Source organism: Dipodomys spectabilis, unplaced genomic scaffold (genome assembly GCF_019054845.1).
Source record: "Dipodomys spectabilis isolate Male_0828 unplaced genomic scaffold, ASM1905484v1 ptg000018l, whole genome shotgun sequence".
Taxonomy (NCBI): domain Eukaryota; kingdom Metazoa; phylum Chordata; class Mammalia; order Rodentia; family Heteromyidae; genus Dipodomys; species Dipodomys spectabilis.
In genome coordinates, this window is record NW_024870695.1 from 11,639,464 (window position 1) to 11,699,951 (window position 60,488).

General features: G+C 44.0%; 4 protein-coding genes across 4 annotated transcripts; all 4 read left to right on the forward strand.

Moving 5' to 3' along the window:
- Positions 1–8,468: 8,468 nt before the first annotated feature.
- LOC122102446 (keratin, type I cuticular Ha1) lies at positions 8,469–11,986 on the forward strand. Its single transcript, XM_042673170.1, has 7 exons — positions 8,469–8,877; positions 9,073–9,155; positions 9,470–9,626; positions 10,402–10,563; positions 10,662–10,787; positions 10,945–11,165; positions 11,833–11,986. The coding sequence occupies exons 1-7, from the start codon at positions 8,530–8,532 to the stop codon at positions 11,984–11,986; spliced, it is 1,251 nt and encodes a 416-aa protein (XP_042529104.1). The 5' UTR covers positions 8,469–8,529.
- Positions 11,987–18,810: 6,824 nt separating this feature from the next.
- On the forward strand, positions 18,811–22,720 carry LOC122102529 (keratin, type I cuticular Ha4). Its single transcript, XM_042673274.1, has 7 exons — positions 18,811–19,170; positions 19,268–19,350; positions 20,702–20,858; positions 21,433–21,594; positions 21,693–21,818; positions 21,976–22,196; positions 22,628–22,720. The coding sequence occupies exons 1-7, from the start codon at positions 18,826–18,828 to the stop codon at positions 22,701–22,703; spliced, it is 1,170 nt and encodes a 389-aa protein (XP_042529208.1). The 5' UTR covers positions 18,811–18,825; the 3' UTR covers positions 22,704–22,720.
- Positions 22,721–32,195: 9,475 nt separating this feature from the next.
- Positions 32,196–38,616, forward strand: LOC122102540 (keratin, type I cuticular Ha3-I-like). Its single transcript, XM_042673283.1, has 7 exons — positions 32,196–32,546; positions 33,928–34,010; positions 35,424–35,580; positions 36,492–36,653; positions 36,743–36,868; positions 37,026–37,246; positions 38,446–38,616. Exons 1-7 carry the CDS (start codon positions 32,199–32,201, stop codon positions 38,561–38,563), a joined length of 1,215 nt encoding a protein of 404 aa, XP_042529217.1. The 5' UTR covers positions 32,196–32,198; the 3' UTR covers positions 38,564–38,616.
- Positions 38,617–44,954: 6,338 nt separating this feature from the next.
- Positions 44,955–50,491, forward strand: LOC122102589 (keratin, type I cuticular Ha3-I). Its single transcript, XM_042673356.1, has 7 exons — positions 44,955–45,314; positions 46,479–46,561; positions 47,492–47,648; positions 49,389–49,550; positions 49,649–49,774; positions 49,932–50,152; positions 50,374–50,491. The coding sequence occupies exons 1-7, from the start codon at positions 44,967–44,969 to the stop codon at positions 50,489–50,491; spliced, it is 1,215 nt and encodes a 404-aa protein (XP_042529290.1). The 5' UTR covers positions 44,955–44,966.
- Positions 50,492–60,488: the final 9,997 nt, after the last annotated feature.

A 60,488-nucleotide genomic window follows, 5' to 3' on the forward strand; every position in this document is an offset into this window, starting at 1 on the left:
GGGGCTTGAACTCTGGGCCTGGGCGCTGTCCCTCAGCTCTTCAGCTCAAGGCTAGCGCTCTACCACTTGAGCTACAGCGCCACTTCCGGTTTTCTGGTGGTTTATTGGAGATAGGAGTCTCACGGTCTCTCCTGCCCGGGCTGGCTTTGAACCGCGATCCTCAGATCTCAGCCTCCTGAGTAGCTAGGATTACAGGCGTGAGCCACCAGCGCCCGGCAGCTTATACTGGGTAATGTTTAAATCGGGGTAAACATTTATTTACTCACTTGTCATTTCCTAGTCCCTACCTCTCCCTTGGCCCACAGGGATAAGGATGTGATCTAGAACCTTACGCATGCCAGGCCAGGGCTCTACCACCGAGTTGTGTTCTCAGCCCAAATATTTATCCTATCTATGATGAAAAAGTTCAAAATTCTTTCATCCAGCCTTTTGAAGCCAATGGTACATTATCATTATTTATAGGCACCTTAGGATGCAATAGCACATGAGAGAATCTTCCTCTTATCTTAACAGCAACTTTTTATTAACCTCTTCCCATTCTTCCCTCTTTCTAGTCTCATCAGCCTCTGCTAACAAGAGCAGCTCTTCTTATTTCTTTTTTTAAAAAAAGATAGGGTCTTGCTATGTAGTCCAGACTGGTCTCAAATTCATCTTAAATTCAAGATTCCAGGTTATTGCACGCACCACTATGTCGGGCTTATGATCAACTTTTTTAGATCCCACACATGGGAAGATTCTGAGGTAGGAAAAGAACAAAGACTTCTGAGAGACTTTGAGGAGTCTTGGGTTCTTAATTATCTCACAGATAGAATCAGAGAGAGGAGGGAAAGAGTTTATAGGCACAGAGAATGGCAGCCTGAAGACCTCAACTCCTCTATTTTCTAGCAGCCTGTAGCAATTGGAAGCATTGTGGCTAGGCTTAATGGTCCTTCCATGAGCTCATTATCTCTATAAGAGATAGAACTCATTGGGTAATAGACATTGTATAACAATTCAGCATAAATATTGATGGGAAAAATGCTTATTTTCTTCTAGCAACAGGCCTACATAAAGTCTACAGGAGGTAGGAGGTTTCAGCTTTAAGCAAATCCAACAGTGGGCAAAACAAGAGCCTAACTTTTTACCACTATAACTTCTAACCTCTGGAGCTCCTCCTCCTCCTCCTCCTCCTCCTCCTCCTCCTCCTCCTCCTCCTCCTCCTCCTCCTCCTCCTCCTCCTCCTCCTCCTCCTCCTCCTCCTCCTCCTCCTCCTCCTCCTCCTCCTCCTCCTCCTCCTCCTCCTCCTCCTCCTCTCTCTCTCTCCTCACCTCTCTCCTTCCCCGCCCCCCCCCCATTCAGAGGCTGAACTTTGTGGACCCCAGATGAGCTGTTCTGAATTTGGTGACAAGTCTGGCATGCTCCTGGACGGCAAGTCCTGCCTCTAGGAGGAGCCGCAGCTCTCTTAGAGGTGTGTGCACTCCAATCACAAGTCACCAAGCTGCTGACTGCTGGAGGCCCAAGCCAGCTGAATTTAGTGAATTGACTTTTACAGGTTCATGGCCATGGCCATTCATTCCTACCTTGACGAAGGCTGCTTGTGTGCTACAATGGCAGAGTTGAGTAGTGATGACAGAGGCTCTAAGGTCTGCGAAGCCTCATGTACTTATTACCTAGCACTTTATAGCAAAAACATTTCTGCCCCTGGCTTGTACTGTAGGTTCAGGGCCAGGAATGGCAATGGGCACAGATTTGAGTTGTGGGAAGAACATTTTCAGTGAAGGAGGACGGGAGTGTGTAACAGATAAGGGGGAGACAAGATCGTCTTCCTGGCTCACACCGAGTTCACACTTGCTTCCTCTCCATACTTACAATTCCTAAATTGTAGCTATGAAGGCAGGGCTAATTGCATGAAAGCAACCTAAGTTTTAGTGCAGTCAGCAGGGTGAGAGGAGTATTTTTGTAAAGTCCTGGATGAGCCAGCGTCTATGCATTCAGTTGTATGACCTCTTATATTGCCTTTTGACTGCCCTCTTCATGTTAGAGACTAAGTCTTAGCCTGGGACCTAGGAAGAAAACAAATCAAGAAAAGGGAAATAGAAGTTTGGCTAGATTCAGAGGAGACCTTTGGAGTATTATTGACAACTAGCCTAAGAATTTCTTGTTTGCAACCAATCTCACTTGATTTAAAACTGTTTAGATGGTCCATTGCTCTGTGGTCTAGATTCCAGGTCTTTTTGTTTGTAGTAGGTTAATTATCATACCTGGCCAAATAAAACCAAATCTTTGTTATATGTTTAGTTTGTTCATGCCTTCCATCTCCCAGTTCCTTTGAATCCAAGAGCTATCGTTTTTTTCTGGGGTGTGGGGTGTTTGCTTGAAGTCAGGATCTGCGTGCTGTCTGAGCTTTTTTTGCTCCAGCTGACATGCTACCACTTGAGCCACAGCTCCATTTCTGAAGTTTGAATGGTTCAGAGGAGTCTCACAGATTTTCCTGAGGGGGCTGACTTTGAACCTCTATCCTCATATCTCAGCCTCCTGAGTAGCTAAGATTAATCTTAATCTAGCACCCAGCTCATCCAATCATACCTCCTCCTTTGTACTTAAATCTAACAAATTCAAAGCTGTTTAACAAAATAAACCCACTTATTCTTATACCATCACAGACTAAGTGAGCATCGTTCTTCCCATTTGAGACAGAGAGAGAGAGAGAGAGAGAGAGAGAGAGAGAGAGAGAAAGTTATCCAGCAGTTGAAGGATTCAGTGGGGCCCCAGGGGATTGACCTGTGCTTCTTTTTTGTTTTGTTTTCTTTTAAAAAATTTATTTTATTGTAAAGAGGCTGTATAGACGGGTTACAGTTACATGAGTAAGGTAATGAGTACCTTTCTTGTCAAGCATTTTTACCCCCTCCTTTGTTTTTCTCCTACTACCCCTTTCCTCCCCTACCTCCCCCACTCCTCCCCACCCCAAAGTTGTAAAGTTCGTTTCCAACATAGTGTCTTGTGAGTATCATTGTGACCCGTGCTTCTTAAGTTCAGACCTCTGCATGAAGTTCTCATCCAGATAGATCTTAAGTGTTAGGACAGATTCTATAGAAAAGGCATTCCAGGGTCTCCCTAAGGAAGCCTTTTTGGGGTTCTCTCCTAACCTGTAGTGTCCTCTAATTGATGCCTTGATGGACATTGTAATGAGATGATTAGGTATGATAGCCTCTGTGTGTGTGTGTGTGAAATATATAGAATTCTGAGAAGAAATATTGAGCTTAGAGGATGATTTTTCTTGGTATGTGTGTGTGTGTGTGTATAATGTGTGAAGAGCTTCCCTGGAAACCAAACAGCCCAACACCAGAGTCATTACCATTATCCTCCTCCTCCTCTTCCTCCTCACATATCATCATCATCATCATCATCACAATAATTGAAGCACACATCCATTGAGCTCTTATTAGAAGCCAGATACTGATCTAAATTATAGATAGGTACACACACACACACACACACACACACACACACACACACACATACACAATCACTTAATCCTTACAGCAATCCCATGAGGTCAATGTTATTATTTCTCATTTTTTCAGATGAGGAGCCAAGGCTCAGAGGTTAAGCAATACATTAATGTGTTCAAGGTCATCTGGCTACTGGGTGTGTGTGTGTGTGGGGGGAGGGCGATGGTGAAGTCAGGATTAAGATCTAGCAACTTCCTCCTAACCCACTGCACTTTCCAGAAGCCTAGTTTCAGATTTTATCAGGAGGGGGGATAGAACCATAATTGCCCTATTGTTTTGGTTCCTTTCCTTGAAGGAAGCAAGAATGTTTCTGTTATGGGAACCATATCTAGGAATTTATGCTACCAAGAGTGATATGGGGAATGAAGCTTGGTGGGGCGGGGGCGGAGGGGGGTCCCTGACAATGTCAGGGACTGGAAACACTGAAGAAGCTTAATCTAGCCCTACCATTACCAAAGCCATAGTGTCTATGGAGGAAGAGACGAGAAATAGTCTTGAGTTTCTCATGGATTGTTCCTTGTCTACCATCCACAAAGTGCTGGTATCTCACTCAAGGCCCAAATAACCTTGAGAGAGGCAGAACAGGCATCACCATCACCAAAGAAAGGAGAGACGTTCAGGCGCAGGGAGGTGAAAGTTCAGGCGCAGGGAGGTGAAATGACTCCTCCCAGGCCCCATGGCAGGTGAGCACTTAGCACTGAGCACTTGGGCCCATGATTTTTCAGCTGGTCCATTGCTCTTTTTCTTGCTGACGAGTCTCTGGATGAGGCTACACACTAGACCATTCTCAAATACTGGGGTTGTCACAGAGAAAGGCACCCCTTTATGCTGGCCCCTGTACCTTTCTCTTTCCCTTCCCTCTCCCTGCTTTGGTCATTCACCTTGGCCTCTAAGACCTCCATCCCCTGAGATCCCTGGTCATGATTTCTGTCTGTTCTCTAGCAGATCCATGAGTCACTGACATTTCCCTCCAGTACTTTTATTCTCTTTTCTATTTCCCTCTCTCTCTCTCTCTCTCTCTCTCTCTCTCATAGTTAATTGGAGATAAGAGTCTCATAGGCTTTCCTGCCTGGGCTGGCTTTGAAATATGATCTTCATATCTCAGCCTCCAGTGTAGCCTCCTGTGAGCCACAGCTGAAGAGGAGATTCTTCAAGGGATTAGGATGCTAATGAGATCTGTTCTTTGTGTGCTATTTATAAATCACCCAGAGAATAGAGCTGCAAACAACTCCCTCTGGAGAAACAGGTAAATAATCTGAACTGGTGCCAGCCCTCACCCAATGATTGAGACTCATCAACTGGGCTGAACTGAACTCATTGGAGTTTGAGCCAGAGCAGGTGTAAGAAGAAGTAGTATTGGGGGGGAAGGAGGAGGGAGAGAAAAAAGCTTTGGGGAGGGCTGGGGGTATGAAGGGCCCCAACACTTTACATCTTATTAGTTGGGGACCCATGTGCTCAGCAGGTCTGGGAATTTCAGGAGGGCAGGGATGTGTCCCATTCTCTCCCCATTATGTCCCCTGCCCCTCAGACTGTGTCAAACACACAGTGGATATTTAGCTGCTCTTGATAGCATATGAGTAGATTTCAAATGTCCATCTCACACCTTTTGAATAGCTCATTTTCTTATTTCTTGGCTGCATTGTATATATTTTTTGGCTCTTGTATTGGCCTAAATTGTTCATCAATGAGAATCCTTTATCAGGACCACAATCCTTTTGTTGAGTTTGACTTCTGTGCTCAGCATAGAGAAGGAGCCCAGTAGTTACAGTTTGAATTACATGAAACTAGATAAGGAAAGGTGGGTTTCACAATCCCTCGATTGCCCAGTTTCCTCCATTAGCAATAAAACCTAGAAATATTAGAAAGTCAAGAAAGTTCACGAAATCCCTGTTCCGATGTCACTGGGACATTAGAACCCTGTAGTCTTTTTTGCCTCACGAGTTCAAGAAGCAAATGCACTCAAGCCTGCTGACATTTTGAAAACAATGCAAGCAAGAGATGACCGACGTTGCTTACTCACCCGCCAGTTTGTCTGCAGTCTCCATCCTGAATTCTTGTCTCATTTCACCTTCTTCAGGGCAGCCAGCCAGGAAACAACCTGCATCTTCCACGTAGCTGCTGGTTGGCCATGACCTGAAGGTAGCATGGTTTGACTCTATCTGCTCCTCTCTCCTCTCTGCAATCCTTCCTTGTTTGGGAAAGGACCATGTTGCTCCTTTTTTACTCTACACAGCCTGGGTGTAGACAGTGGTTTTTCTCAGCCACAAGGAACCATGTTGATCTTTCAGAGGCCTCAGAAGCTGTGGTTTGGCGTCCACGGATCATTTCATGACTCATGGCCATCTCCATCCCACAGGATGCTCACCCGGGTGGGCTGCTCTTCTGTCCATCAATTTAGCTTGCCTTGGCTACTCCCCAGCTCTGCATTCTCCTGGTTAGCCCCCATTTAGATGGGCTAGCTTTGTCTGGTGGGTGAGGTCCTGCATGGTTTTGAAGATTACTTCTCACTCTCTTTCTTCAGTGTGTTGTTTCTTTTTAACATCTCTCCTTATCTTCGACTCTTTTCATTGCTTTGTCATCTCTGAATTGTCAACATTCTATGTTGTTGTTGCGCATCGGATCCTTCAGTCTTTTCATAAATAGAACCTAGACATTCTCCTTTGGCAAAAGCCTGACTGAGGTTACACAAGCAAAATCAGTAGGTAAAACCATGCAGATTGGAGACTGCTGCTGACAATTAATCTGTGCTCAGGGGTCAAGTAAGTCTTCTCAGGCTGGGGAGAAGACAGGGCTGAGGAAATAGCTCTTTGCAAAGAAGCCAGCACTTATGCAGGTTGACAAGCGTTGGGATGGAAAAAGCGAGTGCCCAGTTGACAGGTGACAGAAGCTCCCTGCTGCCTGCCAGTATGCCAGTGCCTGGCCTAGTGGCATTTCTTTGGAGCGTCTTGGTGGTGCCTGCCTCTAGACCTGCCTACTTCTCCAGGTTTTAACTGTGGTGGAAGGAAACAAAGACACTTTGATTTATTTCCAGTCCTTTGTAGTACTGTGGGACTTTTCACCTGAATGGTGTCATAACAAATGGTGATAATGGTCTTGGGGCCTGCAAAGGTAGGATCTTTTATTTGAGACCCAAGCTATATGACTACTACCATGAAAGCCTAGAGGGAAGAAGGACTCCAATAAGTTGTCAGTAAAACACAGGTCCTGGATAGCAGCCAAAGCCACAGGTAGAGCTTGAGATGCTTCTCCTGAGAGGCAGGTGGGGTAGGTGGTACACACACACACACACACACACACACACACACACACACACACACACACAGTTTTTTTTGGTTGGTTGTGGGGCTTGAACTCTGGGTCTGGGTGCTGTCCCTGAGCTTTTTTGCTCAAGGCTAGTGCTCTACTACTTTGAGCCACAGCCCCACTTCTGTTAATGAATCTATGAGTCTCACAGACTTCCTTGTCTAAGTTGGCTTTGAAACTTGAGCCTCAGCTCTCAGTTTCCTGAGTAGTTAGGATTATAGGCATGAGCTACCAGTGCCTTGCTGGTACCTATATTTATACAACTTTTATTCCCAATGTTGGCCACCCCTCTCACTCCCAGATCAATCTCTAGTAACTCTCTGCTTGTGGTGTGTCTCTGTTTTCATTTCTGGTGTATAGGTTGTATCAGTGATACAACCATAACATTCCTTTTGGTACTTTTGCATGTAAACCAGTAGCTGCTAATGGGATGCCCAAGAGAAAATATGGTACATCTACACTGTGTGTCCGTTTTACTTACACAACTGAGCAAAATGTTAGAACATTGAACTTCACATTCAAGAAGTGATTTTAAGAAGAAGTTAAAGCCCATGGACTATATATATAGCATTATGGAATATAAAGTCTTTGTCTATGCTTTCAGATTAAGTGATCTATGCTTTTAAAGGGTCCTTTGGACTATCTCCAGACTTTCCTAATTGACCCATGCATTCTGTTTAGTTGAGATGGATAACTAGTGGAAACATAATGAACACTTGAGTCTTTTCAAACTTGCTTACACATGTGTGTTTTTTTTTTCCTAGACAGTTTGAAATGCATTTATGTGGCTCTCCTAGCTTTTATTTCCTAGCTCTTCTACCAGTAAATTTTCTGTTCAAATTCCAGCCTTTAAAATGCTTACCTTTAGAGGAAGGGTAGGCAAATATAGTTCTAATATCCAATGTGCATATGTGAAAATGGAACCAGGTAACTCGAGGGGACGGGTAGGGTTAGGAGAGAGAATGAGGGAGAATGATGGAAGGGGGGGGGACACTGATCAAGCTGCATTATACCCACGAGCAGACATGCTGAGTCAAAACCCCTTTGTACAACCGGCTAATTATAATAACACTTTCCTCTTTTCTACAACTCTCTTGCATGATAACTGGAAGGGGGTTATCATGCGGCTCTGTGAAACACTCCCCTCCCTTTTCAGTCATGGGCAGGTAAGTGTTAGTCATCTACTTCAATCATCCATCCTGAGCCTGAGATGCTACTTCTGATCCTTTTCTTAAAGCAGAGGGAAAGGGAGCAGATTGCTGATATTTAAGGTGACTTCTTCCTCACACCAAGCTGTGTCTCTCACAAGAAATGTCAGGGGGACCATGGTGTGAATTTGATGATGGGCCTAAAAGATCATGTGACACAGAAGAATGCCATTGGATGGACCCACACCCAATTAATGAGGGCTGGACGGAATAGGCCTCTTTGAAGGTCTACCACAGAACTCTGATTTCATGGGTGTACTGCCTGAAGAAGAGTCCTGACTTAGCAAGAAGCCCAAGTAAAGAATTTTATGGGAGAAGGGACTCTTCTGAGGAAAGCAAATAACAGACTGAACGGAAGGGCGTCTAAAACCAGTGGAGAAGTACAAAGAGAAAAAGACATCACATACCATATCCACACCCTCTGTGGAAGGAGTATAAATGCTCACCAGAGGTAGGTGACCCACAACTCTGAGGCTTAGGAAACTTGTACTCTGTGTTCATCCAGGCACCTCGCTCCCTCCAGCACCATGCCGTACAACTGCTGCCTGCCCAACCTGAGCTGCCGCACCAGCTGCGCCTCCCGGCCTTGCATTCCTCCCAGCTGCCACAGCTGCACCCTGCCCGGTGCCTGCAACATCCCCGCCAATGTGGGCAACTGCAACTGGTTCTGCGAGGGCTCCTTCAACGGCAATGAGAAGGAGACCATGCAGTTCTTGAACGACCGCTTGGCCAGCTACCTGGAGAAGGTGCGTCAGCTGGAGCGAGAGAATGCAGAGCTGGAGAGCCGCATCCAGGAGAGGAACCAGCAGCAGGACCCACTGGTGTGTCCTGCCTACCAGGCCTACTTCCGGACCATTGAGGAGCTCCAGCAGAAGGTGTGTGTGTGTGTATGTGTGTGTGGGGGGCTTCGCTGTCATCTTTCAGCAAGGGGAGCTCACTGTTGTTCTCAGCCTGGGGGGAACCACGTGTTTCCCCCATGGCTTTCCCTTTTTACCTCCCACATACTGTTTACAGCCATTTTAAAGGAGTTGGATTTTTCCACCCTCACTAAGCAGCTTCTCACTCCTTAGATCCTGTGCACCAAGTCTGAGAACGCCAGGATGGTGGTGCAGGTTGACAACGCTAAGCTGGCTGCTGATGACTTCAGGACCAAGTGAGTGATTTGGGATTCAAACCTGTAGCCTTTGCCTCATAGGAGCCTCTATTTAAAGAAAGGGATCCCCACCGCTTCAGTGAACAACAGACCACTCCATCCGTTGTGAAGGATGCTGAAGAGGTTTGGGGTGAACTGAGCAAAGAAAACACAAAAATATAGATGAGAATAACACTGGGTCTAGGCAGAGCTGCTAAGCCCCTCTGTCTCTTGAGTGTATGTGCCACAGGAAGTAGTAAGGCAAAGGCCAGTGAGGTTATAGGGGCCAATTCTTGTGAGTCTTGAAGTCTTACTCTGACCCCATCTTTGTGGAGGTATGAGACGGAGCTGTCCCTGCGGCAGCTGGTGGAGTCCGACATCAACGGCCTGCGCAGGATCCTGGATGAGCTGACCCTGTGCAAGTCTGACCTGGAGGCCCAGGTGGAGTCCCTGAAGGAGGAGCTGCTCTGTCTCAAGAGGAACCACGAGGAGGTGAGACCGGAAATTCCCAGCCTCAAGCTAAGGGGAGCGTTAGGGATTTGGAGAAGCAGAATCAGAAGTACAGGTATGAAGTTGAAGGTGCCTTTATGAATTCCTTTAACAAAGAAAAACCATCATGGCCTCATAATGAAAGAGAAATTTGAGGTAAAACCTGCTCATGTTCCCACGCAAGATATTTTCCATTCAAAAACCTTGTGCATCTTGGTTTCTTACAACACCTCTCTTAGCCACTAACTGGTCATCAAATTGGAGAATGGGGCCCAGGAATGAGATATTTGTGCCATGCAAAGAAATTCATTTTTTTTAAACCAAAAATCAGAAAGTCAAGGCTAATGCATACATGCCTCCACTGTTCTTGGAGACATTTCTTCTATCTCCCAGAAGGGGCCATGATATCATTTTACTTCTTACTTGGCAAGAACGGATTGATATAGAATCTGAAGTTGTACGGCCAATTCTTTGCCTTCTGAGCTTCTCACAGCTAGTCTTTAATCTGGGAATTAAGTCTTTACTCTGACTGCCTGCTTCACTGATTGCTGAGGCAATTCATTGGAACTGTTCTGTGGACTAAATGCCACAGCACAGCCTGGGCATGGAAGGAGGTGTGCCATGTGGAGTGCACACCATTTGGCCCTGAGCTGTCATGGACTGCTCTGATGGAAGTTCTTTTTCTGAGTGGGGAGAACAGGGACTCATCAACCGGTATCATCTCTGAGTCTATCCTCCGTTCAGGATAGCAACTTCTGTGTTTGTTTTGTATCCACAGGAAGTCAACACCCTGCGCTGCCAGCTGGGAGACCGCCTCAACGTGGAGGTGGATGCCGCTCCCACCGTGGACCTCAACAGGGTGCTGAACGAGACCAGGTGTCAGTACGAGGCCCTGGTGGAGACCAACCGCAGGGAGGTGGAGGAATGGTTCACCACACAGGTGGGCATCGAAGCACACGGCCATTTGGGATTCTAGGCTCACAGACAGAGTCCACAAGGCAGCGGCTGACCCTGTCTCTTCCCCTTCTGCTATTGCAGACTGAGGAGCTGAACAAGCAGGTGGTGTCCAGCTCAGAGCAGCTGCAGTCCTACCAGGCAGAGATCATCGAGCTGAGACGCACAGTCAACTCCCTGGAGATTGAGCTGCAGGCCCAGCACAACCTGGTGTGTATTGTTCAGAGTAGCCATGAGCCGTGTGTGGTGGGGGAGTGTCCCTCAGACCACGCTCCCCTGAGTCCTTGAAGCTCCTGAGTTGTGTGGCAGGCCCTGGAGGAAGGCTTTGCAGGAGTAGCTCCTGACATCCTCATCTTCTCCCCTGCAGAGGAACTCTCTGGAGAACACGCTGACAGAGAGTGAGGCCCGCTACAGCTCCCAGCTGTCCCAGGTGCAGTGTCTGATCACCAACGTGGAGTCGCAGCTGTCTGAGATCAGGTCTGACCTGGAGCGCCAGAACCAGGAGTACCAGGTGCTGCTGGATGTCAAGGCCCGGCTAGAGTGTGAGATCAACACGTACCGGGGCCTGCTGGAGAGCGAAGACTGCAAGTGAGTGCCTAGCTCGAGGGGTTAGATGCCGGCACATCAGGAGTTCATTCCCTGATTGCTTGCTCCAGAGATTGCATACCTTAGAAGGGAAGTCCTCTTTCATACCAGCTGTACTCACATAGAGCTCAGAAAACATATGGTAACCAACAATACATATAGCTATGGGGTTTGGTAGCAAGAGTTGTCCGATGTACAAAGTGAAATGGGACAGGCAATTCTCTGAATTCTGCTCTCGTGACCTGCATGGTGATGGGATATGTGACCAACATGCCTTATTTTATACAGTACCTTATTGTGAGAGGGTGTATTGCTATATACTACTTATCTGACCCTATAATCACCCCCCAGGATAATTGGATCAACAATCTTCCTCTTCTGTAGGTGAGGAAGCTAAGATTTGAGAAGCTCACCAGCTAGGAATAGATAGATTGGAGGTAGAGGTTAGAGTTTCTGCTTAGTATTTACTTTGGGGATGCCTATGTTAGTTGTAGCACTTGGAAAGTTTACAGCTGGAGGAGCTTCGGCCTTCCCTGTTCCAGGTCAGGTGGAGGCCTAAGAGGCAGCTCACCCTGGGCGGAGGGCAGGGGGGCGGTGGTGGCAGTGTCTCTGTACTAGATGATTAGACATTTGCCTCTGCTCACTTTTCTGCATCCTTCTTTGTCTCCAGGCTGCCCTGCAACCCCTGTGCCACAAGCAACGCGTGCGGCAAACCCATCGGGCCCTGTGTGTCCAATCCCTGCACCCCCTGCCCACCTCCGGCCCCCTGCACACCTTGTGTCCCACGACCCCGTTGTGGGCCCTGCAACTCCTTTGTGCGCTAGAGCCCGGGAAATGCCAAAGGAGCAAGGATGTAGGGCCTAGTGCTCCAGAGCTTTGGCTTGGCTCTGGTCCACTCAACAAACTAAATGGATGGAGCTGCCTCAGTGAGGATGGCTAAGAAACTCACCCGAAGCATCTAACCACCTCAACCTGTTCTAGACCATCCCATGCCTGCCTTTTCCTTCATCAGAATCTACTTCTTTGCTTTTACCCAGAGAACTCTCTGAAGTGCCAGCGGCCCTCCCTTGTAACCTAATAAATGCCATTTTCCTGGCAAAGCGCATACCTTTCTCATTGGTATTCATCTGTTGCAACATATTCATCACTGGAGGACTCTATTAAAAGCCACTTGAAAGTCAGACCATACAATGACATGACTCTTGCAGACAAGGGTTGTACCAAACTTGGGAGGCAGATAGCTGGCCTGGCACTCTGCACCCATAGGAGAGGTTGAGAAGGCAGAGCTACTGCGTTCTGTGCTCCTTGACTCCTGGATTTTTCTCATGACCTGAACCAACCCCCAGAGCTGCTGGTACCCAAATATATATTGAGGAGGCTCTCACTCATCCTTTCTCAGCAGGAGTTGGGGGTCCAGACTTGTTCTAGATCAATGATTCAGGCAGTCTCAGGAACACCCTGGAAAAGAACCTTCTGGCTTTTCTTGATATACCCAGCATTTTCTCCTTTCCCTTGTGTATGAATATTGTTATCAGTGGGGACTTCCCGATGCTCCACTCCATCAATTTGTTGCTTTGCCTTTTATTTATTGATTTATTTTTCCAATTCAACCTACCCTGTACTTGTTCAATTTCTACTTGGAAGGTTCTGGGTGGTGGCGTTGGGAGAGACATATCGTGACAGTTCTCAACTGCAAGTAATTTATTTAAAGAAAAGAAAACAAATGAGTCCCCAAGTAGTGCTATTATAAATCACCAGGTTGGTGGTGGTAGCAAATATCGAAGTGCTATAAGGGGGTAGTTAGCCTCCGTATGTGTGAAGAAAGGGCTTCTTTAATTCTAATGAATATTTGTGTAAGGGACCGACATTAGCTTCCTAATGCCTTTGATATTGCCAGTGTACTCTGGTAAACACAATCCGGTGAACTGAAATGATATATTTTCCACAGTGGCTGCACCATTCCTACCGAGAAAGGTTCCAATACTCCCCTGAACTTGTTATTTTCTACCTGTTGGTTTTAAAATAATATCCATCTGAAAAGGGGTATGAAGTGATATCTCACTGTAGCCTTCAACTTGTGATCCGTTTGCCTCAGTCTTCCCATCAGATGTTACAGGCGTGTGACACTGTGCCTGGCTCTTGCATTTCCCTAATGATTAGTGCTGTTGAGAATCTTTTTAAGTGTTTATTGGTCATTTGCATATCTTCATTGGAGGAATTTCTATTCAAGTTCTTTGCTCATTTTTAAGTTTTTTAAAAAATATTTTCTTCTGTGAGTTTTATAGCTTTAGATCTTAGGTTTAGGTCTTTTCATTTCTTAGATTTTCACCTCTTAGATTTCAGAAAAAGTTGGGGCTGGGAAAGTGGCTCAGTGGTAGAGCACTTGCCTTGCATGCATGAGGCTCTGAGTTCTATTCCTCACCACCCCATAAGCAAAAAGAAAAAAGCCAGAAGTGGCGCTGTGGCTCAAGTGGTGGAGCACTAGCCTTGAACTGAAGAGCTGAGGGACAGCGCCCAGGCCCAGAGTTCAGGCCCCACGACCAGACCCCCCCCCCCCAAAAAAAAAAAAGTCAATCTAATTTCTTTTTTTTTTGGGTTCGGTCATGGGGCCTGAACTCTGGGCCTGGGCGCTGTCCCTCAGCTCTTCAGCTCAAGGCTAGCACTCTACCACTTGAGCCACAGCTCCACTTCCGGATTTTTTCTTTTTGCTTATGTGGTGCTGAGGAATCGAACCCAGGGCCTCATGCATGCAAGGCAAGAGCTCTACCACTGAGCCACCTTCCCAGTCCCAGTCAATCTAATTTCTAACCTGGATAGTTCAGTCAACTATGCAGAACTGCTGTTGTCTTGGGAAGAAAATTAAATTAGTGAAACTTGTACTCATCTTAGGAGAACCTCAGAGAGAAACCAGATGTCTAAGGTCATAGGAAGAGGAGGTACTTGGGGGACTGATGGAGTATAGAAGGTGGGAACTTCAGACCAGAGAGAAAAACTGAAATGAGGGGCAGTAGACAGCAGTGAATCTAAGACTTCCTTCCCCTCTGAAAATCAGAAAAGACTCTGGGTCATGGGGCTTGAACTCAGGGCCTGGGTGCTGTTCCTAAGCTTTTTTGCTCAAGATTAGTGTTCTATCACTTTGAGCCACAGCTCCACTTCCTCTTTTCTGGTGTTTATTTGGAGCTGGCTTTGAACCTGGATCCTCAGATCTCAGCTTCCTGAGCAGCTAGGATTGTAGGTGTGAGTCACTGGTGCCTGGCAATAGAAGGATTTTTAACAGTATATTTAGGTGTTTCAGGCTTTGCTCTCAGATACCTGAATCACTCAACTTCCAACCCCAACACAAATTGATTATATTTTAGGCAAATTTTAAACATTTTCCAATTGATTTTCTTTATCTACAAAAAGGAAATAACCCAATCTTACTGAGTTGTGTGGAAAAATCAATAACAAGTATTCACGACATGGTACCATCATTATCATCATCATCATCATCATCATCATCATCAATGAACAACAATACTGACATTATAATTATGAATGCTTGTACAGAGCCTTAAGGCTGGGGGTGGGGAGGGTTCCCATAAGATGAGCTGAATCCATTTCCATGCCAGTATCAGGAGTTGTTGGTGGCAATATACCTCATGAAGTAAACTTGTTCTCTTCAAGAATCATTCAAAATAAGATAACCAAATGCAAAAGATGAGAGAAGGTGACAGACAGTGATCATCTACCAACTTCTACAAGTTATTAAGTTGGTGTAAAAATTTGTTCCCACACCCCCACTCCAGATAAACCCATGCAGAGAGTTCTGTGTCCCTTAGTGCTTGCTAGGTGAGTGAGATTTGGTCCCTACCATGTTAACATGGACAATGCGCCCAGGTATCTGGATTTACATGAAATTCTTTATCTGAACCATCTAGGTCAAAATAGGAAGGATGAAGTTTTTAAAAGTAATCATTGCTACCCCATCCTTCAACCACAATAATATCTTATCACACACGCACACACATGTACAGACATACAAACATACAGACGCACACACTGTGAGTTACAGAGCATCATTATTACTTAAAAGATGAAGAAAATAAGACTCAGAAAAGGGAAATGACTTCTCTTAACTTATACCATAAGGAGGTATGTGAATTATTTAAGTTCAAACCTTTGCTTCTGGGGATGACATCAGCAAGATGGTGAAATGTTAAGTCCCTGACTCTCGTTTCTCCCATAGATACACAGAGTCAATATACACAGGTCGATTCCCTTTGTGGGAAATCCACTAACTAGGCTCTTGCACCTGAGGTGAACAGAACCAGCCAAAGTGAAGCCGAGGAAACATTTATGATACCTTTTTTCCACATTCCCTAACCCCAACACAATGACCAGGAAGAAACCTCCAGTCCTTGGCATCTGTGTGGCAAGGAAAGGAAAAGATTGGATCCTAGATGCCATACTTATATTCCCTCCCAAGAGTTTCTAATGCAATCAATTCTGTCTTGTCTGTCTTGGGGTGCTAATGAGATTTAGTATATTTAGACAGCTAGGAGCCATTGAGAACAAAGACAACAATTTATACCGGCATCATAACATTTACCACGGCCCTCTTCCTTAGCTCCATGCAGGATGAGAAATCCTCCAGATTCCAGATTCTCCTTGAGGAGAGAAAGAGTTGGATCATGTGTCCTTATCTCCAACTTTTCTGGAGCCTGCTTGAAGAGCAGTCTTCTTATTTCTGTCAGAGTACAGACAGGATTTCATATATCCCAGATACCTGGGGGCCTCAAAGAACAAGAATGTAGTTTGGACTAGCTCCGAAATTCCAGAGGCCTCCAGAATCACAGCCTGAGCTGATTGATGATAAATGCCCTATCTAAGGTGAGTCTGTGAGAACTGAGAAAAGTGGTGGCTATTTTGTCTCATGCCCAGATACTAGTGGAGTCAAGGAGCATAAAAACAAGGGATAATGTGCCAAACACAAGGAAGCAATAATCTTCCAAATCCCAGTGAAATGGATGGAGAGTTATTCACATGAAAGAGAATTTAAAACAACTACTGGAAAGATATTCTATAAGATCAGGGGAAACAATAGTTGAGCAAAGAGAGAATTTCAATGAAGAGATGGGAAATATATCATGTCCCAATGGACAGTAACTTAAGGGTAAAATTCACTACAAGGTTTTAAGAGCACATTACATCAAGCAGGAGAAAAGAACATCAAACTAAAAGATGGGCCTGAGCAACAAAGAATGAAAATGAGTAAAGAAAGCATGCAGATTATTGTACACATATGCTTTCTTTACTTGAGGTATTACTGTTACACTAAAAGGAAAGCAAACCTAACAGAAACTAAGACTCGATTATTTGAAACGATACACTGAGTTCATGTATAGGCCTTTAGACTAAGGGGGAAATAAAGAAAGGCTCAGATAACTAAAATCAAAGGCACATTTGTTTGCTCCTCTACGATTGCCTTTGATGTTTGAACACAACCTTCTTTAAATGATTTATATTTTCTTCCATAAATTGAATTCAGTTGAGATTTTTTTCTGAGCCATGCCTTAGTTTCTAAGTAGAAGCAAGGAAAGATCGTGTATCAGGAAAAGAAGTTGAGGTGAGGGACAGCACTGCAGTAAGGTTAACTTTGGTGTAATTGGAATATTCCTAAGGGTATGGGAAAGACAAAGGACAATGGCATTGTGGAGAAGACCACCATCTTGTAGAACAGTGTCTGTGTTGGCATTATTCCTACCTCAGGTCCTCAGCCACTCCCGCTACATTTCCCGGGACAGCTTGTAGCCCCCAGCTCCACCTGGACCCGGACCTGAGCTCCTCCCTGCCCTAGAATTCCTGCCAGGACAGCTGGCCACTTCTATTCTCTACCCAGACCTACCTGTGTATATAGAGGACCTCCCACAACTAGGCCCAGAGTTCAAGCTACCATCTGGTTAGGGGCAGACGCCATAGTTCTCGCTTTCCCCAGGGGCAAGGTGGCTCCACTAATAAACCTCTTTATAATCCCTTTCCTCCTGTCCATGCCTGCCTCTACATGGCCCACTGGGAGAGTTGGGATGGATTTTTTTCAGTCTACTTCTTCTTTCTTTTATTTTTGTCAGTTATGGGGCTTGAACTCAGGACCTGGGTGCTGTCTCTGAGCTTTTGAGCTCAAGGCTAGTGCTCTGCCACTTTGAGCTACAGCTCCACATCTGGTTTTCTGGTGGTTAATTGGAGATAAGAGTCCCATGGACTTTCATGCCCAGACTGGCTTTAAACTGCAATCTTCAGCCTCTTGAGTAGCTAGGATTATAGGAGTAAGCCACTGGTGCCCGGCTCAGTGTCTGCTTTTTGAGGGTGATGGAGCTAAGTTGTATTTTCTTGGGCACTGTAACCTGGGAACTTAGGTGGCAGGGTCATACTTCTAAGGGTGTTATTGTTCTTAGAAAAAGGTGCATTTTTAGGACTCAGGTGAGAAAATTTTCTATAGAGTTTGAGATCAAGTCATCACGGAAAGTGCCAAACATCTCACTCTGGTGTCCTTTCTTGATGAATATTAGTAATATTAGGCTTCCTACTTAGAATTCAGTGCTGCCGCTTGAACTCTCACCCTTCTGGATTATTCCCAGTGTCACCTTTCAAAAATACCTTTTCCTTTTCTCAGGTTTAGATTGACGGTTGCGTTAGTGCAGTTTGCCAAACCTTTCTTTGCACAGGGCCAAGTAGCAGATGCTTTAGGCTTTTCTGACCTTAAGCTCTGTCATAACACTTACCACAGCTACTGCAATTCAAACACAGGTAATGCCAAAATGAGCGGGCATGGTTGTATTCCATTAAAATTTCAGCTGCAAAACATGCAGCAGGCTGAACTTAGTTCAGACTGGGTGTTTCCCTCAAGCTACATAAACCTGACCCCAGAAACCCCTCGAATTTTAAAGATTCCACCATCTCCCAAAAATGAACTGTGAGGATCAAATGCTGGGTGCAGCTTGCCGGTTGTTGGTGGCTAATTCTCCTGTTGGTATGATTTCCAACCATCCAGTTTACATCTTGCTTGATCTTTTCCAGACTAGCAACATGCAGTATCTCCAGGTACTGGCTGAAACTCTAAGCCCCAACTAATAGCAGCAAGGCTCAGGAGCCTTCCAGCTAATACAGGGTATAAGAATACTCAAATGTGCATAGAGATTCAGGGGAAGAGGGCAACTTGGAAAAAATATTCACCCAACAATTGTCTTTCTAGGGAATATGGTGACATAATCTTATGGGCGGAGAGCTTCTGATTGATTCCCAAGCAACTCCACCCCATGTTCCTGGTTGTTATCCCCTCTGAGTAATGGCCTGAGCCTCTTGGAGACGTGATGATTCTAGCTCCTTTGAAGCCATCTGATGAAACTAATTCCATCAACCAATAGTGCGCAGGAAGAGCCTGGTGTGACACAAGCTAAATGGAATAATTTTATGGGATGAGGGGGGACTCTGTGGAAGCATCTAAGTAGCATATTTTGACGAAAAAAAAAAATTAGCTAAAGCATTAGGAAAGGAAATGATGCTGTTTTCCTAGGCCCCCACCCACCATTAAGAGTATAAAAGGACCATGGAGGAAGGAGAGACTCAAACCTCACCCACATCTACCTCCATAGCTCACCACCCTCCCATTGCCTCTCTCAGCACCATGGCTTGCAACTGCCTGCCCAACCTGAGCTGCCGCACCAGCTGCGCCTCCCGGCCTTGCATTCCTCACAGCTGCCACGGCTGCACCCTGCCCGGTGCCTGCAACATCCCCGCCAATGTGGGCACCAGCAACTGGTTCTGCGAGGGCTCCTTCAATGGCAGCGAGAAGGAGACCATGCAGTTCTTGAACGACCGCCTGGCCAGCTACCTGGAGAAGGTGCGTCAGCTGGAGCGAGAGAATGCAGAGCTGGAGAGCCGCATCCAGGAGAGGAACCAGCAGCAGGACCCACTGGTGTGTCCTGCCTACCAGTCCTACTTCCGGACCATTGAGGAGCTCCAGCAGAAGGTGAGGGGGTAATGCGGAGACTCCGCAACAGCTGGCTCTTTTGTTAAAACCTCGTGTTATAATCACTGCTTTTCTTTCTTTCTTTTCTTTTCTTCAGATTCTGTGTGCCAAGTCTGAGAATTCCAGGCTGCTGGTGCAGGTTGACAATGCCAAGCTGGCCTCTGATGACTTCAGGACCAAGTATGTTGAACCCTTTTGGGACAGATGACCTACAAGACCCTGGGGGCTCTACTAGGGCCCTATGGCCCTAATGTTTTCTGGAAGGGCAGAGGAAGTTACCTCTTCCTTTTTCTTTTTCCTCTGGTTATGTGAATCAATATCAATCATCTAGACTCATGGATCAGCCTTCTCTTCAGCCCACACAGGTTGAGTGTCCTTTTCCTGAAATGCTTGGGACCAGAAGTATTTCAGGTTTTGGATTTTTTTTTTCTTTTATTTGGTTCTGAGACCAGGACTGAAACTTTGTATCCGAAGCTTTGGCTCATTGGCTGGTGCTCTACCACCTGGGCCAGGCCTCCAACCTTGGATTTTAATTTTTTTTAGAATTCTTACACATACACATATATAAAATGAAATATCTTTAGGGATGGAACCCAAGTCTAAGTCCCGAATTTCATTTATGTTTTATGTATAACATACATATACCATGGAAGTAATTTTGTAAAGTGTTTTTAGTAGGGTTTTGCCAATGATTTGTCATGTGAGGTCAGGTATGGAATCATGCCATCATGGTGTTATGTCAAAGTTCAAAGAGTTTCAGATTTTTGAGTTCTAGAATTTAAATTTTTCTCCCTCTGTCCTTCTCTCCCTCCCTCCCTCCCTCTCTCCCTCCCTCCCTCTCTCTTTCCTTCCTTCCTTCCTTCCTTCCTTCCCTCCTTCCTTCCTTCCTTCCTTCTTTTCTCTCTCCCTCCCTGCTCCTTCCCTCCTGCCTGCCTTCTCTTTCTTTCTGTGTCAGTACTAGGGCTTGAACTCAGGGCCTGGGTGCTATTCCCTACCTTCTTTGCACAAGGCTAGGTCTCTACTACTAGAACCACTTCCAGCTTTTTTTTCTGGTTAATTGGAGATAAAAGTCTCAAGGACTTTTCTGCTGGGGCTGGCTTCAAACTAAGATCTTCATATCTCAGCCTCCTGAGTAGATAGGATTACAGGTGTGAGCCACTGGTGCTGGTTTTCAACTTTTAGATTTTCTGATTAAGAAGCTCAACCTGGATGGATCTTTCTGGAAGATTTTTTTAAATCCCAAATTCAGATATTGAAATGAATTGTTCTTTGGGAATGGATTGATTTGGTGATAGAGTAACGAACAAGACTGAATAGAGTGAGAGACCCCATCTTCGTTTCCTGGTGGGTACAATCTGGTGTTAAAGTCAGTCAAAGGACCTCTCTAATCTAGTCATACATAGCAGGAGTGAAATATGAAAGAACAGAGAATGTAAATTCAACAAGTTGTCAATCCCATCCCAATAAGACATAGGAGTAGAAGGAGGGCCTATTTCTGGACTTGTTCTCTGACTTTGATGGACATGTGCAGGTACGAGACGGAGCGGTCCCTGCGGCAGCTGGTGGAGTCCGACATCAATGGCCTGCGTAGAATCCTGGATGAGCTCACCCTGTGTAGGTCTGACCTGGAGGCCCAGGTGGAATCCCTGAGGGAGGAGCTGCTGTCCCTCAAGAGGAACCATGAGGAGGTATGAGGGGGGGAAAAGCAAATAAAAGCGGGTCTCAGAGCTTTCAGGCTTAGTCATCAGTGTGGGGAATCAGGTGGCAATAACTGCAGGCTCCCTAGGGTGGGCCCCTGCACCGACGGTCAGTAAAGGACAATGCTTTTATCCATGCAGTGATGCCAATGCCCATCCTATCCATATAGCATGAGGGATGTTGCTAATTCTCAAGCTCTCAGGAGAGAGAGATGGGCAGGTGCTGGAGAATTCTGAGGAAGGACATTCCTTGACAGCCCTGTTCCCTACTGCTTGTGTTATGAATTTGGTGGTGAGGATGGAGGAAAACAAAAAGAGAAAAGGAAGAAAACATGGCCCCTTTCTTCAAAGAGCTCATAGTCTAGGGTAGAGAGATAGACATATAAGCCTAATGATGATAAGTTAGAAGAAAATGTGTGCTATAAAATGTGCACACAATGTGAATGAGCCAGAGAGGAGTTAGGGACTTTTCTCAAGACAAAGGAAGAGGAATTCAATACTTGAGTGTTTCTACTTATTGAAATCCATTTCTATGGGCTCATTCTTCTCTCCCCCCACCCTGCAGGAAGTCAACACCCTGCGCTGCCAGCTGGGAGACCGCCTCAACGTGGAGGTGGACGCCGCTCCCACTGTGGACCTCAACAAGGTGCTGAACGATACCAGGTGTCAGTACGAGGCCCTGGTGGAGACCAACCGCAGGGAGGTGGAGGAATGGTTCACCACACAGGTAGGCATTGAAGCACACGGTCATTTGGGACTCTAGGCTCACAGACAGAGTCCACAAGGCAGTGGCTGACCCTGTTTCTTCCCCTTCTGCTACTGCAGACTGAGGAGCTGAACAAGCAGGTGGTGTCCAGCTCAGAGCAGCTGCAGTCCTACCAGGCAGAGATCATTGAGCTGAGACGCACAGTCAACTCCCTGGAGATTGAGCTGCAGGCCCAGCACAACCTGGTGTGTATTGTTCAGAGTGGCCATGAGCTGTGTGTGGTGGGGGAGTGTCCCTCAGACCACAGTCCCCTGAGTCCTTGAAGCTCCTGAGTTGTGTGGCAGGCCCTGGAGGAAGGCTTTGCAGGAGTAGCTCCTGACATCCTCATCTTCTCCCCTGCAGAGGAACTCTCTGGAGAACACGCTGACAGAGAGTGAGGCCCGCTACAGCTCCCAGCTGTCCCAGGTGCAGTGTCTGATCACCAACGTGGAGTCGCAGCTGTCTGAGATCAGGGCTGACCTGGAGCGCCAGAACCAGGAGTACCAGGTGCTGCTGGATGTCAGGTCACGGCTGGAGTGTGAGATCAACACCTACCGGGGCCTGCTGGAGAGCGAGGACTGCAAGTGAGTCTGGGTGAAGAATTCCTGGGATAATGTACATCATAGGATTGTAAAATGTGGGGGCACATTCCTGGTGGCCATCTTTGTAGCTCCCCAAATGATCAGATCAACGTGGATTGTCTACTATATGCTTAGTGATCTGCCATAGCTATGCAAATTTTGAGCAGTGACCAGGACGTCAATGGGCTCTGACTCTGAGGGCTGTTTGGGAAGTGGTGAAAGAGAATTGCTAGTGACAACTGTCTCTTGGGTAAGGAAGGTCATGATAAGTTCTGGCATTCTGGGAGAGGGAGAAGGTTTCAAAAATAATCACAATTTTAGTCAAGTGAATTCCAATCACTTAGAACCAATAGATTGTCTCCTTAAGTATAAAGCATATGTGTGCGCCTCTAATGTTTTCTCTTTTCCTTCCCTAAACATCTGTGTCCCTCTAGACTCCCCTGCAACCCATGTGCTACCACCAATGCCAGTGGTAATTCCTGCGGCAGCTGTCAAAAGCGTTGCTGTTAAGTGAACAACTTATTTCCTCTTTGAAGACATCCACAGAGTACAGGAAGTAGCCTCAGTCCACCCTTTTCCAAAGCTGAGTTGCCATGAAGAAACTTCATCATGCCAACTATGATATCATGACACCAACAGTCTATCCAGATCCAACAAGCAAAGACACATACCATTAACATCCAACATCTGGGAAACTCCTTCATGTTGAGGGCTGTGTCTTTTTAGTTTATTTTTAAATGTTTGTTTCTGAAGATGTAATCCAAGTTCTGGATACCACTTTAGGGAGCTTCCTAGTATATGCTGCCATTCCCTGCTTTCCTCTCTTCCTTGGAATGCATGGAGGTTACTTTATTTATTTCCCAATAAACTTTATTTCTCTGGCATAGTAAAGGTGTTTCTCATTCATAGTCATACTTTGCAAAGTCCTCACCAAGGGTGTTTCATAAAAATGTGCTACATTTGGAGGTTGAAATGGATTAAATGGCTGACTCGTGACCATTTTGTTCCTCTGGAAACACTGATGGTGAGGGAGGGAGGGATTCCTGTGGAGGGGAGGTTTTTTTTTTTGGGTCCGGTCGTGGGGCCTGAACTCTGGGCTCTTGAGCTCTTCAGCTCAAGGCTAGTGCTCTACCACTTGAGCCACAGTGCCACTTCTGGCTTTTTTCTTTTTGCTTATGTGGTGCTGAGGAATCAAACCCAGGGCCTCATGCATGCAAGGCAAACGCTCTACCACTGAGCCACCTTCCTAGCCCTGGAGAAGGGTTTCTATGAAGGGTAGACTTTGTAGAAAACCTGGCTGTCAACACCCATGCTGTTCTTGCTTGTGGCAAGATCCTTGATAGTCGGAGAATCCTTTTCCCATCGTTCCCTATTTGCTTCTGCTCTTGCCTTATTAGACTTCCCTTTTCCCTAAACTGCCTAAACATTTGTGTCTATAGAAATTGCACAGAGACCAGAAATCCTCTCTACTCACCTCTCTGCTGGACCTGAATCACCAACATAGATGCACCCTCATTCATTTCTATAGCTCCGATCCCTCTGGGTCCTCTTGTATAATGTCTCTGATCATCTGTGATCTCTGGGATTAACCTGTGCTCTGTCTTCTAATTAGCCATCTTCCTATTTTTGTTCCAAATAGAGAGACTACTTAAATCTTTATCCTGTTTTTTTTTTTTTTTTCCTTCTATAGCTTATTCCTGAAGGACTAAGACCCCTATACTGATAATGACTTTCAAGTCTTGTGCTCAGGAAAAGTTCCAGGTTTTCAATTGCCCATAAGATAGTCTTACCTGGGCTTGGAAGGTGGCTTAGTGGTAGAGTGCATGAGGCTCTGGGTTTGATTCCTCAGCACCATATAAACAGAAAAAGCCAGACGCCGGCGCTGTGGTTCAAGTGGTAGAGTGCTAGCCTTGAGCTGAAGAGCTGAGGGACAGTGCCCACGCCCAGAGTTCAAGCCCCACAACGGAAAAAAAAAAAGATAGTCTTGCCTGATGTCCCTTCATCTCATCATGTTTAATTGGACTAAGATTTATGATAGTCAAGCTGGATCACTCCTTTACTTATTTCTTATATCCAAGACATTAGCTTCTAAAAAGACCCTTGAAATGCAGTTAACCAACGGTCTGTCCTTACTTTTTCCTTCTCAGCTCTATTCCTTCCTCTAGGATTCTGCACATATGTCTGTAGTGTGCTTCCATAAGCTTCTCGTCATTTTATTTCCTGTAATTCTCAGAAAGGAGAATATTCTTTTTTGAAAAAAATTAAAAATTTTATTGTAAAGATGATATACAGGGGGGTTACAGTTACATAAGTCAGGTCATGAGTGAATTTCTTTTTGAACATTGTCACTCTCTCCCTCATTCTCTCCCAGTATTTCCCCTTCTGACTTCCCTCCCCACCAAGTTATATAGTTCATTTCCAACATAGTGTCCAGTGGGTTTCACTGCAGAATTGGCTCACCCTTTGTCCCGCTGTCTCTGTGCTTCCCCTTCCCCTCTCCAAATCAGATAAACTTATTATATACAAGACAAAGGATACAGAAATTTAAAAACACAGTGACAGAAGGGAATAAACCAAAGAAAAAAAACTCTTCAAAATATAATAAAAAAGTCTCTTTCATTTCTTGGAGTTCATTTTGTTAAGCATCATTTTATATGATAATGTGCACATAGCTATTGAGCCCTTGTGATCCTCTCCTAAGAATATTCTCCTTTGTTCTCACTATGTGAATGTTTAGACTGCTGTCTAATTAATCATGTCCAAGTGTAATTATTTATCTTTTGCTACCCACGGGGTTTACTTATAGATTTATAGGCACATTTTAATGATTACAAATGAGGGAAACCATGCAGCCCTGTGTTTATTTGGGTATGGCTTACTTCAGTTAATATATTTTTTCCCCAAGTCTTTCTAGTTAGAAAGGATAATTAATATTCTTTAGTATCCCTCAATAAACATTAATCTACATTACCCACCCATTTGCCTTATCTTTGGATTTTTGTTGCTGTTGTTGGTTGTGGGGCTTGAACTCTGGTTCTGGGCGCTGTCCCTCAGCTCTTCAGCCCAAGGCCAGCACTCTACCACTTGAGCCACAGCACCATTTCTGGTTTTCTGGTGGTTAATTGGAGTTGAGTGTCACAGACTTTCCTGCCTGGGTGACTTGAACCATGATCCTCAGATCTCAGCCTCCTGAGTAGTTAGGATTACAGGCATGAGCCACCACTGCCAGTTGGATTTTTTTTTTTTAATCTCTGAATTTTTAAAGCTGTCAAGTCTGTAAACCACATTACAGTCTATTCAATTGAACTCTATTTGATGCAACCATATTCAGTTATATATTGTATGTGCCAGGAAGAGGAGGAGACACACAAAGAAAACTACTCCTAGCCCTGGCCCACAGCACATCTATAGCCTAGAGTAAGTAAGGAAAAGAGACAGCCATCATAGACAAATGTGAGGGTGGCTCAAGGAAGTTATAAATGATTAAAATTATAAAGAGATGTGAGAAAATGGTTAAGAAGATGTACCAAGAGGAAGGCAGTGCTAGTGAGGGCATTGAAAACTCAGAAATTCAGATTGCATAAACTTAGTTTGACTGCCTTATTGACTGTCACTCTTTCAACAGAGACAGCATCAGCATGAGCACCTAATCAAAGCCTAGTATATATATATAAAAAAAGAAACTATAAGTGAAGTAAGTAAGAAAGAGTAACATTAATGAGGATTCATGATAAGGTTGTTAAACTTTTGTATACTTCCCATAGTTCCAATTTCAATTAACTCTTACTATATTGATATTAGCATGTTTCTGAAATAAAGTTTGAATGTTAAGGATGGTGAGTGTACGAAGGTCTGAGGAGAAGGAAAGTGTTTTTTCAAACATAAATTTTACCTGGTAAGGAGATGAGGTATATTTAATGGCCCTGATAGTCAAATTCTTAGAACTGAAGATAAATGTGGTAAGAGGAGATTAAACTTCAAGATAGTTAGGTAGGACTGTACTGGAGAGTGCTTTGAATATTATCTGTGAGATTTTCTTGTAAGAAAAGTTGTCATGTGATGTATCTAACCATGACTTATAGGCTGGGTTTTGATAGCTTCTGTAAGTTTGTAGAGTTGGGTAGTATAGAAGGAGAGAAGGAAGGTCAATTAGAAATCTAGTGTAAGTCCCCAAAGAGGAAGATGAATGGGTGAGTAGGATGGGGATAGATGGATATTGGATATAAAACCTGGAACATGGAAGGTGAGTGGAGATAGAGGAGGAATGGAGATAAAAGGATAGGAAACTAGTATTGATAAATCACTTTGTTACAGTTTTCAAGCAACTGGACCATAGAATCTCTCTCTTCCTCTTCCTCCCTTCCTCCCTTCCTCCCTTCCTCCCTCCCTCCCTCCCTTCCTCCCTTCCTCCCTTCCTTCCCTTCCTCCCTCCCTCCCTCCCTCCCTTTCTCCCTTCCTTCTTTCCTTCCTTCCTTCCTTCCTTCCTTCCTTTCTTCCTTCCTTCCTCTTTTGTTCTCATGATAAATGTAGAATCTCCTATTTGTAAGTTGATGATCCAGGAGGGCCATAGTTCCATTCCTAAACATCTGATAACCAAGGGAGATAATTAAATAAGTTCAGCCAGAGTTTGAAGTCACTGATTTCTGAGGACAGGAATAGGTGAATCTTCTTATACTTGTCATTTTATTTGGGCCCTGAATAGATTAGATGATGTCTACTCACATAGTTGAAAGTTATCTTCAAATGTAAACTCATCCAGAAACATTCTTTATAAATACCCAGAACTAATGTTTGTCAGCTATCTGGGCATCCCATAGTTTAGTCAAGTTAACACAATTAATTAACCACCACAAACACCTGCTATGGGTCTGAAGTTTTTAAGCCTCAGAAAATGAAACAATAGTAAATCTTCGGGTAGTGAGAGTTTGCAAGAGTGGATGGATTTGAAAGAAATGTTAGAAAATTACCAAAATAAAGATGTAGGGGTTAAGGCTGTGGAAGGGAAGGTAGTATAGATGCATTTCAGGGACATATGATAGAAATGACCTCTGAACTGGGGCTCCCCCAAAGTCTGTGACTTGAGGTTCATCTGTGGTTTTGTCAGATCTCTGAGGATAGGAGTGACATCTGATTATAGCGGTTGGAGAATGAAATGGAAACACAACTGACATGACAGTTGTGTTTCATTGGGGGATGGTCAACAGCATCCAGGTAAAGAAAGATGAGAATCAGAAAACTCTAATGGCTATATAACTATGCAAAGATACATTGTTTGTGGGAGGTTAGGGAGAAAGAAACATTTTAGTAGATTCTTCATGCTTGTTTCAAAGCTCCAATGTCATAGCTTAATGCAAAAGTTCACCAGAACACAATTCATATTAAGCACAAATTATACTTTATCATCTGTATTCTGTGAAAAATGGTATAACATCTGCATATTTCCTTGATCTGAAGAACTGTCTACATAAACAGGTCATCATTCCTCTAATGGCCCCTGAATCCAGCTATTCCAGAAATACTAAAACTGTTAAATTGCATTGTCCTGGATTATTCTTCTCTTCCATACTGAATAGAGTTAAAAATATAACATGGATGAGCTTCACTTGTTTTTTCTTTTTGACTTGATGAAGTCCTTCAAACCCTCACCAATTCCCATCGGAAGTCCAGAATGTAGTGTAAGAGAAAAAAAAATTGCCAGCTCTGGAGATTTCTTGCACTAGCAAGAAATTTTGAGTTCCATTTTGAGGTATTTATTTTAGTTTGGGCTAACTGCTATAATTTGAATCTTAAATGTCTCCCTAAAGCCAATTTGTTCAAGACTTAATCCTTAATGTGGCACTAATGGAAGGTAGTGGAAACTTTAAGAGGTAAGGCTTAGTGGGAGGTTTTTTGTGTTTTTTTGTTTTTTGGTTGGTCGTGGGGCTTGAACTCTGGGCTTGGGTGCTGTCCCTGCACTTTTCAGCTCAAGGCAAGCACTCTACCGCTTGAGCCACAGCGCCACTTCCGGTTTTCTAGTGGTTTATTGGAGATAAGAGTCTCATGGACTTTCCTGCCCAGGCTGGCTTTGAACCTCAATCCTCAGATCTCAGCCTCCTAAGTAGCTAGGATTACAGCATGAGCCACCTGCACCTGGCTTTAGTGGAGGTTTTTAAGTCATTAGGGGCACAGTATTTCCTGAAGGAGATTATGGACCCTACCCTCTTTCTTGTTCTCTCTTTTGCTTCTTGGCCATGAGATGAATGGATTTGCTCTATTATCTGCTCTTACCACGAAATGTCCAAGGCAAAGGGGCCAATTGCTATTTTCAAAGCTGTGAGACAAAATAAATTGATTATAAGTTGAGGCAATAAGTTGATTATCTCATGGCATTTTGCTACTGCGATAAAATGCTAACTGGCACATGATCTTACTATTGACCTGGCTCTTTTCCTGCTCCCTCACTGGAAGCTCTATTGAACCCAACTGTTGGGCTTAGATCCTGGATTACCATCACACTTTCTTCCCTAATGTAGTGAGGCTGGACTATTGATAAATGCTGACTTATCAATATTGACTCACCTATATGGAGCCGCTTGAGAAAGCTCTCCGGCAACATGAACTGAGATTATCCAGAATAGTGGGTTGAGGTTGGCATTAGGCAGCATTTCTGCTTTTCTGATTCTCCTCTGAGATTTCTTTTTGGCATGAGTCAGTCTTCTAGTTTTTGGTAAACCCAGCGATACAGCAATTTTGATTTCTCTCTCTCTCTTTCTCTCTCTCTCTCTCTCTCTCATACACACACACACACACACACACACACACACACACACACACACAATTAATGACTGGCCCAATATATTATTCTGCATTTCCAAAATCAATAGATTGTACACTTTTCATGGACAGATTTCCAAGCCAGAATGCTGGCCATCATGGAAGATGGCTTTGGAAATGAAGAAGGAGGTCTTCCCCATGACTTTAATGTCTTATGACAAGGATGGTGACCTTAGCCAAAAATCTGCCCTGACTCTACTTCATAGTTAAATACTATTGGCGAGTTTTCACGTGACCCCTCCCATGGAAATAGCCTTAGCTTCCATAATAAATAAACCTCAAAAGCAGTATGCTCTCATCCTGAGACCAGAAGCCTCAACCACAGCGTCTGCCACAATTACACAGGCAGTTGTAAAACCTTTCTGGTTGTTAGGATTTGAATTTCTCATCACATTTATTGAGAGGTCATTATCCAGAGACAATCTCATCATTTATGCAAAGGTAAGAATGCACTGTAAGTACAATAAGCAGAATAAATAAGAAGCAATGACCTCCAAGAATTCCTAGGAAGCAAATGGAAATTCGTCCTTTTTCTCAATAGATCTAAATCTTTTCAGCCATCATCATTTAATAGCCATGTAATTATATAAATAGATACTTCCATATCAAGCGATAGAAATAGTTGGTTTCCAAACTCTGTCCTCCATTTTTGAAGATACAAGGACTTTTCCCTTGGGTTTTCTTACTACAATTGAGGTAGAAGCTACAGGAATGTATAGAAGTCCCCATGGATATATTTGCTTATCTATAACATACTGTAGTAATCCTACTTTGTTCATGGATTTATTACAAGCAAATTTGTGCAATTAGTTTTGATCAATCATGGTTAATATTTTTTTCAAAAACAAAAAAATGTTTGAATTCTTGGAAGTTGGAGTTGTGGCTCATATGGTAGAGAGCTGCTAGCCTGAGGTGAGAAAGCTAAGATACAGTACCCAGGCCCTGAGTTTAAGCCCTACCAATCTCTCTGTCTCTTTCTTTCTCTGTTTCTTTTTTTCATATAAATCACTCCTGTATTTTATTTTATTTTTTGTTTTTTTCTCTCTTTCTCCCTCACACACAATCATGCTCAAAAAGCAAGGTAAATATAAATGTGCTTCATTTAAATGATAAAGTGAAAATTTTAGATTTGTTGAAAGGCAGCATGTCTTTGGTGGAAGTTGGGTAACATTATGGATAAATGAATCAAGCATCCTGCAGTACAGTACTGAACTCTATGCATCCTGAGCATGGATGTCTTTTCCTTGGAACCGTATATTCATGGATACCAAGGGTCTATTGTATTCCCTTTCTATTTTTTTTTAAGTTCTACTTTTCTCTTTTGAAGCTTAGATGTAGAACAAAGGGAGATCACTTGATAATTACAAAAAAAGAAACTAATGAATTTATTTATTTGACAAATAGGACTTTGATTTGGTACTGATCTTAAACCAACTCGACCATTCTACATCTCATGGCTTGCAGGGCCATTTCAAAGGTAGAAGAACAGGTAGGAGGGGCAGTGAGTTGTGCTTTGTGAATATGAATCAGGTTATCAGCGCTTATAAAGAATTTGCTCCAAGAGACTACATATTTTCTCCAAAGCTTTTATCTTTTCTGAAAATAAATCACATTTAAAATTCCTCCTTAGAAATGACCTTCAAAAGCACTTAGGAAAATACTCATTGTCATTTTATAGTACAACTTGTTTCCAACCCATTACAAATGCTCTTCAGCTTGGTTGTTGATCTTTCACTAACTAGGTTTGATTCCCAATCACCATCCATCTGGTTCCAAAAATAAACACAGCTTTAGGAGATGCAGATTTTCCATCCTTGCAGACAGTGAAAAGAATGTGTGCCAGACTGCAAGGGATATTTGAAGAAAGGATGATCAGGGTGATGACTATATTGTAGGAGTTAACATATAGCTTCCCCAGAGAACAAGTATAACAATTACCTTCTATATCTGGATCATGGATAGATTGAATGTGAAATCTTTGAAGTTCATAGCTCCATCTAGAATAACCTGAAGGCAGAACATTTGTTTATCTAAATGTACTGATTGTCAAGAGATGCCATCTTAATCACATGGAGATGTGGCCTTACAGGACATCATCCTGTGGAGAGTTAGGCCCAGAGTTTCCCACATTGGATTCACTTAGGCTTCCCCCATTTTACTTAGTAGATTTCCATCAGAATAGAAACTACTTTTGGTTCTTTAATAGAGGGCAGACTTGCTATTTCTCAGCTCATTCTAATTTAGGAGGAGATCATGTCTAGTACTACTGAGCACCTGGGCTGAACCTATATTCACATTATTGCATCTGATAGTGAAAAGATGGGAAGGCAGGTATAGTGCAATGTGGTAGGGAGAGCATGGCCTTTGGAATTAGAGAGCTGCATTTGAATCCTGGTAACACCTAGTAGGAGTTTTGTGACCTTGAGCAATATCTCAGAGGCCTGAAGTTGCCTGGTACACAGTGGGTGCTCTGCTAGCAAACACAATCACCAATAAGAGTAATACTGTGTGTAAACATACACTATTGTGCTTCACGCATAGTAGGTGCTCTCACAATGTTAATTTTCTTAAAGTTTTTGTAAAGATGAATAGTTGAAATGGAGCCTGATGGCTTCCTTCAGCCCTCAAAAGATGGCTAGAGTTGTCATCAGCTGGCTCGAAATGTCAATGGGACATTTAATTCATTTGCTTTCTGACTTTTCTGATCTTAGACCACAGGATGTTCTGGTTTCCAGAAAGGTTTCCTTAGATGTTTCTTCCATAGTGTCTTAGCTGAGTATGAGCTAGATGAGTCAGAAATCTCTCTTTGCTTAGGAGAAAGAAGTCAGAAATGTCCTCCAACTGGAGGGGACAGGGACAGCTGCCTCATGAATAAATGCTGGTGTTTGCATAGTTGGTTACTTTGAAGCCAAACTATGAAGCTTTTCCATAACTAACCAGTATGATTGCTGAGGAGTCCTGACTTAGCAGGAAGCCAGAGTAAAACATTTTATGAGGGAAAAGACTCACTCAACCTGCCTAAGTAACTAATGGAAAAACTGGTAATGAAGGGTAAAAGGGGAGTAATGTTTTACATGGTCACCACGCCCACAACTGACAGAATATAAAGCCCTGGAGAAGACTTGGGTTTATACCAGAGACAAGGAATCAGATTTCGAAGCTGATTTTCAGAGCTCTGCTCCCTCCAGCACCATGCCATACAACTTCTGCATGCCCAACCTGAGCTGCCGCACCAGCTGCGCCTCCCGGCCTTGCATTCCTCCCAGCTGCCACAGCTGCACCCTGCCCGGTGCCTGCAACATCCCCGCCAATGTGGGCACCAGCAACTGGTTCTGCGAGGGCTCCTTCAATGGCAGCGAGAAGGAGACCATGCAGTTCTTGAACGACCGCCTGGCCAGCTACCTGGAGAAGGTGCGTCAGCTGGAGCGAGAGAATGCAGAGCTGGAGAGCCGCATCCAGGAGAGGAACCAGCAGCAGGACCCACTGGTGTGTCCTGCCTACCAGTCCTACTTCCGGACCATTGAGGAGCTCCAGCAGAAGGTGAGGGGGGCGGACCCCACAGTGCTCATTTAGTAAACTATCTGGATTTAGCATATTGACTTCTGAATAGATCTAAGGCTCTGTACAGGTGCACAGTGGCAAAGGTGTAGAATCAACATCAGTCTGAGCAGCTATTTTGGAATCACCATGAAGGAAGGACACAGAGTGGGCAGGGGGTGAAGCATCAGCCCACAATGAGTTGCAGAAACCTTCTGTGGCTTCTTACCTAAAAACAAGAATGTCTGATTTTTAAAAAATAAAGATCTGTTATAATATCATGGAATTATAAAATTTAGAAAAAGGATGCGCACTTGGATGATTCTTTGATCTAGGGATGTCCTCTGCAAATCATCAAATATTGAAAGTCTTTCAATGGTGTATAAAAGTATCTTCTGGAAACCAAGAGAGCCATTGAATCTAGAAGCCTAACTAGAATATGCAGGTGTGCTTATCACCTAATTGAGTGGGGAATTTTTACAAGTGATGGTATAGAGCCAGAAATGTAGGCATAGGATTGGGTGTTAACTAAGGAGGGCTCCCCTGCAGAGCCAATACCTAAGTAGGATTTGAAGGGCAAGCACAAGGTGTGTTCGGTTGTACAAGCCCTGGGTTCTTGGAGGGAACTGTTGGTCCACTGTTGTATAATTCTGGCAGCGTGGATACCAGAAAGGGTTCCTGTGATCTGAATATCATGATTTATTTACTCAGAGCTGGTGAGTGATACATAGAGTTGGGGTGGGGGATGAAATGCTCTTTCCTTCAGGAGCTCACATTTTCATAGGAGAGAGACAGAGAAACAAATGACTACAGCACAAGCCTAAAAATGGTACCAGAGAAGTGCACAGTGTATGGAGGAAGTGGTTTGGAGGAGCTGGGGAAGAAGGGGATGCGGGTTATGCCGTGTTGTGATAGGAGAGTGTCAAAGGGTATTCCAGGTAGAGGAAGACACTTCAAGCAAAGCATGATCAAGTGCACAATGAAGGGAGACTAGAGACTGATCAACAGGGCTGGAAGGCAAATGGAGTTATGGTGTTCTGGCTTGTCTGTGACTTGACTGGTTTTAGCATCCCTCCTTTCTAATTAAACTGGGATGACTGCTCACTATTCTCAATGTTGGGCTACCCAGTGAGCTCATTTCCAACAGAAAACAAGAGGCAGACCCAGAAGCAAATAGACACAGAGTAGAATTCATGGAAAAGAGCACATTTAATCTGGATGTTTATAGTTTTGAAACAATCAGGTCTATGAAATTGAACCTTCCTTGTATCTCCAAATTGCAAATCTGAAAGAATATGGAGCTCAGCTGGGAAGGTGTAGCTTTGCACTTGAAGTCACAATTCCTTCTGCATGACACTAATTTCAGAACCAATCTTGTCCCCAGATTTTGTGCAGCAAGTCTGAGAACGCCAGGCTGGTGGTGCAAACAGACAATGCCAAGCTGGCTGCTGATGACTTCAGGACCAAGTAAGACTTTTCTAATGATTGGAGCAGTTCAGAACTGGCTTGCATTTTCAGACTGATGAATTTTCTATCCTGGAAATGTTGCGGCAGAAGCTTCTGGATGATCCTGGAACACTTGGTGCATTAGTTTAGAATTAGGTTAATAGTCAAAGTTTCTTCACTGAATGCAAAGTTTAGGTTCTGACACTGAATGCATGCTTTAAGTTTCATTTAAAGGACTGTAAGAAACTATTCATTCTCTGTTTTTGAGCTCAATAGCCATATTAAGTTTAAAAGTGAAGAATGCGGGTGCTAGTGGCTCACACCTATAATCCTAGCTACTCAGGAGGCTGAGATCGGAGGCTCTTGATTCAAAGCCAGAATAGTCTGGGCAGAATAGTCTCGGTGAGACTCTTATCTCAATTAACCACTCAAAAACCGGAAATGGAGCTGTGGCTCAGGGTGGTAATGCACAAGTAAAAGAGCTCAGGACAGCACCTAGGCTCTGAATTCAAGCCCCATAACTGACATAAAGAAATAGCAAATGACATGCTGGTCTTTCAGATTCTTCATTATCAGTCCATTAGAAAGAAATTATTCAGCCACAAAAATAAGATACAAATCCATTTCCTTCTGAGAATCAAACAATATTTTTATGTATGACCATTGCAATGATAAGGAATGCGTTGCTTTTCAGTGTGACCTTACAGTTTAAAATCTGATTTTTTTTTTTGTTACATACATTATTTCCTCATCTTTAGTGGTGGAGACTTTTTGGGTTTTGTCTTCATTTGACAAAGAAGGCTCAGATTGATCAAGGACTCTATCCACAGCCAGTGGATGTCAAGGCTGGATCTAAGTGATTTCTGATTTAGTACTTCTCTTGTTGTTGGGATGGTGGGATGAGCTGTAGCAGAATTCTGAAGTACCAAGACTCAAAAGGGCTTTGTTGATAGTCACTTGTGAGTGGGATTCTTGTCAAATGTCTTTCTTGATTTGCTCATCATCTTACAGCAAATACCACATTTTGCTGGTTGTTCTGAATGTAGTTGGGGGATTGTTGATGAGCGAGTCATAGGCGGACCTCTTTTTTACATGAAGGAGTGTGGTGAAGTGTTCTATTTCTACTTGGGTCCAGATTTGTGGCTACAGCCCACCAAAGATCTTTAAAATGTTTTCTGTAGTTGGGTAAGGCTGATGATTTTTCTGAAGAGATGCCAAATGAATGACAGTGATAGATGACATACAGGCATCCCAACATTGCCTTTTCTGTGCATCTCAGGGAGGAAAAAGTTCTCCCAATTCAGGGTATTTTTCCTTTTGGACAATTAAAAATAAATCTCAAAATAGAATGCACTTGCCTACTTCAGCCAGAGAAGGCTCAGGAAAAAATGTCCCCCCTCTTAGACTTCCTTTGATCTCTGGCTGTATGTATAGGTATCAGACTGAGCTGTCCCTGCGGCAGCTGGTGGAGTCTGATATCAACGGCCTGAGGAGGATCCTGGATGAGCTGACCCTGTGCAAGTCTGACCTGGAGGCCCAGGTGGAGTCCCTGAAGGAGGAGCTGCTCTCCCTCAAGCAGAACCATGAGCAGGTAAGAAAGCCCCAGTCCTCCATATCACAACACTGACAGCTCCCTGAGTCCCCTGAGCAGATCTTCCTTGATTTGCTCATCGTCTTAAAGCAAACACTACATTTTGCTGGTTGTTCTGAATGTAGTTGGAGGATTGTTGAGGAGCGAGTCACAGAAGGACCCCCCCTTTTTTTTTTTAACATGAAGGAGTGTGGTGAAGTGTTCTATTTCCACTTGGGTTTGGATTTATGGCTATAGCCCAAAATAGACCTTTAAAATGCTTTCTGTGGTTGGGTAAGGCTTATGATTTTTCTGAAGAGATGCCAAATGAATGAACAAGGTAGAAGGAGATCTCAAATTTTCTTGCCCTCTGTACCACCTAGATAGCTAGAACACAAGCTGAAAAGATGCATAGGTAGAAAGGAGGATGAATAGATGGTAGGGAATAAGGGAGAAGCAATGCTTCATTAAGATCTCATGATGAAACAGGATGCTGGGGAATCTTACGCAGGACTCAAATATTATATGTTTTCATGAGAAGCAAACAAGGTCTAGTAGTATACGAAGATAGCAAACACGGTATGAATAGAAGGCATTAAATTTGGCTTTCCTACATTTAAGTAGCAACAATTATAAACCACTTGTCATTCTGGAGTTGCCACTGAGCAAAAGGAAAACAAGGAAGAAATAAGAAGGATAGAATCTTTGAGAGGCAAGAAATATTTACAATAATGCAATAGCACAGATGAGGAGAGACTCAAAGAGGAGGCAGGAGTTCCCGGAGGTCAGTAACTATGGATCGCATTAGCTGGACTCCAATTTATGTCTCCTAATTTTAATGTAACTCGTTCCCTACCATTATTGGACTCCCTTTGAGGGAGTTTAGGTGTAGACTTCATTCTGTAGGCTCATTCTTTCCTTTCCCCCACCAGGAAGTCAACACCCTGCGCTGCCAGCTGGGAGACCGCCTCAACGTGGAGGTGGACGCCGCTCCCACCGTGGACCTCAACAGGGTGCTGAACGAGACCAGGTGTCAGTACGAGGCCCTGGTGGAGACCAACCGCAGGGAGGTGGAGGAATGGTTCACCACACAGGTGGGCATCGAAGCACACGGCCATTTGGGACTCTAGGCTCACAGACAGAGGCGGTGGCTGACCCTGTCTCTTCCCCTCTGCTATTGCAGACTGAGGAGCTGAACAAGCAGGTGGTGTCCAGCTCAGAGCAGCTGCAGTCCTACCAGGCAGAGATCATTGAGCTGAGACGCACAGTCAACTCCCTGGAGATTGAGCTGCAGGCCCAGCACAACCTGGTGTGTATTGTTCAGAGTGGCCATGAGCCGTGTGTGGTGGGGGAGTGTCCCTCAGACCACGCTCCCCTGAGTCCTTGAAGCTCCTGAGTTGTGTGGCAGGCCCTGGAGGAAGGCTTTGCAGGAGTAGCTCCTGACATCCTCATCTTCTCCCCTGCAGAGGAACTCTCTGGAGAACACGCTGACAGAGAGTGAGGCCCGCTACAGCTCCCAGCTGTCCCAGGTGCAGTGTCTGATCACCAACGTGGAGTCTCAGCTGTCTGAGATCAGGTCTGACCTGGAGCGCCAGAACCAGGAGTACCAGGTGCTGCTGGATGTCAAGGCCAGGCTAGAGTGTGAGATCAACACGTACCGGGGCCTGCTGGAGAGCGAAGACTGCAAGTGAGTCTCTGGAAGGTCCCCCCCTTATACACACTACAAGGCATGCACACATGCACACACACACACTCATACACACACCAGTCTAAAGAGTAAAATAGAGCCTTTGGGTCAAGTTTCAGATACTATGTCAACAAATACTAGTATAGAATATTTGTTGGTTTCAGATACTATGTCAATAAACACTAGTATAGAATATTCGTTGCTAGCATTATATAGTCTAAAGATACTTGATGTTCTAAAAGATAGTCATGGGTAACTCTTTTCCCTGTTGCTGATTGGCAAAGAAAGTTTTATATCTTTAGGGTTGGCTCTATGGAAAGGACTCCCCCCTACCCGCAAAAAAGTCTCTAACAATCAGTACTCTTTTTGATATATCCAAAAATTTTAAATCCATTGTTTCATGGATTCTTGTTAGAATTATTTGAGGAAGCTAGAAAAGGATCATTTATAATCACCTAATATCATAAACTGACATATTGAATTGAAAACTCTTTGTACAACTACTCTAAGATAATAAAAATAAATAATTGAAAAATAAAAATATTAAAAAAAACCAATCACCTTATGGAAGAACATTAGAATATCCTAAGGGAAAACAACCCAGTCATCAATAGTGTATGCTAGTTGGTGACTAGCAGAATATATTTATTTATTGTTGGTTGTGGGGCTTGAACTCAGGGCCTGGGCACTGTCCCTGAGCTCTTTTGCTCAGGGCTAGCACTCTACCACTTTAATCCATATCACCACTCCTGGTTTTGTGATGGTTAATTGGAGATAAGAGTCTCGTGGACTTTTCTGCCTGGGCTGGCTTTGAACTGTGGTCTTCAGCCTCCTGAGTAGGTAGGATTACAGACGTGAGCCACCAGTGCCCTGCTGACATAGTATACTTAACAAACACAGCTTTTGGGTGGGGGGAAATTTCTCTACCTGTGTGTGGTAGGCATCACTAATCTAATTTTATAGGTATGAGGCTGAAGTTTAGAAGGAGGAAGTTACTTCCATCATGTCCCTGGGGTTACAGAATGAACGCTGAGATCCTACCTCAAGTGTTGTGTCTCTGTGCTTGGTGTTAAGGTCTGATCTGATTTGATCTGAATAAGACTGGCCTCCTAAGACAGCAGGGAATGAACTCGGCTTGGGTTGAGCCCCCTCCCATTTAAAAAGTACTTTTCTGATGACCTAATAATTCTGTGTTCCAGGCTGCCCTGCAACCCCTGTGCCACCACCAATGCCTGTGACAAACCCATTGGCCCCTGTGTCATCAATCCATGTGCTACACGTTCCCGCTGTGGGCCCTGCAATACCTTTGGGCACTAAATACCCCAGGGATTGCCATAGGAGGATTGCGTGAAGACAGGAAGATCATGGATGACCAGTTCAGCCTCCCTGACTCCATGCTCAGCTTCACAATGAGTCACTGAGACACGGCCTAGCAGGAGAACAAATGCTTACTGCTGTGGCCTAGCTCTGAGCCCTGGCCTGCTGGGACCTCTTCATCCTGGGTCTCTCTCACCATCTGCTGGTGTTCTGATGGTCTGGGAGGTCTGAGCTGTGAAGAGGCTGCAGGAGATGCTTCCTGGTTGTCCCATTATCCTTCTTGCCATTCCCCAAACCTCCTAATAAACTTCCCTTCTTGCAATCAGACGTGTTTCTCATGTGCCTTTATTCCTTTCAAAAGTGTTCATTTTGCCTGGGCAGAATGAAAACAGCAGAGGACTTTTAGGGTTCAACATTGTCCTACAAAGGTCTCCATCATGACTTATTAACATTTAGTAGGCAGAACAGCCACCATTATCCATTAAGTCTGGTTAAACCAGCAGAATCCAAAACTGCGAGACCTCATTTGAATACAATAAGCACATTTATCACATGACCTACCTCTGTAAGATGAATGTAACGTTTCTAGAAAGTTCCTTGGTTTCTTTTTCTTTAAGAAGAGGAGAGGATCGAACGTTTATAGGACACAGATGCACCAGGAGCTGGGCTATTCCTTCCTTCTCTTAGTCACATGGCTAGGAAGGGGCAAGTTCAGGACTGAAGTTCACTTTGTGTAGGGTAGTTTAATGTGAGGTGTTACTGGGAGAGAATAGAACAGATTGTAAACAAGTACCAGAGCTGCAAATCACCTGTATCCAATTTATCCTGTCCGTTCTCCTGGGGGCTAGGACTACTGTCCATTGACAGTGGCCTGGCAGTCGCTTTTAAGAGGTCCTGGAGTCTCCTAGGTACATTTCCCCCTCCCCCCAGGCCTTCTGAGTAAGGGCTCAAGCTTTCTCCACACTGATTTTATTGTTCGGTGCATGAAGTGTTTAAAACTTCATGTCTGTTGGCGGGGTCATGTTGGGATAACTAGATTCAGAAAGTGTTGTCCTTAGTTCTTTTTTAAAAATGGTGGGGTTTTTTTTGGTGAAGAAGAGGAAGGAATGTCAGGGTTATCACCTTTTCTCAGGACAAAGCTATTTCTGTTTCTGATCTGAGTAGAGGTCAGTGTTACTATTTAGCTCACAAATGAGCTAAATCAGTTATGATTTGTGTGGTAGATCAACATCCGGGACAAGGGAATGCCACCATTTCTTGCTTTAAATGGCTAGACATGGAACAAAAAGATAAAATATGTTAAAAACTAGAGAGACAACTGTGAATTTATCTCTAGGACTTAAGAGACGTTAACTGTGTACTCTATTTACATAATCTCTGATTTACTTTTTTTGAGAAATGTTATGTCATAGATTGAGCTAAAACTACATTTTATCCATCCTTTTCTCCCCTGGTTTGTATTATGTTCTTTTGGCCTGTCATGGGGCTTGAACTCAGGGCCTGGGCACTGTCTCTGAGCTTCTTTGGCTCAAGGCTAGTGCTCTACCACTTGAGCCACAGCACCACTTTAAGTTTTTTCTGTTTATGTGGTACTGAGGAATCAAACCTGGGGCTTCATGCATGCTAGGCAAGCACTCTACCTCTCAGCCACATTCTCAGCCCTGTATTATGTTGTTAAGCACTATCTTTTCGTAATCTAAAATTTGGCTATTGTTATGATTATTGTTTAGAATTATCTACACACATACATTCATTTGCTTATAAAACTGCTGCCTTTATTTTATTTCTCATTTCTGGTTTTAATCACCTGTTTCAGAAACATATTCTCCAGTAGTTCTTATGAAATCCATGTAATAAATTCTCTGTTATTATATGAGAATAATGGTCACTCATAAATGAGAGTGTAGTTGGTAAAGAGTTTCAGGTTGTTACCTATTTTCCTTCAGTATTTTGAAAATGTTATACAATTAACATTTGGATTTTGTGTTTAATTTTGAAAGCCTGTTATTGGTCTATTTCTATTGTTGGTAATCATTCCTTATGCTACTACAGGTAACAATAATTTGGTTTAACAACTTGATACATAAAATGATTGAACACATAAAAGGAGAATAATGAAGAAATATAGATCTTGTAAAAGAAATGAAAACAATGCAATATTCCACTTGAAAACCAACAAAATGAATATCAACCCCTAGCTCCCTTCCTTCTCCAAACATATTTGGAGATCTACTTAATTTAATCAGTGATTTTGTTTTATTTGATGAAAAAAATAAAACAACCTCCCCCCCCCTCCAAAGTTATTGATTCCTAGAATTCGATCTGTGAAACTTTGTGGAAGAATTATAAATAAAATCAGGCTAAGGAAAACATATGACAATTAAATAATTGCTGTAACCTAATCAATGGGAGAGGTATTAGTCTCCTAAGAATGTCCTATAGGACAGAGGGTCCCATCAGCTGCACAGGACATGGATGAAAAGGAACTAAGCAACTCAAGGGCAGTAATGAGAGGAAGAGAATAAGAGGGACAGAGATAACAGCTGACACTAGGCAAAAAAAGGAAAGGTACATACCACCCGATGTGGAAGAAATAGCTGTATTGTCAAAGCTCATAGAATTCATAAACTGTATAGACCACGATAATAACAATTTGCCTCATGAAGGTTAGAATGTGTTTGTGACGTTAAGTATCACTATTTCACACTACTGTGAAATTTGTAAGATTTATGTAATCACTTAATCTCAGTAAAATTATTTTTAAAAAAGAATGTCCTGTAGGATTATGGGAACTAGGACGTCGTGTTAATTATAATTCTGTTAGTTTAGTAGTAGCTGAGATGAGAGAGAGACAACATGTTTCAAAAGAAAACCTTGAACCTTTAAAATGACAAGAGACACATTCTTAAAACTTATACCTTAACCTGTATTTCCCATTTCTAGAAGTCCTGCTTTTTTTTTTTATTAATACCTTTATTCTTTTTATAAAACAACCATCTTTTGATAAGGTCTCGGTTTCCTATCATCTCTTTAAACATACTTATTTAAGATTCTTGGCCCTGGTCTCCTGTTTCTTGTGTCTTTTCCTTTCTCAGCCTCAGTTACTTCCTTATGTGGCTGGCAACTTATTATGTAGCTGGGGTGGGGGGGGGGGTTCTTCACCCCTATGAATTCAATCTCCAGAATTGCTGATAATACAGATCAGTTTGGCAAACTCTAAGGAGAACTTTACTACTATTAATCCTCTTCTCCAAGTCTTTTTTTTTTTTCTTTCTGTTTTTGCTAGGCCTGGGGCTCTGCCCCAAGCTTCTTTTTCTCATGGCCAGCACTATACCACTTGAGCCACAGTGCCATTTCAGGCTTTTTTCTGAGTAGTTTATTGGAGTCTCTTGGCCTTTCCTTCCCCAGGCTGGCTTCAAACTGTGATCCTCAGATCTCGGTTTCCTAAGTAGCTAGGATTACAAGTGTGAGCCACTTGTACCTGGCTCCCCCAAGTCTTTTGAGGGGCTTAGATTTTTCAGTTGATTCAGTTTGAGAAATAGCTAAGACAGCTTTCACTTCCAAAGGGGAAATAACTTACCCAAACTCTCATGGAGAGTTCCTGCCATGAGTCTTTCTTTGCTTTTATAAAATTAATTTTAAAAAAATCCTATTAGCATCAATTCATTGTACAGGGATGTCCACATTTTGACATGTCCACATATGCATGTAATGTTCCTTGATCAGACTCATCCTATTCCATCACCTCCCCTCTTCCCCTCAAATCAATCTCAATAAGCTGGGTGGAGCTGGAAACCATCATACGAAGCAAAGTAAGACAAATTTGGAAGAACAAAGTTCACACGCTGTTTTCCCATCTGTAGATGTTTGACCTAAAAGACAATCTCTCTAAGATAAAGGGGACTCACTTTGCATTTTACAACAAAGCTGGAGTCATTTCATAGGAATGGACAGAACAGATTGCTTACGCTTCTTGGACGGTTGTTCCTAAATGACAAACTGTTATGAGTCATCGAGTTCAAACGAGCTGAGCGTTTCTAAACTGTTTCAAGCACACTCCAATTATTTCATGAAAGTCTAATGGCTCACCAGCTTTATCATCAGCTGTCAAGATGGATTGTGACACAGAATTTCTTGTAAGTAATAAACATGTTAACTCTGCGGGTTTCACGTTTCAGTTTACCGAAGTTCAGGGCAGGCATACCTTTGAGAACACAGGTGTAGTGTCCAGCAGACACAACCATGTGACCCTCAGAGGGTCCTGATAACTCTGTGGTCCACTCAGGAAACACCCTTCCCACCTTGAATGGGCCACTGGCCAATCTGGCAGCTCTCCCAGGCTCTATTCTTTTATGTGCTCTCCCTCCCTTCCTGTGATGCCATGAAGCCATCTTTTCATTTAAACTACTTTTTCATTCTTGGCAGTGACCCAGAGGTATTTCTTTTTCTGTCTCAGCTCCTTACTGCTTTGTGTGTGTGTGTGTGTGTGTGTATGTGTGTGTGTGTGTGTGTGTGTTGGTTTTGGAGTGTGAATTCAGGGTCTGAGCAATGACCCTGAATATTTTTGATTAAGGTTAGTGCTCTACCACTTGAGCCACCTCTCCACTTCTGGCCTTTTGGTGGTTACTTGGACATAGGAGTCTCACAGACTTTCCTGTCTAGGCTGGCTTCAAACCATGACCTTCAGATCTCAGCCTCCTGAGTAGCTAGGATGATAGGTGTGAGCCACCGGTGCTCAGCCATTGTTACTGTTTTTATGCTCCTCCATTGCATTCATTACTAAAACTCTCACAGCTTCACTTAAGCCTTGTCTGTCCTTCTTCTTTTTTAATCTGTTCTTCTTATCCCTTTCATGAACTCTTAGCTTTCAACTCCTTTTAGCCTCTTATTACTGCATGCCTGGCCTACTATAATAACTTGCTTTCTGGTCTCTGCCTTTAGGATTTCCTTCTTATTTCCAAAACCAACAAATGTTTGGTGAAATGGTCTAATAGTCTCTAACACAGCTTTTTGTTTTGCCACATTCAGGTGTTAAAGCTTACCTTGGCTCTGCTGCTACCAGGGAAGTCTAAGTCCCTTACCTTACTGTGTGTCACTAAGCATTTTTGACATATGACCTTGTCTTCCCTAGATGGCTTTATTTTCTATCACTTCCCTATAGCTCTCTCCTCTCAGCCAATCTGGCTTACCAGAGTTCTTCAACCATGTTGAGCTTTCTTACCCCCCTTGATGGAAACACATATGGATCTTTCTTTTCAAGTCTCTTTATACCAGCACAGTTATATTACTGTTCTCCCCAGTATGGAAACCACTCATGTGTCATTTGTCAACTTGCTTCCTGTTTATTTCTTCATCCATGTGACCCCCACCCACTCAGGAGAGTATGCTATATGGTAGGGCTAAATGAACTGAACTGTTAGGGGGTATCAAACACAGAGAGATAAGCACAGAAGTCAGGATGATGCTATGCTCAAGTTAAAAGGAGAACTTAGAGAGCAGAAGATCTTAGGGAAGGAGGTAGATCATCTTTATCAGAGCAGAATGATGTGAGGTAAAGAACAGAGACCTGTGTTGGGCTCCTAGCTACTTCAACTTAGTATCTCCTGCCTTTGATGTCTTCATTTGCCATATGATTTGCCTTGAAGAGTTGTAGTGAGGAGTGATAAGATCCCATTTGTAAGAGTGTCCATTACCACAGGGGCCTATTCAAGTTCTCAACAAGGACAAGTTCTTTCTGATCATAGCATAGGTCAAGACAGTACAGTCACACTGCGCCGGACACAGCCTTAACCCAGTGTCTATCTGTTATTTAGTTAGTGGACATTATCATGGATGTACCAGGAAGCAAGGTCCCCAGGAACCATAGTCTAACAGTTCCAGAAAGGATTTAGTATTTCTAAGAACTATTAGTTTGGCATTTTGGTATTTGGCAGTTGGGCCTACCAACAGACATCCCAGCAAGAGCTCTGCTTTTCTAATTGCACTGAAGAGAGTCAGAAGCATGCCAGAGAGTCAGGGCAACCACAGTGTCGCTTGACCTGCCAAACCCAATTCAATGAAGGTCAGGATTTCTTTCATGAGTTCAGCCCTTTGAAGTCACAACCATGAAGGTCTGACTTCATGACACACAGCATGGAAGAGGAGTCCTGACTTATAGAGAAGCCCGAGTAAAATCTTTTATGAGGTGAGGGACTCTTCTAAAAGAAACTCATAACAAATGGAGGGGAAGGGCTTTGACAATCACCAAATGATGGGGAGTGGGGTGGAGGAAGAGGACTGCCTACCTGTCCACACCCTCTGTGGAAGGAGTATAAATGCTCACCAGAGGTAGGTGACCCACAGCTCTGAGGCTTGGGAAACTTGTATTCTGTGTTCATCCGGGCACCTCACTCCCTCCAGCACCATGCCGTACAACTGCTGCCTGCCCAATCTGAGCTGCCGCACCAGCTGCGCCTCCCGGCCTTGCATTCCTCCCAGCTGCCACGGCTGCACCCTGCCCGGTGCCTGCAACATCCCCGCCAATGTGGGCAACTGCAACTGGTTCTGCGAGGGCTCCTTCAATGGCAGTGAGAAGGAGACCATGCAGTTCTTGAACGACCGCCTGGCCAGCTACCTGGAGAAGGTGCGTCAGCTGGAGCGAGAGAATGCAGAGCTGGAGAGCCGCATCCAGGAGAGGAACCAGCAGCAGGACCCACTGGTGTGTCCTGCCTACCAGGCCTACTTCCGGACCATTGAGGAGCTCCAGCAGAAGGTGAGGGGGTTGGGCTCCAACCTAGCAGGGCGAGAACCTGAGATGGGATTCAGAAATGATGCACTCTTTCTCATGATGAGGAAGTTGTGATGACTGACCTTCCATTTTAATTCTTCAGTGCCTGTGCCCTATCAGACCTAGACTTTCAGACCTAGGTTGGTTCTGAGTATTGGTATAAAATCATTCGAAGAGGAGGTAGTGGCACGGATTTGCCAAGCCCTACAGTTATTACCCTAGGGTGAGGGAAAAGAGCGGAGTCTCCCTCAGCAGGGCATCTGGATACTCTACTCTGACTGCTGGTTGACTGCCTTTCTCTGGATTCCTATTTATCTCCATCCCATTGCCTTGATCTCCATATTTCTGGGCTTCTTCTAGGTGTGCAGTGTCCTGTGGGGAATGTAATATTCGCCTAAACCCAGAAAGACTGGAAGCTCTTTAGGTGGAAATGGCCCTAAGCCACCCAGAATGGTGGGACAGCTCCACTAGCTCATTGACATTGTGTATCTTCTCTACTGGATGGAAAGTTTTCTGGAGGCCAGGATCTAGTACTCATTCATTTTTGTGTTTTCAGCTTCTAGAACCATGATAGTAACAGAGCAGTTGTTATTACTAAATATGAATAAACTAGGCACTGGTGGTTCAGGTCTGTAATCATAGCTACTCAGGAGGCTGAGCTCTGGGAATCATGGTTTGAAGCCAGCTTGGGCTGGAAAGTCTAAGAGACTCTTTATCCTCAATTAACCACCAAAAACACTGGAAATAGTACAGTGCTAGCTTTGAGCAAAAAAAGCTCAAGGGACAGTATCCAGTCCCTGAGTTCAAGCCTCAGGACTGGCACCGCCTCCCCTCATCCCCACACAAATAAATGTGAATTAATACCACCAGCTTCTTAGTATTGCTTATTAGGAAAAGGAAACAAAGTATGATCACTTATCTGCTCATCCTTTCCTTGAATATCTCAGTGATCTGTTTTTGCAAATTTAGTTTATCAAATATTTGCTGAATACATGCCATACACAAATAGCACTTGATAATCTTATTATATAAGCTACGACATGATTGGTCATTTTGATCCTTCCATATATGTGGATTAGCATGGATTGCCTTTTGGCAAAAAAAAAAATCAAAGCTCTTGTTCATTCTCTATGTTTTGCGGCTTTTTAGATCCTGTGCAGCAAGTCTGAGAATGGCAGGCTGGTAGTCCAGATCGACAATGCCAAGCTGGCCTCAGATGACTTCAGGACAAAGTGAGTGGCAAGTGGGGTGGTGATATTTATCTGTTTTCTCCTCTCTGTCTATCCTCAGCCTTCTGTCAACACTGATAAACGTTGACCTGGCTTCTCTCTCAACCTTTCCATGAGGTCCATATTGATCTTGCTCACTATAGCTCAGAGATCCCTCTGCTAGGCCTCATTCCTTTCTCTTCCCTGACTTCATTTTAGGGTGACATCCCTTGGTCACCCTGAGCCTCAATGAAGACTGCATAGTGCTCACTCATGTCCTACTAAGTGAAAGATTCAATCAGGAGAACGTGGGAAATGTATTCATCTTAGAAACATCACAGTTCATCAGCCTTAACTCTACTGGCTCTTTGTAAAAACAATGACTAGTAACATTTTCCTCTAGGACCAGTTACTAAGTGTTGTACACCTGCCTGCAAAGAGGTGGTCTTAAAAGCTACCAACTCCTTAGGCGCACATACATGCTCTGCACATACAAATAATATTTATTGAAATGAACCCTAGGAAATGGAAACGAGGTTTTTTTCTTTTCTTTGCTGCTATTTTTATTTTCTTGTTGTCTTGTTTGTTCCTTTATCTCTCTTTGGGAGGATAAGGAGGGAACAAAGGTGGAGGAGAAAGGGTGAACAAATGCAGCAGTGGTACTCACTGGATATCATGATGAAAATGAATGTTACAACCTGTGGGTGGGGATGGGAGGGAAAAGCTGGGAGAGAGCGAGAGAAGGGGTGACATTGTCCACCTGACGTGTGTAACTGCAACCCTTCTGTACATCATCTTCATCAAACTTTTTATTTTTACTTATTTTTTTTTATCATAAGTTTAAAAAGAAAACTATCAACTCGAATTCCTGCTTATCTGACAAACCAAATCAAAGCAGAGTCAAGGCCGGGCGTGTTCCTGCTCAGCCTATCTGTAATCTCCCTGCGATCACAGGTATGAGACGGAGCTGTCCCTGCGGCAGCTGGTGGAGTCGGACATCAATGGCCTGCGCAGGATCCTGGATGAGCTGACCCTGTGCAAGTCTGACCTGGAGGCGCAGGTGGAGTCCCTGAAGGAGGAGCTGCTCTCGCTCAAGCAGAACCATGAGCAGGTGAGGTTCTCCCCAAACCTGGACAGGATCAGACTCGCCTGGGGCCTGTTTCCAACCACCGCAGGCTGGGGAGAGGCTGTAGGTTGAAGCTCAATTAGCCCGGGAAGCTCTTCTCTAAACACAAAAGGATTTGTTGAGAATGAGTAATCTAAAAATCTGTGATAGGAGATTAGCGTTTGCTGCCAAAGACAGGAACAGGGGTGAAGAAAGTTGGCCATCCCTGGAACTAGAAAAGCTCGGCGATAAGGCAGTTGCTGTGACCCTTCAGTGTCCAGGGGAGAAACACGTGGCCACTGTAGACTCTGATCCTCTGTTTTGTAACCGGAGAGGATAAGATGGCCTAGGGCTACTTAGCAAGAGGACTGAGCTAGACATAAAATGCATCCCTCCTAGTTCCTATCCAGAGCCCTTTCTGCTACTCAGAAAATAGAAATGTGGAGGAAAATGCACCCCAATACTAGGGTGGTCTTTGCATAAAGGAGGTATTTACAAATCTTCAATCCCAGAACCAGGCACATAATAACAATTAATATGAATACAATGCTGTCTTTTTTTTTTTTCTGGTGGTACTAGGATTTGTACTCAGGGCGTAGCTCCTGCTGGATAAGCAGCTGCTCTACCACTTGAACTACCTCCCAGGCCAACATAATGCTTCCTTATAGACCCAACATTGCGCTAAAGTGCTTTAGAGCTCCAGAGGAAGGTCTCATGTTAAGATGAGGAAATCAAAGATTCCTGAAAGTCCTAGAAACTCTGTTGAGTAGTAGAGATGGGGTATAGTTCAAATCTGCTTTATGCACTAATTCAAGTACTAAGCGATTCTGGCTCCGCAGACAGATTATCTGTGAAAGGAACAGGTATTTATTTCCCTTAGGAAGTTCTATAACCTGGCAGCACCAACACCTCAATAGCTAACTCTGTGTGTGTCTTCAGGGATACAGAAGGTAGCTTCAGGTTAAATAGGGAGCATTGGGAGCTGAGGGTGAAGAAAGTCTTCATAGTTAGGAGTCTCAAGTCACAGGAGTGACCTGTTTTACCATTTAGCTCCATCTCTGTCCTTGTTATCACTTTACCTTTGGAATGTGAACAGGAATGAGTTGCTTGGCAGGTGATCTAAAGCTTTTGTCTGTTTCCTTTAAGATTATTATAAGAAGAAGGCATTGGCTGCTGGAGAGGTAGTTTGCCTTCCACGTAAGATATTTGTTGTTGTTGTTTTTTAAAATTTTTTTCCACGCAAGATGTTTATCAGTGATTTTTCTCTTTCCTGAAGCCTGGGGTGATTGCTGCCTGAGAGGAGTACAGATATAAAGGGTACAGATACAAAGTTGGGGGACTTGTAGTTAATTCACAGGATCTAGCAAGAGCATTGTTTAGGTTGCCTCCAACGTTCTTATTTCCTCTGCTTACGAATCAAACCTAAGATGCCATGAGATATCCTGGCCAAAAAAAAAAAAATCATGAAATCACGATTAACCATGTTTTAGCATTGACAACAAATCACCACCTCTCTCTAAAAAAGAAATACATGGAATATGAAAGTCAGAAGGAGGACTCATGTACTTGTGAAGTACAGGGATTAGTCACTGAATACAGAATCTGACCACTGATGGGAGGGGAGGAAATGGAGCTTGTTGAAAGCTGAGGAATCATCACAAGTTGAATTTCATTATCTCAAGGAGCAAAGGAGAGCATCAAGATTTTTTTCTTTTGATATTTTGAGCTTTTCCCTTCGCCCTGCAGGAAGTCAACACCCTGCGCTGCCAGCTGGGAGACCGCCTCAACGTGGAGGTGGACGCCGCTCCCACTGTGGACCTCAACAGGGTGCTGAACGAGACCAGGTGTCAGTACGAGGCCCTGGTGGAGACCAACCGCAGGGAGGTGGAGGAATGGTTCACCACACAGGTGGGCATCGAAGCACACGGCCATTTGGGACTCTAGGCTCACAGACAGAGTCCACAAGGCAGCGGCTGACCCTGTCTCTTCCCCTTCTGCTATTGCAGACTGAGGAGCTGAACAAGCAGGTGGTGTCCAGCTCAGAGCAGCTGCAGTCCTACCAGGCAGAGATCATTGAGCTGAGACGCACAGTCAACTCCCTGGAGATTGAGCTGCAGGCCCAGCACAACCTGGTGTGTATTGTTCAGAGTGGCCATGAGCCGTGTGTGGTGGGGGAGTGTCCCTCAGACCACAGTCCCCTGAGTCCTTGAAGCTCCTGAGTTGTGTGGCAGGCCCTGGAGGAAGGCTTTGCAGGAGTAGCTCCTGACATCCTCATCTTCTCCCCTGCAGAGGAACTCTCTGGAGAACACGCTGACAGAGAGTGAGGCCCGCTACAGCTCCCAGCTGTCCCAGGTGCAGTGTCTGATCACCAACGTGGAGTCTCAGCTGTCTGAGATCAGGTCTGACCTGGAGCGCCAGAACCAGGAGTACCAGGTGCTGCTGGATGTCAGGGCCCGGCTAGAGTGTGAGATCAACACCTACAGGGGCCTGCTGGAGAGCGAGGACTGCAAGTGAGTCTGGGACAAATTATGTTTGTTTTGTTTAACTGGCCCCCGGGGTGGAGGGCACAAGGGGCTTCGGGGAGAACAAATGTCTTCCAGGTGGACTTACTTCTAACTTTTTGTTAGGTCATGTAAGGTATCACAGTCATCTGACAAAATGAACGTCTCGTATCTTCCTGGATCCTTAACTTGTTTGACTCTGACTCATTCTAATGATTTCCTGTTTCCAGGCTTCCTTGTAACCCCTGTGCCACCAGCAATGCCTGTGACAAGCCCATCGGGCCCTGTGTTGCCAATCCCTGCCTGACGCGGGCTCGCTGTGGGCCCTGCAACACTTTTGGGCGCTAGAGGCCCCGCCGCCAGAAGGAGGACAAAGGCTCCAGTCCACTTCATCCCAAGATGTTCAACAGCGCTGTGAGCACAGGCAGTACCAGCCTCCTGAAGCCAGCGCTCTCGTTCATTCTTCCAATAAACTCTTGACTCTGGTGTGAAAAGTACAATTGTCTGTTTCATGCTTGTGTACCAAAATTGGAGGTCTTACTTTTTTTTTTTTTTTAAAATAAAAGGAATCAAGGCCAGGAGCCAGCGACTCACACCTGTACTCCTAATTACTATACTCCTAGAGATGTTGTGAGGAGCACTGCTTCAAGCTAGCTAGGGGAGACTTATCTGAGAAATTCTGATCTCCAATTAGCTAGCAAAAAGCCAGAAGTGGGAATGTGGCCAAGGCAGTAGAGTGCCAGCCTTGAGCACAAAAGCTAAGGAAGAGGGAGAGTCCTGAGTTCAAGCTTCAGTACTCTCTCTGACTCCTCTCTCTCTCTCTCTCTCTCTCTCTCACACACACACACACACACACACACACACACACCAGTGTCTTCTCATGAGATAGAATTGTTCACTCCAATCTATGGTCTATGGCTTTTTTCAAAGGAGAAGCCTCCACAGGTGTCACCTGTTGATCTGGGTTTGTCCTAAGTAATCAAAGCTATGTCCCTGAAGGCTGGGAAGAAAACACCAGAGAAGATCATTCCAACCATAGGCACCAGCAACTCAAGAAAGGAAGTCAGAGTACTGCCTTTAAAGGTGGAGGGGCTCCTGAAGTCTGCAGCATTGAGTTGGGAGGAGTAAACTCTCAGGATATGAAGAGGCTGGGCAGGGAAGGGGGTAATATGGGGCTCACTGGCTCTGGAGAAGACTGATTTTTATCTCAAGTGGAAAGGGAAACAAAAGAAGAGCTCAGGGGATGGCTTGGTGGACACTCAGAGATCTCAGGGGGTCAGGCGAGTGGCATGTAGGGTTAGAGAATGCTTACCTGGATGGCTTTGGGATGAGTGATGGGTCCATTGTGTTGTTTGGTTTTTGTTTCAAAGAAGAATAACTGATGTTCAACAGCTGTTTCCCGCCCCATCCAAGAAGGGCCAGAAACTGCACAAATGGCTCAGAGTATAAGAAGAGAGGATCGTGGTGTGGCAGCCTGCCCTGTATCATTACGAAACTCCTGCCGCTATCTTGACAAGGGCATGCTCCAGGTCGATGGGCGCGGCCTCACCTGGCTCTTGGTGCTTTCAATCTCTCACTCTCATTTAAGTTTTATTTTTATAGCATGTAGGTACAAGCCTTAGTGTGAAATATTAATACCAGGAAAGACTTACATCCCAAACGAGCTCAGCAGTGGTCCCATTTATCTCTTGATTTAATATCTAACTTTTGTTAGTTTTTTTTTGTTGTTGTTGTTTTGTCATTCCTGGGGCTTGAACTCAGGGTCTAGGCACCGTCCCTGAGCCTCTTTGTGCTCAAGGCTAGCAGTCTACCACTTGAGCCACAGTGCCACTTATGGCTTTTTCTGCATAGTTTATTGGAGATGAAAGTCTCACGGACTTTTCTGCCTGGGCTGGCTTTGAACCATGATCCTCATATCTCAGCTTCCTGAGTAGCTAGTGTAAGCCACTGGTGCCTGGCTAGATCTGGTCTTGGGTGCCCCCTGGGATATTATTTACTTCTCTTTTCTAGCTCTTCCTGGTCCTGGCCTATCCACTAGGTTACCCATATGAACCATTAGAAAAGAGAGGCTCTCTCATGAGGGGAATGGAGCTGCCCAGAAGGCCCATGTGGCAGGCAGCGCATTTGCTATTCTCCAGTCTCTGCAGAGCCCTGCTTCTGGGCCTTATGCCAGGTGTAACCCTCCATAAACAGATATGGCAGCCTTGACACAACCATGCATCCTGCTCAAAACTGGGCACCCAGATTCCATCTGGGCCATTGTGTCCACTTGATTGACCTCAAGTCATGCCATTTAAATAACTACATTTTTACATTTTAAAATGGATCCTTGTGGTACCTTTATGACAGACACACAGGAGGCACATAGGAGATACTCAAAAACTAATTAATCACATACCTGCTTGGAATTAATAACTCTTTTGAGGGCAGTTAAGGAAGCAAAGAACAGAGAGATTGTTTGAGTAGGTCATGCAGCAAAGATAATTTTATTCATTGGCAGAAGATGTTCATGGGGTTCCTGAGAAAAGCAAGAAATAGGCAAGAAATAGATCACTCGTTCTGTCTTCTCCCCTCTTTCTCTCTCTCTGTCTCTGTTTCTGTCCCTCTCTCTCCTTTATCTATGGTGCTAGAGATTGAAGCTGGAGTCTCACATAGGCTAGGCAAGTGCTCACCCAGCCCATGAGGAGAAAGGCATAAGCCCCCCTCCCCCCATTTTTTTAAAATCCTGCATTGTATTCTTTGAAGACAGTGTGTTATTCTTGCTTTAACAACCATGACATATGCAGGATTAGGCCAGAAACTTCATTCTTTGAAGACAGCATGTTATTCTTGCTTTAACAACCATGACATTTGCAGGATTAGGCCAGAAACTTCATTCTGAAAGGACTGAAGTGACAAGAACAGAGTTGTTGAGAGCAAGTTTTAAAGAAAGATCAGTACAAAAGAGAAATTAAGAACGTAAGTGTCTTGAACACAAAACGATTGAGTTAAGGCCAAGAGTTTTTCCAGTTCTTCTTCAAATGCTGAAGGGTAGGGCCAGGAAGTTGTTGGGCATGCTTGTGTCACAGGACTGCTTAGAGTCTCAGCTTTGATCTGGTGATGATTGCTCTTCTCTCTAGAGGACTGGGTTGTTCTGGTTAAGCTTTTATAAAACTCAAGGGGCTTTTGATCAAATAAAACAACATAGAGTTTACATTCTGAAAAGCTTTGGATTCCAGTTGAGAGACCCTATCTAAGGAATCTGTTTTGTTTCCCTCCAGTGAGTTATTATGTTAAAATAACCAGCAACCAAAGACTTGTTGATTAGACCTAGAAGTTCTCTCAAACTTTTGCTAATTGTAGAGCTGATGAAAAAGAGCCATTTTTTTTAATCCCCATTGCCACTATTTTTTATTTTGGTACCCTGTGTCTTAAATACATTTAGCTGATTTGGGGAAGGGAAGAGAAACAAAAAAAAATGGTGAGATAAAGGACAAAGTGTGAACCAATGCAACAGCAATACTCACAAGGTAAAATGTTGGAAATTAACTTTACAACTTGGGATGGGAGAGTTGCTGGGGAAGGAAACTGGGAGAAAAAATGAGGGAGGGTATAACAATATTTGACAAGAAATGTATTATATATATAATTATAACCCCTCTGTACATCACCTGGAAAATAAAATTTAAATTAAAAAATGCTACTTTATGTTTATTCCTAGATATAAACAAAAACAATTTGAATTCATACACACAGTTTAAAAATCACACTCATATATATAACTTTATATATTTTTATAAATTAATGAAGATTATATAAATTATATATTATTTGATTTATATATTTATATAACTTTCACATATTATTTATGATATATGCATTTCATGATTGAGTTTGACTTTGGGAAGAAGGAATTTAAGCGAGATTGTGTATGAACACCAAGGAAGTTCTCTATATATCACAAATCCTACATTTACTTGATTTTAATCCCATTAGGAGCAAATATAGAAATATATAGTCACCAATCCTCTTTACACTGGTTTAAAATACATTTTCTTTTATTTCATGTTTTTGGTATCCATCGGAGTAGGCCAGCTTAGAGTTCTTTTAAAAACAACTCCCATATTTCCCACGTGTCATCACAGTATTAGTTTTCTTACTCATGCAGCAGCCATCCTTAGGAGGACATCTTAATCACTACAATTCCATCCAAGAACTCAGGCTGGAAATCATTTGAACTTGAGATGTGGGTTCATGAAGTCTGCTCATCAGGGTGAAGGGAAAGAGCATTGGCTATAAAACTTTGATCACTCTCTGTCATGTGTTATTATTACGCAAGGGGAGTCGCTTGGTCACGTCTGATTTTGAAGTAGATAGTATTCTCTTATTGTCTTATTTCTGAAAGGCAGTGAAACAGGGAGAATCATTTGGGGAAGAGTGGTGGTGGCCTCTGCATTTGCTTTCCCAGGAATCTGCCTTGTGGAAATGGCTGAGGTAGAAGGATGGCTCCTCACCCCTCCCCAAAGAATGGCACTTATTCCTATCAATGCATTGGAAGCAGTATTACTCAGATGCCTCTTCAGACTCATGGTCTAGTAAACCCGTAGATCTTTGCCTCATAGTGTCTTGGTGGTAGGAATGGGTGGGCTGAATTTCTTTTCTGGATTACCATTTATTACACAAGGGTATGGAATTTTGGAGAACCAGATTGTTGGGGGCAGAAGGGTCTTCTAGGGGTGTCTCTACCTCGGGTGTGTCCTAAGCTCTGTCTTTGTTTCTACTCCCCCAACTAAGTCATGAGAAGGGCAATTCAAGTGAACCAGGTTCAGTCAATGCACAGGATTTAAGTCAATGCCATCTAAATACAATTTGTTTCTTACATCAAACCAGTTTTTCTGTAGAGTTGCTTCTTGCGTCTGCTTCTGCTGTCCAATCAAAAACCACTGGGTGCTGCCTATAATGTCAGGATGTGAACACTAGAGGCCGCCAGAGCAGCAGGCAGGCTTAGGTTTTAAGATTCTCTGTCAGTAAACAAACCATTCATTTGGGCATTGAAGTCCTTCAAAGAAAGACACACAGACTTGTCCACATAAAAAGAAAATCCAAATGCATAAAGGATTCATAGACACAATTAAAAGGAAATGATACCGGAGGACAAATTTTGCAACACAAGTGAATGACACAATGGGAAAGTTAATATACCTGCATAAAATAAGTAGAGCAGAGACATGTAATTTCCTGAAAGAGAAAAAGTAAAAATACATAATAAAAATAAATGTACTAATAAATCAAAATAAATGCACAAATAAATACTACAGGAGAATTTATGGTTGGCCCAGCTGAGAGACATTTTATTTAAAAATTATTATTATTACTTTTGAGACATGGTTTCATTATGTCACTATTTTGAGATCAAGATCGACTCGTTTCATCCTTCTGAATGTTGGGATTACAGGGATGAGCCACCAGAATTGGCTTCTTTGACTGACAAAGTAATATATAATTGCTATTGGAAATGGATGCAAATGGGAATACTTTTTCTAGAGAGTAACATTTATTAATAAGGTAAAACTATTTAGGTTAAAAATTACTTGGTGGAAATTTCAGAAGTTATGTATATTTTTTTGTTTTTGTTTTTGGGTCTGGTCATGGGGCCTGAACTCTGGGTCTGGGCGCTGTCCCTCAGCTCTTCAGCTCAAGGCTAGCGCTCTACCACTTGAGCCACAGCACCACTTCTGGCTTTTTTCTTTTTGCTTATGTGGTGCTGAGGAATCGAACCCAGGGCCTCAGGCACGCAAGGCAAGCGCTCTACCACTGAGCCACCTTCCCAGCCCCAGAAGTTATATTTTTATGAGCTTATTTTCAAGAGATAAAAAGATATGTAGAAACTCAAACTTAAGAAAGTTCACTCTAGTGTTTCACCTTATTTTGTTTTCCAGTCCTGAGGTTTGAACTCAGGACCTGGGAGCTGTCCCTGAGCCTCTTTGTGCTCCAGGCTAGTGCTTTACCATTTGAACCACAGGACCACTTTCAGCCTTTTCTGATTAGTTAATTGGAGATAAGAGTTTCACAGACTTTTCTGCCCAGGCTGGCTTCAAACTGCGATTCTCATATCTCAGCCTCTTGAATAGCTAGGATTACACGCAGGAGCCACTGGTGCCCACCTTTAGTGTTTCACTTTTGATATTGGAAAATTGGAACTGGCATAGATATCTAACAATAGGAAAGGTTTATACGAACTTGAAAATAGAAATTCTCAATGTTTCATCTTTAATAATGACTGTACTCACAATCATTTCCTCATGTGAAATGTATAATACTTTATGTGCAAACATAAAGTTTCTTTTTTTGGGGGGGGGGTCCAGTAGTGGGGCCTGAACTCTGGGCCTGGGCGCTGTCCCTCAGCTTTTCAGCTCAAGGCTAGCGCTCTACCTCTTGAGCCACAGCACCACTTCTGGCTTTTTTCTTTTTGCTTATGTGGTGCTGAGGAATTGAACCCAGGGCTTCAGGCATGCAAGGCAAGCGCTCTACCACTGAGCCATCTTCCCAGCCCTATATATAGTTTCAATGATGGAAAAATATGTGTCCATATGAGAACTTTACGATCATCTCTGGTGTCATTTTTTCCTAAATTTCTTTAGGTGTTTGCTCTTTCTTTGTAAGATGAAAAACAGCAGGAATTCCCTATATTCATTTCCCCAGCATAGGGTTAGGAAAGGCAAGGGCTGGTTTAGGCCATTCAAAGCAGACTTTGGTAGTGAAGGAGGGTGGGTGGTCAGCTTATCTGTGCTATCGGGAACAGCTGAATACAAGTAGTTGAGAGCATGTACATTTCAGCAGATGTCTATCACAAACCTGTTGTCACTCTCTTCAATTCTATGATGTTATTTAAGTCTCCCAAAAATTCAGATACCACCTCCAGAGGAGAGGATGGGGAAGAAATCCTGGATGAATTCTTTTCTTTCTTTCTTTCTTTTTTGGTACCGGGGATCAAACCCAGGCCACTGCACTTGCTAGACAAGTGCTTTGCCAGTGAGCTACATCCAAGCCTGGATGAATTCTGAGTTTATACAAAGATCTTTCTCTCTTTCTCTCTCTCTCTCTCTCTCTGTCTACCTTCTCCCCAGAATTTACAGTGAGGGTTTGAAATAGGCTTTAGCAGTTGTAGAGAAAAATGAAGTGATCTATTTCAAACCTACATGTCTTGGAAATTTGTAATTGACCTATGTTTTTATATCCTCTATGTATGTCTATTCATTTACATTCATATTGATATTTACTTGCAATTCTTTAGAATGAAATACTTAAAGGAAAATTAGAATGTTACTTATATGTGTGTGTGTGTATAAATATGTTGTGGATTGTATTTTCTTCTATTTATTGTTTTGGGTTTCTCAGAAGTATCATAGCAAGCAGATATGAAATGTATGATGCAAAACTATAATGTAAATTTGTAATGTAAGTGGAAACCTGGGAAAATACATCAAAGGCAACCTGGGGGGAAATACAACTTACAATACAACCAAGCTTCCACTTTCCATTGCCTTTTAAATGATTCCAATCAATCAAAGGAAAAGACCAACAACTCAAGAGAAAAAGAGAACCCACACAGATGGGATTGGAGTTTATTGTATCTGGCTTAATTTCCTTTGCAACAATAGAAATGCAAATGAAAGCAATTGCAAAATCCTTCCTGCTAGCTGATGGATGAGGCCGCATTCCTCCATAGCGCATGTCATTAGTCAGGTATGAAGAGAGCCTGCACTTGGCCCAATGGCAATCCCCATGAAGATGACCAGTTCAAGGCACTCACGGATCTAGCACCCATTCTTCTAAGAACTGGTGGCAGAAATACGTTAAGATGCGTGTAAAATGACTTTATCCCACAGTTATTCACTATCTCTTGGTTACAGTAGGAAACAAATAAGAATACAAGGTGCGTCTTGGAAGTTGATAATTGGCTAAATAGAATTTACCAATCAGATAGAATGCAGTGAAGGTCTTGGGCATGGATCTGGAAGGAAGGCTAAGCTCTCCTAAGGAGCAGGAGGAACAGAGTTGAGAAGTGTGAGCCTAGTCTCTATTGGGGGTGCACAGCCAGGTTCTTAGTGGCTTCAGTGTGATTCTAAAAATTTTCCCAGTAGTCTTTGCAGCGCTTTGTGGTCAGATCTTCTACAGGAAGATAGAGTTTGTTGGGTGCAGTCTGGATATCCAGCTTCAGCCCTTGCTGTTTTCACCGGGAAACAGTAAGTGGAAAAGAGAAGCTACAGGACTCAAGCCGCCAGCCCTCAGCCTCTCCCTGAAACCCTTTCCCCAACCCCCGCCTCCGCCCTTTACAGGATAAGGACATGAGTGAAGCCAGCACCTTGTAGGGATCTTAGAGGAGCTGCTAGAGGTGCAGGCGCTGAACAGATCTCTGAGCTCACCAAAGGGATGCAAATGCCAAGGCCCTGTTCAGACCTGGAAAGGCACACCAAGAATAGACCAGAACAGCCATAGAAGGAAGGGATGTCTCCTCGGGGTCCTCTGAGGAAGGGCAAGTTTCCTGCACCTGTTCTTTCAGTGAAAGCAGGTTTCTTCTGGGACTGGACAGCTTCTCTCCAACACCCTCCGACTCCTGTCTTTCCCCCTTCCTACCACTGCAACCTCAGTGTCTCTCCATTTCCCTCCCCACCCCCACTCCCCACCTCTGGCCAGGCATTGGTGGTCACCGTCTCAGGTCCTTGACCATCTTCATACCCCTAACCCTTCCCACCTGTGCATATGCACTTGCTCACTTGGATAAGACTAACATCCTGCTTAGCCACGTGCTGTGTTGTGCCCATTTCCTTGGTTTTAGGGACATTACTATCTGGGATCTTAGCTTTGGGGTGCCTTCTCTGCTTCCACATTCTCCTCTTCCTCTTTGATCCCATAAAGCATCAAAGTTCCCTTGGCTTGAAACGGGCTCTGGAAGCCAGGTGTGGCATCTGTAATCCTAGCCACTTGGTAGATGGTGGTTAGGAGAATCGAGGTTGGGGAACAGCCTCAGTAGAAGTTCACCAGACTCTGCCTCATGAGCGAACAAACAAAAAGCCACAAAGGACTGGGGGGCTTGGTGCAAGTGGTAGAAGGCTTGGCTAATAAGCCTGAAGACTTGGATTCAACCTCCAGTGCTCTGAAAAGTATAGGGGCTGAGCCCCATCTCACTCTGACAGGCCTAAGTGCCCTGAGTAAGCCCTCTGCCCCCAACCAACCTGTGTCTCTGAGACTATGTGGGGCCCACTCCAATCTTCTTCCTGCTCTACCTTTCCTGGTTGATCCCTCTCCTCCTTTTCACAGACATTCCAGCCCTTCTTGTGTGCACTGCAGAGCTGAGCATTTATTGCAGTCCTAGGGATGCTTAAATCAACTCTTCTCTAGGTGAGAATTCAAGGGGCCCAAGTTGCCAGCGATCCTGTAAGATGGACAGGGGCTGCTCACTCAGTTGGACTTGCCCCTTGCTCTAAAAATGCACTAATGACAAGGTATAAGCTCTCTCTGCTTCACTCCTCTCCCTCCAATCCTCACTACCTGTCGGATCACTAGGCACCTCTGTGTGGTTGCACTGGTTTTGTTCAGTGCTTTATTTTTGACATAAGTTTCTGCTGCTGCTACTGCGGCCGCAGCTGCCTGTGGCCCTGTTCATCCTCAGCGCTTCCCCCTCTGACCGCATTCCCTCTCCTAGGCAATCTTCAAGGGGTGAGGAGCTGGGCTATGTATTAGTGTTAACTCAGTTCTACAGAAGGTGGGGCCCTGTCCCTAAGGTGCGGACACAGATGGGGACAGTTCTCATGTTGACTGTTGAGATGGTGGAGGGCTCACTTTCTCTCCTGTTCTGTCTGTTTCCATCTGAGGATCCTTCTTCCCTCCCTCCCTCCCTCCCTCCCTCCCTCCCTCCCTCCCTCCCTCCCTCCCTCCCTCCTTCCCTTCCTTCCTTCCTTCCTTCCTTCCTTCCTTCCTTCCTTCCTTCCTTCTTCCCTTTACTCCTTCTTTCTTCCCTTTCCTCCTTCCTTCCCTTCTCTTCCTTATCTCTTTCCTTCTTCCCTTTCCTCCTCTTCCCTCTTTCCTTCCTTCTCTCCTCCCTCCTCTTCCTTCTCCCCTTCCTTCTTTTCTTTCATCTCTCCTTCCTGTCTTCCTTCTCTCTCTCCTTCCTTCCTTCCTTCCTTCCTTCCTTCCTTCCTTCCTTCCTTCCTTCCTTCCTTCCTTCCTTCCTTCCTTCCTTCCTTCCTCATCTCTCCTTCCCTCCTCCCCCTCCCTGCCTACCTTTCTTTCTTTCCCCTGTATCTCCCTTTTCCACCAAGGAAAGGCATGGGGCAGGGTGGGGTGGGGGAGCAGGTGCTGAGCA

Excerpts from the sequence above, each read along its gene's own strand:
- LOC122102446 (XM_042673170.1), top strand. The coding sequence starts at position 8,530 with ATGCCGTACAACTGCTGCCTGCCCAACCTGAGCTGCCGCACCAGCTGC. Across the intron at positions 9,156-9,469 it reads GCTGATGACTTCAGGACCAA|GTATGAGACGGAGCTGTCCC; the intron begins GTGAGTGATTTG and ends ATCTTTGTGGAG. Across the intron at positions 9,627-10,401 it reads TCAAGAGGAACCACGAGGAG|GAAGTCAACACCCTGCGCTG; the intron begins GTGAGACCGGAA and ends TTGTATCCACAG.
- LOC122102540 (XM_042673283.1), top strand. The coding sequence starts at position 32,199 with ATGCCATACAACTTCTGCATGCCCAACCTGAGCTGCCGCACCAGCTGC. Across the intron at positions 34,011-35,423 it reads GCTGATGACTTCAGGACCAA|GTATCAGACTGAGCTGTCCC; the intron begins GTAAGACTTTTC and ends CTGTATGTATAG. Across the intron at positions 37,247-38,445 it reads CTGGAGAGCGAAGACTGCAA|GCTGCCCTGCAACCCCTGTG; the intron begins GTGAGTCTCTGG and ends TCTGTGTTCCAG.
- LOC122102589 (XM_042673356.1), top strand. The coding sequence starts at position 44,967 with ATGCCGTACAACTGCTGCCTGCCCAATCTGAGCTGCCGCACCAGCTGC. Across the intron at positions 46,562-47,491 it reads TCAGATGACTTCAGGACAAA|GTATGAGACGGAGCTGTCCC; the intron begins GTGAGTGGCAAG and ends CTGCGATCACAG. Across the intron at positions 50,153-50,373 it reads CTGGAGAGCGAGGACTGCAA|GCTTCCTTGTAACCCCTGTG; the intron begins GTGAGTCTGGGA and ends TCCTGTTTCCAG.
- LOC122102529 (XM_042673274.1), top strand. The coding sequence starts at position 18,826 with ATGGCTTGCAACTGCCTGCCCAACCTGAGCTGCCGCACCAGCTGCGCC. Across the intron at positions 19,351-20,701 it reads TCTGATGACTTCAGGACCAA|GTACGAGACGGAGCGGTCCC; the intron begins GTATGTTGAACC and ends GGACATGTGCAG. Across the intron at positions 21,819-21,975 it reads TGCAGGCCCAGCACAACCTG|AGGAACTCTCTGGAGAACAC; the intron begins GTGTGTATTGTT and ends TCTCCCCTGCAG.